At 36.5% G+C, this 72,089-nt stretch overlaps 2 protein-coding genes across 2 annotated transcripts in view; both read left to right on the top strand.

Moving 5' to 3' along the window:
- The window catches only part of CAND3 (tobamovirus multiplication protein), a 25,429-nt gene extending 18,623 nt beyond the window's left edge, over window positions 1-6,806 (top strand). Inside the window, exons 9-13 of the mRNA XM_059594063.2 lie at window positions 1,644-1,708; window positions 1,987-2,061; window positions 2,144-2,219; window positions 4,741-4,907; window positions 6,325-6,806. Of these exons, the coding sequence (XP_059450046.2) occupies window positions 1,644-1,708; window positions 1,987-2,061; window positions 2,144-2,219; window positions 4,741-4,907; window positions 6,325-6,348 (407 nt within the window). The 3' untranslated portion in view covers window positions 6,349-6,806. The remainder of the gene's footprint in view (window positions 1-1,643; window positions 1,709-1,986; window positions 2,062-2,143; window positions 2,220-4,740; window positions 4,908-6,324) is intronic.
- A 20,230-nt stretch (window positions 6,807-27,036) lies between these two features.
- On the top strand, window positions 27,037-53,899 carry CALS7 (glucan synthase-like 7). The gene is made up of 42 exons (XM_059596740.2): window positions 27,037-27,567; window positions 29,238-29,338; window positions 30,089-30,201; window positions 30,300-30,387; window positions 30,493-30,603; window positions 30,713-30,877; window positions 33,160-33,249; window positions 33,381-33,472; window positions 33,593-33,716; window positions 35,406-35,540; window positions 35,627-35,703; window positions 35,785-35,869; window positions 36,220-36,342; window positions 36,430-36,547; window positions 36,789-37,120; window positions 37,266-37,318; window positions 37,550-37,610; window positions 42,451-42,532; window positions 42,618-42,667; window positions 42,779-42,865; window positions 43,272-43,376; window positions 43,607-43,707; window positions 43,799-43,880; window positions 43,964-44,127; window positions 44,290-44,413; window positions 44,526-44,623; window positions 44,730-44,829; window positions 44,915-45,066; window positions 45,454-45,563; window positions 45,650-45,757; window positions 45,855-45,923; window positions 46,057-46,234; window positions 46,328-46,439; window positions 48,068-48,190; window positions 48,277-48,395; window positions 48,541-48,624; window positions 50,317-50,429; window positions 50,505-50,734; window positions 51,469-52,266; window positions 52,381-52,431; window positions 52,690-52,875; window positions 53,550-53,899. Exons 1-42 carry the CDS (start codon window positions 27,366-27,368, stop codon window positions 53,781-53,783), a joined length of 5,730 nt encoding a protein of 1,909 aa, XP_059452723.1. The 5' UTR covers window positions 27,037-27,365; the 3' UTR covers window positions 53,784-53,899.
- The last annotated feature ends 18,190 nt before the right edge of the window (window positions 53,900-72,089 follow it).

Below are 72,089 nucleotides of genomic sequence, written 5' to 3'. Positions count from 1 at the left end.
CGTGAAATGTGAGCGTTGTTAGTTGTCGAGATCCGACTAGCCTTGGTGTTTTGCGGTGGTTTCCGACCGGTTGTTGTTGTCCAACGAGATTCTACCAACCTTGGTGTTTTGGCGGTGAGATCCGACCAGCGTTGGTGTTTTGCGGTGAGATCCGACCGGTCTTGGTGTTTTGTAGTGAGATCCGATAAACCGTTGGTGTTTTGCGGCAAGATCCGACTAGCCTTGGTGTTTTGCGATGGGTTCCGACCGGTCCTTGTGTTTTCCGGCGAGATCCTATCGGCCTTTGGGTTTTTGGGCGAGATCCGACTGCCTGTTGTAGTTTCCAACGAGTTTTCGACCAGCATTGAAGTTTTAGCAAATTTTCTTGTTATTTTTATGGGTCTTTGTATTGTGTGCTCCAAGTTGTTCCAGCTTGAAGGGAAGTGTTATGTTTTTATATGTGTTTTTCGTTTGCTTGTTTCTTTCAAGCTGGATTTATATGATTTATATGATCCAGCTTGAGGGGGAGTGTTAGAAGAGTTATTAGGGTTAGTAAGTCATTAGGGTTTGGGGGTAGTTTGGTCATTATGATATTTCTCTAATCTTATATATTAGGATGCTTGTATTAGGTTAAAGATAAGCTGAATAATATAGCAACCTCCTTTTCTCCCTCTAATCTTCTTACTACAAATCTATTAACGGAGACGATACAGGAAACGAATGTATACCACTTCTCTCAAAAGTAAAGGGGAGGTTGAAGGAAAGATTATAGAGGCTATGGTAAAATGACATGTTTACCATGGATTTGAGAGTGTATCTCTAGATAGGGTTGAATGGTTTAAGGATTCACACAGTCAACCTTATGTTGTTAGGATTTTGGCTTTGTTGCACCAATATGTCCAACTAACATGCTTTTTGTTCGCATTTTCTCTGTTTATAGGATTTTTGGTTGTGCATCTTAGACAAATTGAGAAACTTTGTATATGCATGTATAGTTACATTTACACGTGCCAAAAAGTAGAACTTTGCATATTGGAATGAACTTTTCCAATATGCCGAGTGGATTTGGAATTAAATTATGAAATGTCTAGACGATAAAGAACTTTAAAACCATAACTATTCCTTGCTCTTAATTATCAAAAGTATTCTCTGCTACTCAGAGGTAACACGAAAAGTAATATCATGTCCTTGAGGATTTTTTGTTCTTTTTTAATTTTAATTTTATGTGTTTGTGTTTGTGTTTGTTTTTCCTCTTCAAGCAGCTTCTTTCCATGTTTTTCATATTTTCCCCCTCATCCTAGAATCATCGAAGTAATTCAAAATTTTTAAATCATAAGTTGTCCAAAAAACTTAAGCCGGCAAGAAAATGTGAATTTAATCATTTAGTTAATTTTCTAATACTCTTCCTTACGAGCGAGCTTAAACTTTTTATCATGTAAGGCCGAACATGTGAACTATTTAACTTAAATGCGTGGTAAATTATGGCATCAATATTCAAACTCAAGAATACTGTGTTGGTACAAAAGCTTAAACTGATTAAAAAATTTAAAAAAAAAATAAATAATAATAATAATAATAATAATAATTTGATTAATATTCTAACAAAAAAATTCTATATGTTCTAACTTTGTTCTTCTATCAATCTTCTTTTATTTATATATCAGGTCTTATGCTCTTCTTTAAATTGAAGAAAGTACGGTCTGAGAAAGCTTCATCAGAGATGTGGAAGGTATTCTACTAATAACTCTTTATAATTATTATTATTTCATTGTTAATGCTTATTATTAGGTGTATTATATATAACATATTTATTATTATCATTACCTTATTTTAGTTATAGAATATTTTCTCAAAAACTTCATATTGCGCTTACTTATTGGACTTCTGAATACTCAACTACCTCTTTTAAAGTTTAAAGTATGTTTGTAGATCCTTTCGTATAAAATGGCAGTTCTGTTTTGTATTGAATAAGTTTTAAAGTCTGAGAAAATTTGCTACCGCATGCAGGTTGCTGGTTTAGCAGTTGTCTCTGTTTTATGTTTTGCGGCAAGTACTTCAGTTGCTCTTCTGACAGATATTCCTGTAAGACAGATTGGCTACAGATCTTGCTACTGAGTTTATCACTTGCACTATCATTCTTACCTCACTTCAAATTTTATTGCAGCTTTTTTACCACTGGCATCTGAAGAAAATAAATGGAGTAAAAGCACTTGTTCTTCTGATTTTGTACTACTTTATAGGTATTTTCATCCTCTTTTTGTGGATCAAGCTGACTGTTGAATATTTGATCATTATACACAAGTGGCTATTATCATTTGTGATATTTTGGCAGCATAATTTTATCCCTTGTGCACCTAAAATTTTACATTAGCCTTTGCTTTGTAAGTTTAATGACCTCAATTCAGTGCCGAACAGAATTGGATCTTCTGACCTCTATTAAAATTATCAGCTTAAGTTTTCCTTTTTCTTTTCCTTGTGTGCGTGTGGTTTCTGTTATACATACGTATTGTTTCCCTTGAACATTTTGGAATCCACACAATTCATAATAGTTGAACTTATAGATAGTGCCAGTGAGCTCATTAATTTATTTGTCGCTGAATACAGGGAAAAAAATAAAAATAAATAAATTCCTGGACTTGATCCTTATCATTTGGCTATGTTTTTTCTTAGAATTTTGCCAACCAAAATTCTTCTTGTGTGGGAGATCTGTTGTCCATTATGTGATAAGCTACTATTATTGTTTATTTAATAAGTAATCGAATTTCATTAAAAAGTGCACGGGCGAAACCCAAGTACACATGATATATACATGAGAAACACCTAACCAGAAAAAGAAAAAAGAGCAAGAAAATCATGATAACCTGAAGTATGAAAGTAAATCACAGGTAGTTACTTATAAAAATAAAAAATAAATAAATAAATAAAAAATGAAAGTAATCACAGGCTACCGCCAAGTGGTACATGGTATTAAAGAAAAAAGCCTTTAAATCGACCACCGTCCTCTCACGATCTTCAAAGCTACAGTTATTTATTTCTCTTCAAGTACACCACATTATGCAAGAGCGAATTATCTCCCACAATGTTGTACTATAAGAACAACCAAACTGACATCTTCAATAGGCAAAGAGATCTACCACTCGTCTAGGCATGACCCAAGCTAACCCAAAAAGACTGAACATGGACCATAAGGCACTAGCAACCTCACAATGGAGTAAAATGTGATCACAGGTTCGCCATTATTCTTACACATACAACACCAATCTGCCACTATGATATGTTGCTTCCCTAGATTATCTGTAGTGAGAATCTTCCTTAACACGGCCGACCAAGCAAAGAATGCACTCTCAAGGGAACCTTATTTTGCCAAATACTCTTACAAGTGAAAAGAGTGTTATCATGAGGAGATAGGATTTTATAGAATGATCTAACATTGAACAACCTTCTCTTGGAAGGGGCTTAGCAGAGGTTATCTTCACCTGCTCGCCTCAATCTGAAGGAGTACAACAAATTGAATAACAAAGTAAAGAGGTGTACCTCCCAGTCATGAACCGCTCTGATAATAATGTTCTACTGATGAGAGTCTCTACAAAAGCATCTTTACTGTGAGGAAATATTGAATAACTCAGGGAAAGTTACCTTAAGGAATCGATTTCCACACTACACGTCATGCCAAAATCTAATCTTGGTAGGCTAGCCTTGTTTTGACGGAGCATTTGATAGTGGCGTTCCATATTGGGGTCCCTAAAGTTGGGAAATTGTTAACTAGTGACATGTGAAATGGATAATAGCAAAACTTGAAGTCAACTACTTGTAGGTTTTCAAGTTTTAAGTGAAAGGAGAGCAGAAAAGATTTAGATTTCATAGTGGAAAGACCAAGTAACATTGCCTTCGAACAAAGTCTAGCTTGTGGGTATTCTCCTCTCAAATTCCCCTGAAGTTGGAGGACTGATAGTTATGATGCCTATCTTGTTTATAATGTCATTTGACTAAGCCTTTAAAACTCTGGTGATAAGAATTTTATCAAGTTGAAGCTTGGATTTTTTAAATGCAAGGGTGATAAAAATTTGGTCGATTTTGAGCATCATATCCATAGTTAGCACATCAATTATACCCAGAAGTTGCAGGTTTTCAAGGTCATGGCCGTTATTGCCAGTATCATCAATTTCGTCATTATATTGCCAGTATCATCAATTTCATCATTATCATATATATATATATATATATATGAGAAAACCCTGAGGATTGGCATTAGGGAATTTGTTCAGAAGTATTGCAACACAAGGAGCACAATAGTTCTCTAGGTACTTAACCAAATAGGATAGTGCAGTTCCTATAGAAGACATGGCTAAGCTGAGCAAAAAGGGTTCTTATTCAGATAAAAAATGAAAACGTTTAGCCTCGCACAATATTTGTCTGATATTGAGCAAATTGAACTCATTATTCATTCATGCACTTGCAACGTACTCATATGAAGTGAGGATATGCTTTTATGAGCCTGTAAACCAATTGGATGAACACTGGTTTGTAGCATTCTGGTGAACAAAGCAATTGTTTTACTTTTGAATGTGATTTAACTTCAAATTGGTGTTTCTGCTAGTAGGAAGTTTTTTCTTAATGTGAATATGTAGTTATGTGTTTGTGTATCTTTTGTGGATGGTACGGTAGTTTCTATTTGTTGCTCTAGATTCACTGCTCTTTGTGTTTTTTGGATCGGAATTTCTTTCAAGAATGGTAATTAGATCATGAGGTGTTTCTTGTTAGGTTCTTGTGTGCCCTCGGCTTTTGTGTTATGGATCATGAGAGAATTGCCACCACCAATTAAAGTTCACGAACAAGAACAATCAAGAGCAGTAACTTTTATCAGCGTTGAAGCTGCGGGCCCACAGCATCCTCAGCGTTGGGCTACTGCAACAAGTTCAAAGAACCAGGTTTCTCTACTGCCCAATTGTTCTTTTGGACTATAATTATTTATTTGAGTTGTTCCCAAACTTGACCTTCAGGATGTGTTTCATTTGCTGAAAATGTATTGGAATTTCTGAACCTTTTTCTTTTCCAACTAGTAAAGATTCCCCAGAAAGTTCTGTTTACATTCGTTACTCAAAATATGGTCTGGTCAAACAATATATTTCAATGAATATCCTCTATATATTGTTTTGCTGCTCAATTATGAGATACTTGATGAGAGAACATTTACAATTTTCATGTTTTTATATTGAAAATTAGCTTAATAGTTCTATTTGTACTGCCAATGAGCTTTAGCTCCAATGGTACTTCCTCCCTTTGTAGCAAGGTGGAGGGTGAGGTTGTGGGTTCAAGTCCTACTGGGTAAATGTATAACTTAACATTAAAAAAAAAAAAAAAAAAAAGGTTCTATTTGTACGTATTCTTTCCATCTAGGTTGATGATCAAAGCTCAGAATCTTATTCGCAGTAGATTTTGAGCCAATGGGAATGTACAGTCCCCTTGTCCAGTACATAGCAGACAACTATAGGGACTTTGCTTCCATTCATATTTGCCTTATGGTCATACTGATAAATCCCTAGGCCAGCCAACCAAGGGTTCATTAGTGGGATTCAAATTAGGTTGATGCTTTCTTATTCGTAGGGACTTTGCTTCCATTCATATTTGCTTTGTGGTCATTTCTACACATGTTAGCTTTACGGATTGTAAAAACTGAAGGTTCTATAAAAATTGAATTAAAAAAAAATTCCAAAATCACTCTTTCTATCCAGATTAATTTAATTTTTGTTTTGTTTTTTAGATTTATGGTAAAAATGAACCTTCACCTCTTACCCCACTTTTAGATGCTATTCCGATGCCACTATGCAAGATGTTTCTGTTATACATAAACTGACTTGTTAGGAGGGCAGCAGTATGGTTACCTGGTGCATATTCTTGTGGGACAGTATTATACAACATACTCCACTACACTGGAGAAATTCTTTAGGCATTTCAGGCCAACTGAATGCAACACATTCCTATCTTTACACTGTCTGAACTCCTTTTGTCCCATTACTCACATATTGTAGATTTGGAAGGACTGCACGCCGTTCCAATCGCTTTATACTTGGAAAATACCATGGGATAGTTTACCTGTTTCTAACTTTTCTGAATTTTGTTCTTTTTTTACACTTTAGGGGTTATCTTTATATATTTCACATGTACTAAGGTTGCGCCCCACTGTTCTTTGAATGAATTTGTTGACCCAGTATTAGATACAGACTAGTGATATTTTGGTCCGCGTATTTGTTGATTAGATATATGGCAGAAATGGCAACAGAGCTATATTCTTCACTTGTCAGTATTTTTTTGGTTATAGTCACTATAATGTGTATTACCATGCAGGCATCGAGAGCAAGTCCCATATGAGTAAATCTTATGGTAGTGGAATTCAGAAAGCATGGTGCATTGCTTCTGCCAGGTCTATAAAAGAAATGTTGGAAACTCAAACGGTGCATTCCAAATTTATGAAGTAGGTGGCTCAGCCTTCCTTACAAGCACTCAAATGGTATAGATGATACCTGTGGCTTGCCACTGTTTTACCAGATTCGGTGCAATGTACATAGTTGCTGGTGGAGGTTGGTGTAGGGGGGAAAAAGTTCACTTTTCCAAATGGAAGCTTAAATTATTACCCATCATATTGTAGATCATCCTATGATGATTGGTAGATACACCCACGTTATCTTGGATACAACTCAAGTAAATGATTTGTATTAGGTTAATGGTATAGAAGACAATACAGATAGGACATGTAAAGTTGTTGCAATGTTTCCTTATCTTGTGTTTGGATGAGGGATTTTGAGGTAAAATTTTACTTTCAGTTCTAACTTAGAAATTCTAATGTTGATTTCCCTTCTTGAGCTTAACAAATTTTAACTTGGGATTTTCAAATATCCGAATTCCAAGTTCAAATTGCGTTATCGAGACTGTATTGTAGAATTTGGGATATATACATTTTTGGATCCTATGGCTTGAGGTTATAACAAATTGCTGTGAGTTTTTTGAAAGTGATTAGTTACTTCCTGAGGGTAATAAGTCATTACTGATAAAATCTTTTCTTTTCTTTTTTTTTTTTTTTTAAAAAAAAAAAAAATTTAATTCTGTTGGTAAAATCTGTTATTATGTCATATTGGCACCCAATAGAGTGACACGTCACTTACAATAAATCATATGCAATTCGGCCTACAATATTTAAAAATTGGCAATGTATCTCAATAAAGTATCAAAAATTTTCAATGTGACACATCCATCAATAATTTTCATTTTTTCTAACGGAATTATTGAAAAGAAATAACTACCCTTGTATTTAAAAATAAAAAAAAAACAGCAGAAAAAAAAATAATAAAAAACTAGGGGTGGCAGGTAGGCCATTTAGGGGGTGGGTGGCCACCCCCTTGGCCATTAGGGGGTAGCTGAGTCACCTCCAATTTTATTATTATTATTATTATTTTAAGGGTTAAATACCTTATTACCCCCCTGGAGTTTAAACTCTTTTTTTTTTTTTTTTTTAGAGTTTCATTTTTATTACAGTAGGCACATGTGCTTTTCATAAAGACGGAGATGGTACCTCCGTTAAAATTTCATCTAAAATTTAATTGAACGCCATGTCAGCATCAATCAAAAATCGACACCCCTAAACCAGCCAAATGGGGTGGCCACTTCAAACACAAATAGTTTGAAGTGACGTACTTGATAAGCGGGATCACACCATTTCACCAACAATATTTTCACGTCTGCGAGGTTGTACTTTAAAATGGTTTGGCCCATCCTTGCCGCCACTGTCGCAAGAGTGTCGTCGCTCTGAATCATGAGTTTTTTCCTTAACTTGTGCCTCAAAAGCTTCTGCTTCTCGCCCATGTCTTTGAAAGCGTTTTTTTTTTATTTCAGGCATATCCGATCTACGCATGATGTAGAAGTAATTCTGCATCAATTTAAAAATAGGGTATTAAAACGCTGATTGTTTTACAAAATTTAATATACAAATGCTACATATCATAAATTAAGAACATCTAATCTACACTTACCATCAATGACTCAAATATATCTTCCTTATATTGTTCTGGTACATCCTTCTAGTTGTCGGATAGCCTGATAAAAGACCCGGCCTTGCAAATCTTGCCCATCATCCGTCTAAATTTTTTGCCGCTTTGTCCTACGGGCTGCCACGCGTCATTATACTCCATGACGACCATTTTTCCATCGGGAATATCCCACAATTTGTGCGAGTCATTTACGGTCAAAACTTCAAAGTTACCCTCGCTATCTGTAATGATGAAGTATATATTAATACACAAATAATTAAACATATATTATTTGAATTTATGTACTATTTAACTACATGTATCATCATGCGTAAATATGTACATATTTATGGTTCGGAATAGCATATATACATACCTATCGTGCGAACCTGGTCGATAGCCAGTACTAGCCAAGCAAGGTCATCGTGCTGCTCATTGTGCGCGTCACCTGTCCCATCATTCATGTCTTCGGTGGCCTGTGTCTCACTACCATCCACAGGTGCGCCGCTGTATGGCTGTTGATCGAAAAAGTTGTGCGGCAATATACCCTTCTGGGTCAATGTGGGTGGCGGGGATGGCAAACGCATGGAGGCCTCAAGGTCACGAGGACTAGGCTCATATCGATACCCAAACTGGGTAAGGCCTGTCTGACGGGATTGCTCCGTGAGTATTTGGGCTATTTCAGCCGAAGTGCCGGGAATGTCGAAGACATAATCGTCTCTAGTAGGTATCTGCCCTTCCACATGCTCCAGAAGTATCAGTTGATACCCTAATTACTGCTAGAGAAGCATAGCAGCTTCTTGCGACTCACTGTCCGTAAGGCCATGACGCAATCTCGACCCAGAAGATTGTGCCCTCTAATACCCCGATTGCTGCTGGAGTAGCATAGCAGCTTCTTGCGACTCACTGTAGGTGAGGCCATGGTGTGATCTCGACCTAGAAGAAGCTCCCTTCCGTCCTCTTGACTTCCCCTGAGTACTCATATTAATCTACGAAATACAGCACGCACCCAGTTAGTTATGTGTCTAGTGTAAGAAATATTCACTGCTTAATTATATGAAGAAAAGTTGACAATCAATGCACAAATAAATAACAATAAACCAATAAATGTATAATATTTAATTCATATGGAATGACATATGCATCGATTGGTGCGAAGCCGAGTCGAACATATTGGATGTCATCGTGCGGATCGTACATCTGATTATTGTTTAAAGTTAGTGGCTTACTCTCGTGATAGTTGGCATGATCATCATCAGGCGCTTAACCCCGACCAACGTCGTATACGTTTCTAGGTTTAGTCCTCACAGCGCAAGCCCAATCTGGGTTCCTTTCATCTTTGACGTAAAAAACTTGTTCCACTTGGGAAACTAGTACATGCGGCTCATCACTAATCAACTCCCTCTTATGGACAAGGTTTTTGAAGTTGACAAGCGTTATGCCATACTCGTCCACCTTGTATCCCTTGTCCCTTGTGGTGTCCGCCCAATCACACTTGAACATAACATACTTTGTCCTGTCGTAATACTTCACCTCAAGTATTTGAGTTACCTTCCCGTAGTATGTTTCGCCAGCAATAGTCGGCACGCACACGCCACTATTCTGAGACCTCTTTCCCACATCATGTGCAACAGTGCGAAAGAACTTGTCGTTGACCACATAGCTGTTATATTGGAGTGCTGAGACCATTGGCCCTCTACAATGCATTAATAGTTTGTCACCCATATCCTTCCTGCGTTGATCGTCTGAATAATCGACCTACGTGTCATATACAATGACGAAGTGTAGTTAGTGCAATGAGGAAACATTATTGTTTATAAGGTGTGCATGACATTAGCCTTACGTAGTCACGGTACTAATCGTAGAATTGCTCAAAATGTTGGGTTTCCAACTGAGCGTCCGTCGTTCGCCCCCTATTTGTAGTTTGTCTTATCGAATCCTTGTGCATCCTACATTTTGAAATAAAATCAATTAAATTTAATTCACAACTAACGCTGTTGCAGGATATGAGCATGCATATTTTCATTACACAATACTCACGTCCGCAAGTGGAGGAAGTCATCTGAGTTAAACAAAATGTAACGGTGAATCTGTGTCAACGTGAGTCGGTCAAGGACGACTCGGGTTCCAGCCCCTTTAGGCCCATCTGGGTTTCGTTGCGGCCTAATGTGAAATGTCGGTGCATTCTCTAAATACATCGAACAGAATGTTACCAACTCGGTTGCTATGTAGCCCTCCGCAATGCAGCCCTCAAGAGCCGCTTTATTGCGCATACTAGATTTGAACCCCCCAAGACTCCTACATATTAAAACTAGTCAATTATCACATCTAATAATTGTTTTTAAATAAATAAATGGCAAAAAAAATTTAGTTTTAATTTTTTACGGGAAATGTTACCTCTTTGCCGAATACATCCACTTATACTGTACCGGTCCACCGAGTCAGTATTCACAGACAAGATGCACCACAACATTAACCATCCTAGTGAAAAAACATATAGATGCCAGCCTCAAGTCGGACCATATCCTCTTAGGTCAACGCCGTTGAACATATGCCCCTGAAGAATACAAACATCTCAACTAGCGGTCTAACCACGTTACCTGGCAATGATCTACTCAATGCAATCAGAAGAAGCTGTTGCATCAATACGTGACTGTCATGACTCTTCAAACCCGATATCGTCCGGTCCTTAAGTTTTACACATCGGAAAATGTTCGAGGTATATCCATCTGACACCCTTATATTTCGAAGCACTTTTAAGAAACTAGTTTTATCCTCCTTCGATATCGTGTGGCAAGCATGAGGCATATAGGTTTTCCCATCATTACTTGTGAAAGGATGAAGTGCTTGTCTCAAACCTATTTCTTGCAAGTCTTTACAAGCACGAAGGTTGTCCTTCGTTTTCCCTTTAATGTCGAGTATTGTGCCAATTATATTGTCCATCACATTTTTCTCTATGTGCATGACATCAAGGTTGTGCCGCAATAAATTATCTTTTCAGTACGGCAACCGAAAGAAAATACTTTTTTTCTTCCACAATACATTATCAGTCATTTTCCTCTTTACATGTGAATTATCAATGTTAACTGACTTACCGGCGCTCTCATCCCCAAATACCATCCCTTCTAACTGTTTTAGGATTTCATCTCTATCTGGCACATCAGGGGCACATTCTATTTCTTGGTTACCGTCAAATGGACTTTTATTCCGCCTTAACCAATGATCCATTGGCAAGTATCGCCTATGCCCCATAAAGCAAAACTTACTTCCGTGTTTTAACCGTCTAGACTTTGTTGCATGCATATAGCAAGGACATGCCTTTCCACCTCTTGTAGGCCACCCAGACAAGTCCGCGTATGCCAGAAAGTCATTGATTGTCCGCATTAGTTGCGCTCGGAGCATGAAATTCTTTTTCAGGGAGACATCAAATATTTGTACCCCCACACTCCATAGTTGCTGTAATTCCTCAATTAATGGTTGCATGTAGACATCTATATCCATTCCAGGTGAACTTGGGCCTGGAATAATCAGGGATAATATGAAAGACTTTTGTTTCATGCACATCCAAGGAGGCAGGTTGTACGGTACAAGCATTACAGGCCAAGTACTGTGGGATGAGCTCATGTTCCCAAAAGGATTAAATTCATCCGAAGTTAGGCCAAGTCTTAAGTTCCTACTGTCCGCTGAAAACTCCGAATATAAATTGTTGAATGACTTCCATGCTTCGCCGTTAGCTGGATGCCTCAATACGCCGTCCTTACTGCGACTTTCTGCATGCCACCTCATATAGGGTGCAGTATGCTCTGACATAAAAAGCCTTTGTAGTCGTGGTATGATTGGAAGCCACCGCAAAACTTTGACCGGGCATCTCTTACTCGACGATATGGGGTGGTCATCCTCGTCCAAATGAATTTCGTCCTTCCACCTAGATTTCTCACATTTAACACATGAATCTATGTCCCTATTGCCCTTTTAGAACAACATACAATCATTGCGACAAGCCGGAATCTTCTTATACCCGAGTCCCATGTCCCGTAGAAACCGTTTGGCCTCATATGTATTAACTAGCAGAGCTCCATCATCTGCAGGCAGCAACTGATTGATTAGCTTGAGGAAACACGAGAATATCGTGTTACTAACTCCACCCACACACTTCAAATTGTACACGTGTACAGTAGCACTCAGCTTGCTATGTTTGGTCTTATTATGAAGCGGTTTGTCTGCCTTTTTAAGCAATTTCTCGTACTTTCGTACGTCACCTCCATCGGCTTCGTCATGCACAATGTCTTCTTCCTCTCCATGCACCTCAACCCGAGGCTCACTATTGTCATCTATAACTTCGTGCATGCCGAATGCATCACGCAACATGGCGTGCATATTTCCACCCTGTTCAATGCTTGCACCCGCAGCTGTGGCCGGACGTGATGAATTTGAGCCTTCAACGGGAGCTCTAACAGGCCTCTCACCATGATAAATCCAGTATGTGTATTTGGGCCACATTCCTTTCCCCCTTGTCAAGTGGTCGTATACCAAACCTGGGGTGTGTCTCCTATTACAGCGACACGTCTTACAGGGGCACACAATAAGTTTGTATGGAGTGTCACAATTCCTAACTGCGAAGTCCACAAACGCTCTACATCCATCTCAGTATTCCTTCGTACCCCTAGACTTCTTCATCCAACTCTTGTCCATAGTGTTACTACGTATATTAGAAACATAAATATATAAGAATTACGCTAAACTTAAACATAAATGCATTACTATGGCCCATGGGGACCCTAACGGTGAATAAGAAAAACTAGGTTCATTACTTTTTTGTTATTCTTTCTTTCCTTTTTATTTTTTTTTTCTGCTTAAAATTTACATGAAGTAAATTGGCAAGTAACCCAGACAGAAAAATATTGAAGCCCAAAACTTAAATGCATTTGTTATGTATATATTTGGACCATAAATAAAATAAATATAGGTTTATGTCCTATAGGTTTTTTATAACCCTAAACATAATCTACATTTTATATTTTCCTATTTTATATCGCCTTTGTTATGGGGATCCTAAATAAAATATTTATAGGTTAATTGTTTTTTTTTTGAAGACATTTTTTTTATTATCTTTATCTATTTTATGTAATTTACGAAATCTAAATTTCCAAACCTTAAACAACATTATAATACAAAATTAAAACCATTTGTCATGGGTACCATACTTAAAAAAAAAATCTACGTTCGTTGTTTATTTAATAACATGTACTTTAATATAAATTTGCAAAACCTAAACCAAATTATATTAAACAAATTGAAAAGCATAATTTGTTAGGGGACCCTAAATAAAATAAATTTAAGTTATGGTTTTGTCGCAATTTTTTTTAAAAAATAAGGTTACATAATTTGAACTTCATATGGGGACCCTAAATAAAATTCACCTAACTACCTAGGTAGGTTTTTTTTTTTTCTCTCTTTTTTTTTTTAGCATTCTGTATTTTTTTATGATTATTTTTGTAATCATTTATATAAATGATTTATATAAATCTATTTTCTAATTTTTATTTATTATATAAATGAGCATTTATATAATAGGTTTGTAAAACCTACACAAAATAAAAAGTTTAGCTAATTTCACACTACTTACCTAAAAATGTTGATATAAATATTTTGCATGCATGCTCATATTGAACAATCCTACAATATTCCTATGTACGTATAGTACCTATCATACAAACATGCAGGGACCCTAAAAATAATATATTTCAACCAAATTAATAAGTTAATTAGCTAACAAAAAAAATTTGATCATATTTATATACAATGCAGAGAAAAAAACTATAAATATATACTATAAAAAAATTATATGTATATATATACCTGATCGGTGATGAGACAGGAGATGGCCGAAAAATGTGTGAGATGTGTGTTGCCAAGGAATTGCCGGCAGGAGATGACGTCGCCGGCAGAGAGAGCAGATCAACAGTGGTGGCTAATTCAGGAGGAAGAGCTAGCTGATCGAGCTGGCCAGCTACAAAATCAGGAAAAAAAAGCTGAGAGAAGAGAATGTGAGAGAATGAAGAGAAGGGGCATTTGTGAGAGAAGAGCTGGAAAATTTTAGATTAATGCAGAGAAGAGAAACACTGCGCGTGGGGGAGAAGAAAAGAGGGGGAAAAAAAGAGAAAAGGAGAGGAAGAAGAAAGCTGGCGCTGCAGGTCCAGCAAGCGTGTTCCCGAGAGCTTGTATTAACGTGCCACATAGGCACGTACTCTTTTTGTAACGTTACTATATATATATAATACAAATATATATATACACTTAATATATATTTAATACAAATTAAAGCTTAATTGAGCTTTGCAATTGATATAAAGCTTTATATTAATATATACTTGCAAATTATTAAGCTTAATACTTGATATATTTTAAATATGTATACTTGCAATTATTAAGCTTTATATTAATTAAGCTTAATTAGTAATTGATAAGTTGATATATATATATATATTACTACTACACTTAATAGGTTTTTTTTTTTTTTTTGACATATCCGCATAAGAGGGGGGAGGAGGATTCGAACTAGTGACATTCACTTTATTATGAATGGTACCAGCCGATTGAGCTACCACTTAATAGGTATTTAATACAAAGCTTAAGCTTTATAATTGATATAAAGCTTTCTATTAATATATACTTGCAATTATTAAGCTTAATACTTGATATATTTTAAATATGTATAATTGCAATTATTAAGCTTTATATATTAAGGTTAGTAATTGAATAAGTTCATATATATATATATATATATATATATATATATATATATATAATTTATAATTATATATAATGCAAAACATAAACCATAATATAAAGAACATAATTACTATATGACAATATAGTAGGAAAAAAACCTATGATATATACTTTATAATGATAATTCTAAAGTATGATAGTATTAATGATTAATTTGTTTATTTATTTCATTAATTAGTTTATTTAAACTTTAATTATAATAATGTATTGCTCAAGTTTATAATGAACAGTTTACTTAAAATATGGTGTGCATATTTCCACCATATAATGTATTGCATGTTCAGTGCTTGCATCTAGTTCCTTTTGCTTAATTAATTGATAGGGTACCCTACCAATTAATTAATACTCTATCATATTGTTAGTACTCTTTTCACATTGCATGCAATCATGATCTGCCTGCCACAAAGTCCTAAGCTCCCATGCATTTTCTTTTTCTATGTATGTTTAACAACTCATCACTCTCACTAAACTTAAATTATAATATATATGGCTCAAGGTTTTACAACTTATTATAGTTCGAATTATTAACACACGTACTAAATTTGATAATATAATAATAATAGAATGAATGTCAATAGAATTGTATAAGTGTTTACAAGATTACACTTGTAATAAAAAAACAGTTCTCATCTAGCAAATAATGCAAGGAGTACTCACTAAAACATTTGTTTTATTTTATCATCCAATTTCAGAAAAATTATATTTTTTTAATTTTTTAACAAATTTGTAACTTGTCAATGTGACACGTTGCCAAATGGTAACGTGTCATATTGACACGCTACCATATGGTAACGTGCTAAATAGACACGTTACCATAAGATGGCGTGCTAAATAGAATGTCATCTTATGGTAACGTGACATTTTTTACACGTCACCAAATGATGACATGTGAAAAATGCCATGTTAGCAATAACTATGGTAACGTGTTGTTTTTTTTCACACGTTACCATATAGTGACGTGGCAACAAATAATGAATAGGGGTGTCAATTGAACCGCTAACTGTTATAACCGCTTAACCGTATTAACCGCTAACTGCCTAACCGCTATAACCGCCTAGTAGTTAGCGGTTAGCGGTTATTGGGTTTACTAACCGCAACCACTAACCGCTAACCACCTTTTTATATAATATATTTTTATAGTTACAATTATAAAAATACTTATACATATCACATAAGGGTTAAATACCAAATACCCCACTGGGGTTTGGTAACTTTATTTTTTTCTCCTCTGGGGTTTCATTTTTATCGCAGGAGGTCCTTGTGGTTTTGATAAATGACCAAATTAGTCCATCCGTTAGTTGACCGTTAGTTTACTGTACAGACTGACACTGGACCACTTACAAATTGACACCTAGAATAAGGCCACGTCATCACTATTCACACTGCCACATAATATGCCACCTAATTAAACAAAATATCAAATAAACAAAACACCTAATTAAACAAACAAAACACCTTCAGCCTCTTCAATCGACGACATTCACCAACAATAGAATTAAAACCCTTAATTAAACAACAAAACATGGAAGGAAACAAAACAGGTTCCTTCAGCTTCTACGATATTGACGAACAGGGGAAGAAAAAAATCCAACCCAGACCCTAGGCTTTATCTGGCCAAATTTTTGGCCAAAACTCCACAAACCGGCGACGGAGCTTCCTCCCCAACCCACCCACAAGCTTCCACGGCCAAACCATCGCACCACTCTCCGGCGACCAAGCTTCCACGACAGACCCTAACCACTTTCTTCCACAATCCGAGAAACCCCAAATCCTGTCAATCTCCAAACCAAAGTTTGCTTCCGCTATCCGATCTGTGTACGTGATGGCATCAAGTCGGACGTACGGCTCGAAACGAAAGGAAGTTTCCCGCAGCATTGAGAAGGTATGTTCTACAAAAAATCTGCACCTTGTTTTTCTTTTATGAATTTTACGAAAAATCTACAAGTATTTTACGAAATTTAATTTTTTTTCTCATTGTTTTTTCCGTTCTTTTTTTTTTTTTTTTTTTTTAATTTATCAAAAACATACTATCATGCAACTTTAAAGGAAACAAGGGTGTGTTGAAAGCTTTTCGAAATCATCCTCGGTTTTGAAAGAAAATGGGTGCAAGAACTTGTCAAGGCATTTAAAACTTGTAATACTAGGAAAGCAATAACAACAATAAAAAGGCATAAGAGAAAGGGTCAAGAATTCACCTTAGAAGATAGCAAGGACACCAAACTCTATTCTTTCTTTCTCGAAGCCTCTCCTCACATTAGGGTTAGGTTTTTTAAAGTTGAAGGTGACAAAGGGTCGAATAGTAGGGTTTATATAGAGCGTGGAGTCATGCTTTGGGTCTAAAAAGTGGAGAATGGGTTAAATTGCTTTTCAGAGATGGTAGCGAGCGCTCGGGTACTATTGAGCGAGCGTTTGGGAACTATTTACACAATGGGTAAAAAGGTTGAGGCCAAGAGCGAGTGCTCGTGTGGTCCCTAGGCGAATGCTCGCACCAAGGCCAAGAACAAGTGTTCGTGTGGTCCCCTAGCAAGTGCTCGGCCAATGAGGGTGGTTTTGGGGTTTTTGCTTTAAAAGTCTCAAGGGGTTTGGGTTATTTGGAAAATGTTTAGGTATTTTGGTTTAAGGCCTTGTTTTAAGGAAACATTAACCATTTAAGTAAGAAATCTTTAACCTTTCAAAACTAGTGTTTTGTCGAGGTATTATAGAATGTGATTAAGATAAATTGGGATGCTGCAAGACAAGAATCGAGGTAGGATAGGGCTATGGATGATAGCTCGGGACTCCACGGGATGGTTAATTGTTGCTTGTTGCATTCCCCACGAGAGTGTGTTTGAACCAATTATGGCTAAGGCCCTAGCAGTTTTGTATGACACACTTTTTGCCAGGTAGCACAGGTTAGTAGATATACACTTTGAAGGGAATGCTAAGTAGGTTATTATAGTGGTGTATATGGCGCAGCCATGCATGAGCTCATATGGGCATTTTGTGGAAGGGATTTTGGCGGGCTACATTGTCTAGGGTCTCCACATTTTACTCATGTACTACGGGACACCAACTCTACTGCTCACGGGTTAGCAAAGTTGGCTGTCAATCTTGTCACAGTATCTACATGGTTGGAAGAACTTCCACCTAGCGTCTATGCCATTGTAAGGAGGGAAGAATTTCATCCCAACTCATGATCCTTTGGATCATTTCAGTTACTGAATAAGAATAAGATTTGTTCAAAAAAAAAAATGTTGAAATGCTGTAAATCTTGAGTAAATGTAGTAGTTGAGGTTGCATGTGCGAAATTAATACTGAAAATCTTAGTAGATGAAAGTTTTGAATAAATTCAAAGTTGTTAAGCTCATTGGTTCACAATATCTACTCAGAATTTCAGCTGAATTTTAAACACCATGGATGTCAATCCTATAAGAAGAATGCTCATTGAAGACTCTGACTCTGATGATGAGTTAACTCTAATTACAACAATTGTTTGGGCACGTACGCATTTCAAAAGAAAGGAAGGATCCAGTTCATGTCGTGGTTCTATTTTAGGACGTAGATTCATTGATCGTGGTCCTTTGCTAGACCACCAAAGGCCTTTTCTTGATTATTTTGCTGATGTACTAGTGATCCTCCAAAACTATTTCGAAGGAGGTTTCAGATGCATCGTCCTCTTTTCTGTCGTATTCTCTCTGCTGTAGAAGTTTATAATCCGTACTTTGTCCAGTCAAGAAATTGTGCTGGAACACTCGGTTTGTCTTCCCTTCAAAAGATAACTCCCGCATTTAGAATGCTCTCTTATGGAGTACCAGCTGATTATGTGGATGAATATGTGCAGATTGGAGAAACCATCGCAATAGAATCTCTACAAAATTTTGTTGAAGTGGTGGTTTCAATTGACTCAAACACTTACTTAAGATCTCCAAACAGCGATGATGTTGCTAGATTGCTAGAAGTTGGCGAAAGCCGTGGTTTTCCAAGAATGCTAAGAAGTATTGATTGCATGCACTGGCAATGGAAGAATTGCCCAGTTGCATGGAAAGGTATGTTCTTAGGTCATCGACATGAACCAACAATGATTTTGGAAGCAGTGGCTTCACAAGATCTATGGATATGGCATGCAGTTTTTGGGTTATCGGGTTCTCACAATGACATCAATGTTTTAGAACAGTCATCTGTATTTTTTGAGTTTGTTGAAGAGCATGCTCCTCCAGCCAATTACTTAATCAATGATCATAACTACAAAATGGGATACTATCTTGCTGATGGTATATATTCGCAGTGGTCAACCTTTGTAAAAACAATTTCATGTCCACAAGGAAAAAAGGCCAAACAATTTGCTGCAGCCCAAGAGTCAACAAAAAGGACGTGGAACGTGCATTTGGAGTGCTTCAAGCATAATTCGCAATAATTCGTGGACTTGCATGTGGTTTGAATCGTGAAACGCTCATCAACATCATGAAAGCTTGCATAATAATGCATAATATGATCCTTGAAAATGAGCAAAATACTGACAATGCTAATGAGTTTGAATATGAGCAAATCAATGAAACTCCTCAAGTACAAATTTCTCGTGATCATACTCTTGAATTTATGGAGTTCATTCAAATGTATGTGAGCATTAGATATAGTCAAACTCATTCTTAGTTGCAATCCGACCGCATCGAGCATTTTTGGCAATTGCATGGTCAATCTTAATAATTAATTAGTCTAAATTTTTTTTTTTTTTTTAGAAATTTTCATTTCTTTTGAACTTTTTTATTGCTTCGGTGAATTGCATTTCTACATACTGCAATTGTATGGAATCTATGATGATTTTTATGTTATATGTTTCTTTTTGTACTGTAATGTTCTTTGTATGTATTTGTTTTTTGTTTTTATGAATGACATATTTTCTATTTTACACTTTACTTCCTTTTAAATATTATTTCTCATTCTTTTTTTATTATATATATATATAATAAAAAAAGAATGAGAAATAATATTTAAAAGGAAGTAAAGTGTAAAATGTTGGAGTGTGTAGTGAAAAGGCAATAGCTAGAGTAGTGAGTTGTACTTTTTCACTAGCTAAACTAACAACCATTGTTGGAGATGCTCTAACCAATCTCCTCTATCCCTTTAGGAAAGCTATCTTGTAATCCATGAAGTAAAAGACACCCTTCGTAGGGAGCACATAACCAATCTCCTCTATCCCTTTAGGAAATCTATCATGTAATCCATGAAGTAAAAGATACCTTCCGTAGGGAGCAAGGTCCATGGCTAAGGCAAGGTGCCCTCACTTCATCATTTATGATAAATCTATGATGAACACTTCTAGATTCAAAAAACGTATGGGTTTTGTTAATAGTTACAATTCTTTCACAACATGAGACATTGCCTCTTTTGCTTCAAAGAAACAACCTTTCCTAATTAAATTAGGAACCTTAACCCATATCCATATTTTCTGATGTTTAATAGAAAAAATTTCAATCTTCTCAAAAGTTTTCGATAACTTGTCCATTAAGAGCTTGGTAGTTTTTCATACCAACTCCATCAACAAAACTCACCATGGATCATAGTCACAAAGGCAACATTCAATCAATGAATTAAATTCATGATTGGTATGTCATAATTAACCTTTTTGTGGTATTTTGGTTTTTCAACCATGGTACCACCTTTGTATGATTTTTCAATCATTACAATAACCCACAAGCAATCAAAAGATTTTAACTTAATAAAAATCATTTATTGCTAACCAAAGAATTCCTAAGAAAACTTTGTATAATTTCGTACTCTTTAGCCATAAACTTGAAACTCAATTTCAAGAATAGCTAAACTTTTATGAAATTAATCTTGTAAAAAATTTCTTGTGTCTCAAATACATTGTATTAGGTATACAACATATTTAATAATCAAAATTTCACAAATCTTTGATTATAACACAAAACAAATTTTTACAAACCAAAACTGGGTACATGATTTTCTGAATTTCAGATTTGTTGACGAATGTTCAATGGATCATAACTTTTTCGATATAACTCGAAACATAAATCCTTTCAAACCATAGCGTCAAACACAATTTTTTCAATTAAAAACAAGTGTCCAAATATTCTTAGGACTTGTCTATAGCATCAGATCAAAATATTAATTCTCACAGGCCTAGCTGTAGAAATCTAGAATTTCAAACATGCTGACAAATAGTAAAATGGTCATATCTCTTTCGATAAAAAGCGAAATACGATTCTGGTTCGACCAAAATGTCAACTGCAATTTTTTCATGCAGGAACAAGTCTCAAACAATTATTAGGACTTGCCCATAAACATATATTAAAAATCGTAATCCCTACATCCTTGCAAAAAAACTGTAACTTTGTCCTAAATGCTAAATTCAAAATAAAAATAGCAAACGAACTCCAAACGACTTGAAATTTTTCAGTTTAGATCCTAACATGTTAGAGAACATGTTACAAATCTTAAACAAACTTTTCAGTATTTGGAAGTCCCCGAAAAAAATTCTAAATTTAGCAATAAAAAACTGAAAAAACTGTTTTCTATAAACTACATTCTTCACCATGTTTTCAATAAAGTAGTCTATGATACCAATTGTTGGGAATAGGATTGCAAATCAAAATATTTGCGCAGCAGAACAATCAAATTTCTATGCCCAATAACTCTTTATGAAAAACATGTAAAGAACAGTTGCTATTTAAAATAAAATTGCAAGAACGAAGAATACTTACTTTGATATCAACGGCCACTCCTGGTTTTGGGCAATAATCTTCTTGCTTCTCCAAGAACATGTTCTTTCTTGTTCAAGAATACAAAGGACAAGTTCTTCTTTCTTCAAAAACACGACAAATCTCAGGGATGATGAAACCTCTAGATCTTCTCACCAATGACTCTTGGCTCTTCAAATCTTAAACTTTTGTTCTTCGTAAGTTAACACAAGAACTATTAATTCTTAGAGAGTTTTTGAAAATTAATTATCAAGAGAACTTAATAGGATGAGTGATTCGAGAACTTACGCTCTTTTCTATTTATAAGCTTAACATGCTAGCAGAGGTTGTGAAATAAACAATGTAGGACAAAGTAGGAGTAGTAGTAGAAAACCCAGTTCCATTGGGATTGCTAGGAGTGGACAGCTGGGGCTTGTAAAAACCCTAGACTCCACCTCCTTAGAAAGTGGCGCATAGGGCCAGGGAAATTTTCCCTTGCCCATTCGTCTACCACATACTGATGGGCCCTAGGCTTAGGTTTTAACCCAAGCTCCCCCACCGTACTCAACGCATAGGGCCAAGGAATTTTCCCTGGCCTTATGCGTGTACCTTGTCTACTGGGCTTCTAGGTTTTATCTCAAACCCAATTCTCCAATATATCTCTAACCCACATTTTAAATAAATTGAAACATTTAGCCCAATAAATAAAAAGCATTATTATGGTCAAATTACATCCATTTGGTGAGGGACCTAAAGGGAGAAATATTATTGGCTTAAATATGTTCATAACCATGTTTATTACGCAATAATATTTTAATCACAATTAATTCTACTAAATAATTGTGACTGCACTCCAATAAATATTTTTGATAAAATAGTTAATCCCTTTGACTTACTTAATGTTAACTTATAATTCTTCCATGAAATATTCCGTAACAGAATTAAGACTAAAGGTACTACCACTTAATTCTCTACCTATTTATCTTTGAGTCTCTGATTTTACATTATTCTCATAGTTGTGCAAAGCACATGTATATATTTTGGTATGCCAACCAAAATGCTTCGGCCAAAGACTCTGAAAATAATATCCATAAAATCTAAAACAATGGGAAATTTCTTATCTCTTTGTTCTCCGACAAAGGATTTGGATTCCCTCTTGGAAAAAGCTTTCCCATAATATTTTCATGTGATCACCCAATGTATTGAGGTTATTTCAACCGATGATAGGTCTGACTCTTTGATACATCAAAGCAACCTACATGAAATATATGAGTCCACAATTTCCTCAGGATTTAGAATCAAAGTCTTAAGTAGTATTTGATGAGTTACTGTCTTTCCTTATAGACAGTATCTTTGTGGAAATACAACTTCTTGGTCCATTCAGTACCTTAAGTTCTCAGCACCGACGAATCAATCCGAAGTCACCGCTTGGCTTGTTCAAGGTAGATCACCAAGATTCGATGTGTAACAGTCATACCCAAAATGGAATGCCCTAGTTCCATTTATCGATGGCAAACTTTATATATTTAAGATACAAGGATTATTGACTAAGACATTGTATGATAACCACGTTACTAACACCTAAAACCATATTCAATGTAATCCTAAGACTTTTCACATGCATCATATTTATGATGAACTTTGGTAATAAGCATGTAAAAGATATTTTATATGGCATATGCTCAAATCATTTAATTAGTGAATATAACATATATTCATTGCAAACATTTCAATGTTGAAACAAATATAAAATAATTAGGATTTAGGGCACAATTCCCAACACTATTTGCCTCCCATTATAGTGGCTCCAGAACCTCTAGCCTTCTTATATATGAATCACCTTGGCGAACAAATATTGTCCGCTACAACTCAGGTGGCTTATTTGTTTTTTGTTTAGTTTTAGTTGGTTTTTTTTTTTTTTTTTTGGTGGTTTGGTTGATGATAAACAAGGAGAGTAATCAAATATGTTTAAGCTCAAAAGGTGTTTAGGAATCTCTCCAACAATTATGAAAAATAGCCTATGGGACTTCTAAACGTTGTGGCTTATGAAACTTATAAATATTCGGAGGAAATTGAAGTTTTTAGGTTAAATTGGCTAGGTTAGAACAATTTTATCGGGTCATCGACTGAACTTATTGAGTTTCTGTGACGTCCCACGTCGCCTGGGTATGGAGATGGGGATGTGCTTATATGTATACTTTCACCCTTTATGACAAACAACGCGTTTTAAAGCCGTGATGGTCATAATCACATTAGAACTCCGCAGTTAAGCAAGCTTATGTGAGTAGTACAAGTATGGGTGGCCTCCTAGGAAGTCTGGTTAGGGGGAGCCAAAAGCGGACAATATTGTGTGTCAATAGGGTGGGGTGTTACAAATGGTATCAAAGCCATTGCCCAGCCTAAGATGAGGAGAGCATGCACAAGCCCATGAGGGTCGCTAGTTGGCACTCGTTGGGACGCTAAGAATGGGCTAATCCTATGAGGGTCGCCAGCGGGAATGCTAGATCTTAAGAGGGGGTGATTGTAACGTCCTACATCGCCTGGGTATGAAGATAGGGATGTGCTTATATGTATACTTACACATTTCATGACAATAATGTGTTTTAAAGCCATGATGGTTATGAATTTATCAGAACTCTGGAATTAATAGTGCTTCTCCGAGAGTAGTACCAAGATATGACCGTTTTACTTTGACTAGGTTTGTGTTAGACTACATTCAAAAACTTGAACTTTTCATGTCTTGTACCGACTTAATTCTTGACTCAAGACTAAACATGACAACCCAAAAACATGTTTTCACACATGAATATGCGAACACAAAAATAAAAATATAATGATTTGGTATGATAAATTTAATTATTATTATTATCAAAATATCAATATTTTTCTTTCTCAAAATATATGTGGTACATGGTTCTATTCATACATTTAACACATAAAGACCGGTGCAATGTAATGAATAAATTTCATTTCATTTGTATGATCTAGATTTTGTTAAGTTTACTAATTAGGATGAGTCTTTCACGTCAAATTCAAAATGATTGCACTTGGATTTGAGGATTAAAGGTTAAGAAAAGAAAAATGTTTGAATTAAAAGAGAAATGCTACACATCTCAAATTTTCTTTCCAAAAGTTGGTTCCTAAATGACGTATCATTATCTCATGAGATTTATTATTTTAAGAAATGTGTCACTAATTCCTGGAATGATGACACATCATTTGGGAGCCAACTTTTGAATTTTTTTTTTTTGAGAAGTTTATCATTCCTCGAATTAAAAACAACATCTCATACTTAATTATTTATCTATAAATTTCATCATACTTCATAAAATGCAAACCCTTTTCTTTAACTATTTTCCTAAAAAAAAGGAGAAAAATTCACAAAGTTCGAAAACTCTCAATTTAGTGTATCGAACTTTTAATTTTTTCAATGACACCCAACCATTAGGCTTTTCTATTAAATCTATCAAAATTCTAAAAAATGTACATTTTTTAAAATAAAAAATTGCTAAGATCAGGCATTGATATTTTTGTAAATTTCATTAGGCTCCGTTTACATCTACGTAAAATGGTTTCCAGAAAATGATTTTCGTATTTTACGGTGCTTACTTTGACGTAAAATAGTGGTCAACGGAAAATATTTTCCTTTTGACCGAAAATTCTTCTTTAATTTTCGGAAAATGGTTTATGGTTTTAAAAACCGTAAACCATTTTCCGACTATGAGCATCTCATTCTTAAATCGATGGACCTTGCCAAGACCTGCCCAGAACTTCGTCGAGACTTGACTGGGACCCTCCCAAGACCTAACCGGGACTTGCTTAGGACCCGCTCAGGACCTGACCGGGACCCTCCCGGGACTTGATCGGGACCCACCCGGGACCCGCCCGGGACTTGACCGAGGCCCGCCAGGGATTTGCCCGGGACCGGCTCGGGACCCGCCCGAGACTTGACCGGGACCCTCCTAGGACTTGACTAGGACCCGCCCGGGACCTGCCCGAGACTTGACCGGGACCTGACCGGAATCCGCTCGAGACTTGCCTAGGACCCCGGTGGGACCTGCTCGGGACTTGACCAGGACCCGCCCGGGACCTGCCCGGGAACCGCTCGAGACTTGCCCAGGACCCCAGTGGGACCCACCCTGGACTTGACCGGGACCCGCTTGGGACCTGCCCTGGACTTGACCGAAACTCGCTCGGGACTTGACTGAACTTGCCTGGGACCTAACCGGGACCCACCAAAACTTGACCGAGACCCACCCAAGACTTACCTGGGACTCGCTCGAGACTTGACTGGACCTGCCCAAGACCCGCCCGAGACTTGCCCGGTCGGGTCTCAGGTGGGTTCAGGTTAAGTCCCGACGGGGTCCCGGTCAAGTCTCGGGCAAGTCCCGACGAGGTCCCGAGCAAGTATTGGGCAGGTCCCGGTCAAGTCCCAGCGGGTCGCAGGCGGGTTCTGGTCAAGTTCCGACGGGGTCTTGGGTATGTCCCGAGAGGGTCTCGAGCGGGTCCCGGTCAAGTCCCAGTGGGGTCCTGGTCAAGTCCCGGGCAGGTCTTGAGCAAGTCCCGGTCAGGTCCTGGTCAAGTCTTGGGTAGGTCCCGGCGGGGTCTCGGGCAAGTCCCTGGCTGGTCCCGGTCAAGTCTTGGTCAAGTCTTGGGTGGGTCTCGGGCAAATCCCGGGTGGGTCCTGGTCAAATCCCGGGTAGGTCCCGGCGAGGTCTCGGACAAGTGCCGGTTAAGTTCCGGCTAGGTCTTGAGCAGGTCCTTGCAGGGTCTCGAACAAGTCCCATGCAGGTCCCGGCGGGGATCTTATTGGAAAAAATATATATAAAAAAAGATATTAAAAAAAAATTATTTTTCATGTGCAAGGTAAACAATGTAAAATGTTTTCGATGGAAAATATTTTCAGGGAAAATGGCTTTCCTGAAAATATTTTACGAAGGAAACCATTTTATGTCGAAGTAAACGGTGCAAAATGTTAAAAGTGAGATAATGACGTTTATACCCCTAATTTTTTTTTAAAATTTCAAATTTACCCTTCCAAATTTAAAAAAAAAAAATCTGGACGTGAGCCGAGACCCACGCGGGTTTGGCCTGAGACCCGTGTGGCATGTCATTGGTCACTGCCAGAGCGGGTCTCGACCAAACTCGCAGTTTTTTTTTTTCTTCTTTTTAAAAAAAAAACGAAAATATGGGGTATTTTAGTCTTTTTAGGTGTTGCTGTCAGAAGTTAATGGCTAAATGTGATGGAAGGGTCCAAATTAAGAGCAATTGAAAGTTTAAGGGTCAAAATTGAAAAATTTTAAAGTTCAAGAACTTGTCAAAATCGCATAAAAAGGTTCAGAATATAAAGTGAAATTTTCTCAAAATAAAAAAATGAATCCAAAAGTTGTTTAGTTGAGGTTCTCACTCCATCCAAGTTCCCGCGCCCTTTTAGCCTCCGATGTAAACCAAAGAAAACTGTTGGAATTCCAAAAAGCAAAAGGCGTGGCGATTATCATCCATTTGTTTATCAAACTTTGTGCACTGAAGTACACCATATATCATCCCATTACCAATTTATCAAACAAAAGCAAGGAAGAAACAAAAGCTCTAAAGCAGAAAGCACCGGCAGCAACATCGCCACCAACGCTTTTCTTTTCCTCTCCCATTAAGGCATTCTTCCCTTTGGCCCTTGCTTCTTTTCTTCCTCCATCGGCAATCCCTTGCCCCACTCGACTTCCAAAGTATCTCTTTCTTGTCTCTCTCTCTCTCTCTCTCTCTCTCTCTCTCTTTTATAACAGAAAGGAAAGCATGAGGCTCCTCAGTCCCACTTTCCTCCACTCTCATCCAAACCAAACAATTTCCTCCTCCTCCTACTCAGTGAATTCATTGCTGAAGATTTGGAGAGCTTGTAGCGATGGCGAGCACCAGCGGCACGAGGCCGCCGCGGAATCTGTCAAGGCGGATGACGCGAGCGCCGACGCGCAACGTGGACCTGCAAAACGAGGAAAACCCCATCAACGACAGCGAGCTCGTTCCCTACTCCCTCGCACCCGTCGTCCCCATCCTCCGCGTCGCCAATGAGGTCGAGAAAGAGAACCGCAGAGTCGCGTATCTCTGTAAGCACTCTCGCTCACGCGCGCACTCACAATCTTTAGTTATTTAAGTTGATTGTGATACTATTTTCTGTTATATATTATTGTAGGGGTTAAATAATATGATTTTTTTTTTTTTTTATATATATATATGTGTGTGTGTGTGTGCCTTTATTCTTATTGTTTTGAGCGGGCTCATTCTGAATTTAATTGAATGGTGAAGAATGTAGAAAACTATTTGAACTCTTTTAGTTTTTTAATTTTTAATAATTTATCATGAGATAATGAAATTGTAACTGAAATTAGATATTTGTTTCTGAGATATGGAAATTATCAGAAATATTATAAACATGCCTGCCTTGCTTTTAACTGTAATGCTACTGAAATGATGAGGTCAAGAGGGTGGCGTTTAATAGAATATTTGCATAAATGATAGACGACTCTTAGCAGTTTGATTAGAATTAAGATAACACCAGCAGACTGAAATGTGAGCCGCTGCTGAACGTCATTGATAGAAGCAACTGTATTGTGTTGGTGGTTCTTAGATATGTGTAAATGCTGCTAATCTCAGGATATGTTGAAAACAATGAATCAGAAATTGGGAACTACTCTGCGTTCTACTCAATACACACGTTCACAAACTTACTGAGGATAAATATAAGACTAGTTCTAAAGCATAAAGGTTCACGACTAAGAATGGAATTTATAGAATGTAATTTTGAATTTTGAATAAATATAACACGTACAACAATATGAGAAACAAAGGAGATGCAGTGTAATTTTGAATTTACAGAATGGAATTCTTTCCCAAACATCAGAAAGAAGCATTTCAAAATGCCAGGATGAGCAAAAGCCAAAGATGAGTGACGCAGCTCAAACCTTGCTGTGACTACAATGGGAACTCTTCAACAAAAAAGACTGACATGGAATAATAACTGTTACTGGGAGGATGGAGCAGATGCAAGATCTTATGGAGAACTCCATAAATAAAGAATTTCAAGAAAGGAAAAGAAAATGAAATAAAAAAACGCAGTATGAGAAGTGATCTTCTCACCACCAGAGCATTTCTTTATTGGACATGCGAATTTTGCGCCTCACAATACTGGTCTCAATCCCTACTAAAGGACTCTGGTGCTTGGTAAACAGCCAATGTAGAACTCAGTCACAAGAAACATGCATCCTAAGGGAAAGAGTTGGACATTGCTCCACACAGAATGGAAGGGTGCCCCTTGGACTATGGGAATAAGGCTTAGTTGAATTGGATATTTATTCCATTGACATGCTACTCTGTCAAGCCGTTTGGTTGTCTTCTTTGACCAATTTTACCTTAGGCTTGTCTTATATATTGCTTTTCTTTTGTCTTAACCTTGTTGTAATGATGATCTTGCATGCATAGATTTTATGACCCTATTCTGGACTTGAGCTTCTCTGGTTGTACATATTTTTTTTTTCTTGTATATTTGGTATTATTCCAATGAGAAATATAATCTGAATCTGCACCATATTATGTGAATCACATACTTTTTTACTGTGAATAGAATAGTTGAGCGAGAAATCATGTCATAGAAATTAATGGACACTGACAAGGAATCTTGTCATTTAAGATATTCCAACAAGCACATTATTGCTTTCTGGATGCTTTTGTAGCCAATGATATTCTTGTTTTTGACCCTTCTATAATTTTTTTCAATTAGGCCGCTTCCATGCGTTTGAGAAGGCACATACGATGGATCCATCATCAAATGGACGACGTGTTCGCCAATTCAAGACGTATCTGTTGCACAGACTTGAAAGGGTAGTTGATTTTTATGGGTTATTGTAATATCTTTCCTTCATTGGAGGATGGTTTGGTTTATTTGTTCACAACGTTTGTATACTACGCTTCTGATGAAAATCTGCCTATTTCATGTTTGTGTATGAAGTAGATGGGTGTTAATAATTGTTAATGTGAGACTGTAGCTATAGTAAAAGACATTGGGCTGTTTGATTGATTGCAAGGATTCTGTGCTTTGGTTTCCAATTTGCTCTCTTCTTATTTTTAGGTGTTCACAAAAACCCAGTGTCTAGCACCATCTTAGCTCCATTCTATGATGCCACTAATTTAATAGTTAGAAGATGTCGTGGTGAAGAGACTTCCCACAAACTCCTGATCATTATATTATGCAACAAAACCATGCTAATAATTATGAGCTGCTTTGTTGTTGTTATGCTTAATCTCAACATCTTATTGCTTACTTGGCTGTATCTCTCTTGCATAGTTTATAACGTAGGAAGTAGGATCTCTTTCAGTTTTCTGTTTTCTTGCTTTCTGCTTAATACCATCTCTGATCTGGTTTACACCATTAACTTTTATGAAAAGGTGAGATGTGCAATTTTTAGTAGGAAATTGCAAATAATGTATAACTTGAATTGAAAGATAATAATTGCAGTCTCATCACAACTTTTAAGATAAAGTTATTTTGAAGACTAAAATCCGTTTCATATTTGACTGGTTCTAATGGCAAATCGAAGTGATTTTTAATATTTTAAAATCTCTTTGTCGCAGGAAGAAGATGAAACAGTGCGTACCCTTGCAAAAACTGATCCAGGAGAGATTCAGTTGTATTATAAGGAATTCTATGAGAAAAATATCAGAGATGCTGAACATACAAAAAGACCGTGAGGCTTGATTTTGAACTTTTACATAACTATATTTTGCCAAGCACATTATTCCATGTATCATACTTTTTTTGATTTACTTTTTTCAACTGATGAAGGGAGGAGATGGCAAAGATTTGTCAGATTGCAACCGTGTTGTATGAGGTGCTGAAGACAGTTGTACCTTCTGGGAAAATTGATGCTGAGGTTTGATTTGTATAATTTTGTTATCATGTCCGGAATTCTCTTAATTACCTACTTTTGGGTGGAAACAACTGAGCATATAATGTTCAATTGATTTTGTCATTACAGACACAAAGATATGCTAAAGATGTTGAGATGAAAAGGGAACAGTATGAACACTATAACATTCTTCCACTGTATGCACTTGGGGTTAAACCACCAATTATGGAACTTCCTGAGGTTGTTAAAATGCAGCTTATGTATTATTGAGTAGTTTTGCTTATCGAATTTGTTCTAATTAATCCTTCACTTTGGTTCTCTTTCTTCCTTCTTTTCAAACAATAATTAGATCAAAGCAGCGGTTCATGCTCTACGTAATGTGAATAATCTTCCAATGCCAAGAATCCAATCAAGTCCTGGTGTCCCTATGGACGACAGTTCAGGAATGTCTACGGAGAGGGTTAAATCCATCATTGATATACTCGATTGGCTTTCATCTATTTTTGGATTTCAGGTAAATTGTATCTTGAATGTCTCCCTTCTAATTTTAGCTCATAGCTCATATATACTTTTTACATGGCATAGGCTGGTAAGCTTACCTGCAGCGTTGTGCCTTAAGTAGGCTTCCACTGCACCAAATTTAAGTTACTAAATAGACTTTGTAATCTGGGTTTTTGGATCTCCCTCAATGGCGACACAGCTTGTCTCACTGGGCCACAACTTCTTTATTAATGATATTTATTTAGAGAAAAATAGGGAAATTGTTTGCTGGAGGAAAAGAACGGTCTGCTTGTCTTATTGATCCTCTTATAGAAGTATTTGATGTAGACCAAAGTAGTGAAGCAAAATGAATCTTGATTTAGGGCCAGCTGTCACAGATCACAGCACACTCAAAGATACCCTTAAGAAGGGTTCAGAACTCAGCCTTTTATGGCCTGCTTCTCGATTGTCCATTCTAACCTTAATATGGAACACAATACATTCTTTAATACTCTAGACTTCAGTTTACTAGATACCCAGAATCTACCACACTCCCGTTGCTCCATCCTTCCCAAGAAAAGGCTTTAAGGACTCCTAGACTATGGATTCTTTGACTCATTAACTTAAAAGCTTGCAGTCTGATACAGTACTACTAAGTATCATATTAATTTAGACCGTCTTCCTTTTTGATGACTTCTACATTACTGAAATCTGGTTTTCACATTTCTGGGTGCTAGCTACCATCAGGTACTGTTGTTTAATATGAGAATGTGGTAACAATAAAGGGATTGTTTCCACTACTAAACACTACAGCAGATCATGTGCTTCTTTTCACATTTCCCAGGGATTATGACTATCACTCCCACCAGCGTATTCTAAATCAGTTTCTCCTGAAGGAACTATGAAGCACAGCCAATAAAAAAAATTATATATAGAAATCCATGTGATGTGAAAGAAGTTTCTCATGTGATATGAAAGAAGTTTCCATCTAGTCAACTAACTCTCAATCTTTTCACAATGCCATCCCAAATAGACTTGGCCATGTAACAAACCCCCAATAGAAGACCAAGATACTTCAAGGGCAAAGAGGAAGTCGAACAACCCAAAATGCCAGCCAGCACATCTACATTATCCACATTACCCACAGGAACCAAAATTGACTTGGCCAGATTAACCTTTAAACCAAAAACAACTTCAAAGCTTAAGAATAAAACACACAGATAGCGAAAATGATAAGGGTTAGCCCCACAAAAGTGTGGAATATTTACCACATCAGAGGGCCTAGATCTGACAGAGAAGCCTAAGTGAAGATACCTGCCAACAGTAGCAATAAACATTTTACTTAAAGCCTCCATGACAACTACAAATAGAAGAGGAGAAAGAGGATCACCTTGCCTCAACCCACGAGAGCTACTGAAGAAGCAGGACGGAGTACCATTAACCAGGACGCAAAAGTGCACCAAAGAGATGCAATGCACTATCCAAGAACATCATTTCTCCTCAAAACCGCATCTTCTCAATATATACAATAAGAACTTTCAGTTGATGTGATCATATGCCTTCTCAATATCCAGCTAGCAAAGCATCCCTAGTTCACCACATTTGGTTCGACTATCCAAAAATTCATTTGTTATAAGAACTGAATCCAGAATTTGCCTACCTTTAACAAAAACATTATGAGGCTTTGAAATAACCTTCGCCACAAACCTTCTTAGTCTATTAGCAATAACTTTTGCAATGATCTTGTAGGCACCACTCACAAGAATAATGGGCCAGAAGTCCTTAAGATCAATCACCCCAGACTTCTTTGGGATATACTCATGTAGACATGTTTACATTAACGCAAATGAAAAGTTTTATGTTTTCTTTGGCTGAGAACCTATTGTGTAAGTGTAAATGTCTGGGTGGATATACTCACGAAAACATGTTTACATTGACGCAAATGAAAAGTTATATGTTTTCTTTTGCTAAGAACGTATGCTTGAGAATTCTATACTGTTTTGTGTAATGCATTCTTTCATGTAAATTCTGAGATCTCACACTTGTGATGGTGATTTTGGCAATGATCCTTTAATTCCATTGTGCTGCTACTAGTTATAATATTCCATCAATCTGTGTTGAGGTAGTGCTTTGTACGGGTCTGAGGTTTATCCGATAGGGGTGGGTACACAAAGTAGCCATGCCTTGGAGGGGTTTCTCATCGTCCCAAAAAAAAAAAAAATGAAGTTATAAGATTCCATCATATGAATTGCTTTTAAGGGGAACATCAGTTTATCTGACTATGTTTTGTTGTTCTTTTCTTTTTTGGTTATGAAGAAAGGGAATATAGCAAATCAGAGGGAGCACCTAATATTGCTACTTGCCAATTTTCACATAAGGAATAAGAAAACTGAAGATCCTACTGAGGTACATCATAATGTTGTGGTCTACTTTTTCTTTCTGTTATTTGGGTTTCATTTCTCTGCTTGGTCATTTACTTTCATAAGTTGCATATTTATATGATTATATATTGAGGATTGATAGGAAGCTTACTGCAGTTGGATAGTGTCACTATACAACAGTTGAAGGACAAAATTTTTAAGAATTATTCTTCATGGTGTAACTATTTGCGCTGCAAATCAAAAATTAGGTAAGTGATTTTGTTGCTTTTTTTTAGCGTACCATATTTTTCAACAAGCACTAGGACATTATCATGAGTCCTTTACAAGTTTTTTTAGCATACCATGTTTTTTATGTGTGCACTTTACAGGATTCCTCAAGGTTGTGACAGACAACAGTTAGAGCTTATTTACATTGGACTTTATCTTCTTATATGGGGTGAAGCTTCAAATGTCCGATTCATGCCTGAATGCCTTTGCTATATTTTCCATAATGTATGTTTCTTATAAATTTATTCCAGTACGCCCAATATGAAGTATTTCTTATTTTGAGATGGTGCTAGTTTCTTGAGTTACTCTTATGCTAACATATGGTTTCTTTAATACCATTAGCAAACTTCCTTTCAACTATATATCAAGATTTGTTTCCCACATCATTATCATTGTTAATATTATCATGAGTCCTTAGATTATTCTCTATTTATTAAGAGACCTATCGTTGTTGTTTCCATTGCTTATCCCTATGCCAATGATTTTTTTTAATACTTCATTTATCCTTCCTTTTCTCAAAAAGGAATATATAAAGTAGAAAATCATTAGTGCATAGATTTATCCATTAAATTAATAAGAGATTGACATCAAACATATTCTCTGATGCTAAATCTGTTGCAAGAGTGTTTTAGGTTCAGCACCAAAACACCAAGAACATAGTTTTTGTGGTTGATTGAAGGTAGATAGTTTAGATACTATGAAAGTTAAGTAAAGATTAGGCTTTCAGTTGTAATTTGGGACTGGAATCCTTGTTGGAGGCTAAAACACAGCATATAAAAAGTAATGAGAGAGATAAAAGAAGAAAGAATAAGAATTTCTTTCTTATTCACTGGGTGTGTACAGCCAATAGGAAATGCATCACAGATCAAGCAATAGAAAAATGTTGGTAAGAAAAGGTTTCAAATCTAAATAAGAATTTCTAAGAAAAGGTTTCCAATCTGAACAAGGGCAAACAACGGTTATTTTGGAAGATTCAGAGTATGGCTTTGGTTTCAAAACAACAAATGCTAATTAATAGCAGGACTTTTGTGGGAGTTTATGGTCCTAATTCCGATAGGGATAGAAAGATCCTTTGGGATGAGTTAGTCGGCCTACTCGGTGGAATTTGCCTTGGTGCGTTGGGGGTGATTTCAACTTTACTAGATTCCCTAGTGAGAGATCTAGTGAAGCTCGATTGTGCTAAATGTATCAAAGTCAACCTGATAGTGCTACGTAGTTTAAGGATATTGCAGAGTATGAATGTTTCCTGACAAGGATGCCAAAGATTTTAAGTGGGGAGGTTGTGGTATCGCGGTAGGATTGGTATTGCGTCTTTGTTTTATGGAGCATGTACTTTGTTGATCTAGGCTACATAATCGAGTAATGTGGAACCCCAATTGTGATTAGTCTTTTTCTTTCTTTTTTTAGTGGGGGGGGGGGGGGGGGGGGGATGGGGCGGAGGTGCCGATTTGATTAGCATCTCTAGGTTGTGTGAAAGAGAGGAGAGAGTGCAAAAGATAAATTGTGAATAGCATAACCTATTTATTCAAATTCGAAGTCAAATGAAATTTAGCATAATATCATAAATCATGGGAGTTATGGACCCTACAATTAGATGAAATTATGCCAGAAATAAAGCCCCAAATTATTTTCCATTCGACTTGGTTGGGTATTGTAAATAGCATCATAATTTTACTTACAGTCTTCCAACCAATTTATCTTAATCAACTGTATGCTTAGTAGTGCAAAATAACTTTACTCCTTTTCTTTTATAAATACTGATTCCTTATTATTTTCTGGGTTAATCAATAGTTACTTGACCACTTCTTATCTTCAAAATATAGTATACTTTATGGAGTATAAAGTAATTATTTTTTGAACTGTGACCTAATTGTGCTTGTGCTTGATGTAACCTTTATTTCCAAATTGTGTAAGATGGCCAATGAGGTATATGGGATTTTATTCAGCAATATCCATCCTGTTAGTGGAGCTACATATCAATTAGCAGCACGTGATGAAGAATCTTTTTTGACTGAAGTTATAAGCCCCATCTACCAGGTCTTGCTCAAGGTAACTACCATAGCTCTCCCTGCATTAGTTTTTGCAATATATATACAAGTTTTAGTCTGAATTTTGACTTCTATTTGATGCAAAAGGAAGTTAAGAGAAACAAAGGTGGCAAGGCAAGCCATTCAGGATGGAGAAATTATGATGACCTAAATGAGTACTTCTGGTATGTTTCTTGAATTGTAAATTCTGCTTTATACTCCATTCAAATATTTAATGGCTGAAAAAATATCTTCCTTGTCTCTAGGTCTAACAGATGTTTTAGACTAGGCTGGCCAATGGACACCAAAGCAGAATTTTTTAGGCATTCTGATGTAAAGCCTGTAAATGAGGTACTTATCTTTTTATTTAAACTACTGTAATTTTTTTTTTTTTTTTTTTTTTTTTAACAACTTGTGATTAAGTAATATTATTTTATTTGTCAATGTTCTAAAATTATTATTCTATTTTATGGGATCATTATTCAATGGTTTTTGAAAACCATGGAACTCATTATTGTTTTATGAATTGGACGCCATCGTGTGACGAATAACTTTAAACTTGCGCACCCTCCCATACATATTTATGTGTGTGTATATGGGTTAAGTTTAAGCTACACCATGTGTAACTTTTGGTTAATGTTAAACCACCACTTAAACCTATATATGTATTGTTGAACTTTTTTATTTTTTATTTTTGGCAGAGAGCTAATCAACCTGCTCCTGGAAAGAGGAAGCCTAAAACAAATTTTGTAGAAGTCCGTACATTTTGGCACCTTTACAGAAGTTTTGATCGAATGTGGATATTTTTTATATTGGCGTTCCAGGTAGCCTTAATATTAGAAAATGAATTCTTACTTTTTGATCTTTCTTTGAGGGGAATTTACTTCATCTACATAAATTCTGGTTTTCAGGCAATGGTAATTGTTGCATGGAGTCCTTCTGGATCTATTGCTGCTTTGTTTGATGAAGACGTCTTCAGAAGTGTTTTGAGCATCTTCATTACTTCTGCTTTTCTTAATCTTCTGCAAGGTACTGGCATTATCTTATGGTATTTGAAGTTTTTTCCCCACGTCACCATTGTTTGGGTGGGAATTTGTGTGCTTATTCACGAAATAAAAGATAGTTTTTATATTTCTGTGCCTTTTAGAAACTGCTGTATTGCTTTTTAGTGCAGTAGTAGGAAGCAATCATTTATATTCTGTTTTAATGGCATTATGTGTGGTTGAATGGCTTTTGCGACGCTCCCTTATTTTATATATCATCTCTGCAGCTACCCTGGATATAATTCTTAGTTGGAAGGCCTGGAAGAGTTTGAAATTCAGCCAAATACTACGGTACCTTTTGAAGTTTGCAGCGGCAGCTGTGTGGGCTGTAGTTCTGCCCATTGGTTATTCTAGTTCTGTGCAGAACCCTACAGGATTGGTGAAATTCTTCAGTAGCTGGGCTAGGGATTGGAGGAACCAGTCATTTTATAATTATGCTGTTGCACTTTATTTGATGCCCAATATGCTTGCTGCTGTAATGTTTTTACTTCCACCTTTACGGAGGCACATGGAGCGGTCAAACTGGCGGATTATCACTCTTCTTATGTGGTGGGCTCAGGCAAGCATGTCTGACATTTGTTACTGTTAACTTATTTGTCTGGTTCTTGTTGTTCTCTCTCTCTCTCTCTCTCTCCTTTTTGTCTTTTTAATCTTTCTTTTCTATTAAATTTAACTGTTTTTCACCTGTTGTTACCATCTTGCAGCCCAAACTTTATGTAGGAAGAGGCATGCATGAGGACATGATCTCACTGCTAAAGTAAGGAAAAGGAAGCTTTTAATTGGGCTTTGCTTGCTTTTCTGTTTTTTTTCCCCTCATAATTTTGGAGAAAAGGCCCCAGAAAATGGGCTGGGGGCTGTGGGGGTTAGTTTAAAGGAATTTTTCTATCCCATTTTCGTGTTATTCTTCCTTTAAGATCTGGTGTATTATTTCTGTTATGATTTGGAGGTGGCTTTTTTCAATTAACAAAGTTATATGTTCCTTGCTTAGGTATACACTGTTTTGGAGTATGCTGATTGTCAGCAAGGTAGCATTTAGCTACTACGTGGAGGTGAATATTTCTTAAATACATATTGCTTGATTCCAGTGTCCTTAGGAATTCTATCTTGTTTTTAATCTAAGTTCATAGGCATTACATGCACACATATGCACATGTATGGATTCATCTCAGCACGTGTAGTACACACACTCGAACACAAACAAATGCATATCCATGTATATGTGTATATATGTGTTAACATAGACTATATGCATAACCTTAGTGGTATTCATGGATTCTAGACAAATTGGCTGAATGTTTTGATAAATAGTAATTTTATTGAAAAGAAAATGGGCACAACCCTTGTACGCAAAATGTATACAAGATATACAACGACGCTAAAGTAGTCTAAAATCTAAAAAGTTAACAAGGTCTAGAGACTCAAGGAGAAATACGAAACAAATACTACAAGAGCGCAGAGGTCTCACAATCCTCAAAGTGGTGACGGTATCTTTCTTTCCAAATGTTTCACATTAAGAATGAAGGAATAACTTTCTAGATAGCTGCTTTGGAATATTCATGCCCTTGATTTTTCCAACATTGTAGCATCTCTAGGATGTTTCTAGGCATAGTTCACGAAGTTCTTAACAAGTTGAGAACCATGTAACGAAGACCACTGGTGTACTCAAAATGGATGAAAAGGTGATTCATGGTCTTTTCATTCTTTTCCATAGACAACTCCAATTGACTAGAGTGGCACCATGGTTTCTAAGATTGTCAACTATGAGAAGCCTACTCAAAGCCGTCGTCCAAATAAAGAAAGCTATACGGGGCGAATCCTTGACCATCCAAATACTTTCCAAGGAAAAGGGAAAGGCTTTCCTGCCTCTAGAATTTTATAATAGTTCTTTACTTCAGAGCCATGACTACTAGCTGGAGACCACAACATTTTATCCTCCTCCCCGGGATGAGTTCTCGAGTAGTATAACAAATTGAGGAAAGAGTCTAAAGGTTCCAGCTCCCAATCCTGAACTTCCCTCATGAAACTCGGATTACAATGGAAAGAATTACCCGAGGAAACCAAGTAATCTGACAACATGACATCTTTGTCACAAGCTATTGGATAAAGAGAATGATAACAAGGGGATGCTGATGGAGGTGGCAATTGGTAAGAGAATGACATATGTATTCCGACAGTAAGTTGCTGATGTTCTCAGCAGCATCATTATAATAATAATTAGTAACATTTGCGTGAAGAAATGCATTGGTATGATATTTGGTCATTGTTCTTTGCTGGTTGATGATCAGTTGCCTTGTTGTTCTGTGGATTTCAAATTGGATTTGTTGCTTTTATTAAAATGCAGACTGCAAAGCCTCAACAAGAGAAATTAAATACTAACTTAAAGGTGTGGATTTATATTCAATGTGGTGCCAATTTGGGCATTCTCTAGTTTTTATCTAGTTGCCATGGATGTTTGTTTATATTGTTTGTTAAATTATAACGGTTTGTGATAATTTGGTAATTTCAAAAATTTATCGATATCAGATTTAGTGGTCCATGGGTCTCAATTTGGTTTTAGTTATAGCCATTGAGCTTTTGCTTAAATGGCTTCTAGTTTCCCCATAAGTACAAGGTTGGGGCTAAGGTTGGCAGATTTAAGACTTATATATATGTTTAATGTGCCAATCTAAAGGAAAAAGTTGGTTTTAATATTGTTATCTCGCCCTTTTATTTGAGCATTAGTGACTATTAGTTAAATTTCTCGAGGAAAATTTGATTCTTAGGTTGCGTTTGTTTCGATGTAAAATGTTTTTTGAGAGAAAATATTTACAACTTAATTCAATGAAAACTAATGATTTTTTGGTGTTCTATTGTCATTTTGAAAATGATCCTGAAAGCATTTTATGACCACTGAAAATCATTAATATTTTTATATAACCTTAGGTAATTTATAATTTTATTCACGATAAAATATAATAAAATCTAAAAAATTAATTTAATAACGTGATAAGTTGATTTGTAAATGAAGAAAATAGTAAAATTTGAAAAATTTGATATGTAATACATACATATACAATATATATCTCATATATATCTATACGTATTTATGTATGTATTTACTTACTTATATGTACATATATAAACACATGTATGTATGTGTATATATATGGAAGGTAAAGGATTTCTGGAATGGATGTCTTGTAAGAAAAAATGAGCTCTAGGGAATGAGGGGCGTAAAATGGCTCTCGAGAGGCATAAGTTAACATACACCTTAAATGCCTTATTTTTGTTGACTTTGGGATTTATTTCCTTTGACTAATGTTTTTCGTTTGCACCAAACATTGAAAAATTCAGAAAACATTCTTGGAAAAAACTTGTATGTCGAAACAAATGGAGCCTAGCCTTGTTAAAATTACAGGTATCTAATAGACTACTAAATTTATTAACTTTTCCAATCCAGTCTAGCAACTTTTGGAGAAATTCTTCCTACAACTTTCCTCATTAAGGATTATATAATTCATTATATAGGTATCTTGGGATCTAGGTATGCGGCATAGAATTTTCTTCTTCATTTCTTCTCCTTTCCTTTTTGTTTAAGCTTTTGCAGCACCGTAGTTGCTTTTAACCCATGAAGTAACCTTGTAGTCTGATCTTCCAACCTTAAACCCCACTTTTCATGACCTTTAACCCTTATTCTATCCTGGAGAATATCAAGGACATACTTTTGTTGTAAGATCAAAATTTTATGTCTCAATCTCGCTACTTCCCAGGATACCTAGGTCATACAAGAAAATAGAAAAATGTAGTTGCTTTTATGTTTCAAACTTCCCAGGTCTTTTGTTAATTCAATAGTTAGCATTTTTTCACTTGTCGCATTTCTTCATCATCATTTCCTGTCGGCGCTATATTATCAACATACACAATAAGTGTAGTCAACTTCCTTTATGGAGAATGTTTGATAAATAAAGTATGATCTGCTCGACTCTCCTTATACCCATTTTTATGCATAGCTCGGGAGAAGCTCTCAAACTAAACTCTAGGAAATTGCTTCAGCCATATAAATCCCTTTTCAATCTACACACTATACCAATGGCCAATGGCAAATTAAAACGAAGTGGTACCTCTATGTCTGCCTCTTCCTTAGTCTCCGTCGAAAACTACTCTACAAGAGGAGATTAGTTGGAAACAAAAGTCAAGGGTTCATTGGCTAAAAGATGGTGACAAATACACTAAGTTTTTTCATCGGGTAGCCAACTTGAACAGGAGGTTCAATTCCTTAAAGTCATTGCCTGTAAACGGCTCAGTTTCTTCTAGCCAACCTATTATTAGGGATCATATTGTTCAGTTTTATGAGACCTTCTTTTCAGAACAGTACAGCTCACGGCCTAGGCTGAATGACCTTGCTTTCGACTCTTTATATGCAGAGGAGTCCTCTCGGTTAGAGCATCCGTTCAAAGAGGGATGTTTAAGGTGGTTAAAGGTATGCATAAAGATAAGGCTCTAGGTCGTGATGGCTTTTTCACGGCTTTCTTTCAAGACTACTGGGATGTGATCAAGACAGATATCATGGGGGTATTAATTGACTTTCATGGTCGTAGTAAATTTGAAAAAAGCCTTAATGCCACGTTTATTGCTCTAACCCTGAAGAAGTCTGGGGTGATTGATCTTAAGGTCTTTCGGCCTACTCTCCTAAGGACTATTGAGAGAGCAAGTGTTATGTCCATTGAGAAAGACCAGACTCGGCATTTGATGTCCTCATATGCAAATAGGAATATAGTTTCCCTTTTAAAACTTTTCCAGCCTTTCTTTTCTTTTAGGGGCAACTTCACTTGACCGTCATGAATTGTCGGTACTTTTGTAATTACCCCCTTAAACTTCTAAAATTCTCAATTTAGTGTATTTATTTTTGAATTTTTTTCAATTTCACCCCTCCGTTAGGTTTTTCCGTTAAATCATGTCAAAATTCCCAAAATACTTCTGTTTATATATATATATATATATATATATATATATATATATATATACACACAATTTTTTCAAAGATTCAGGCGTGTGTATTTTTGCAAACTCCGTTAAATTCTGATTGATGCCTAAATCCTTGCAAAAAAAAATTTCATTAAAAAAATGGGTATTTTGGAAATTTTGACACCCCTTAAATCGTAGTGGATAGGTGAAATTGAAAAAAACTGAAAGATAGATAAACTAAATTGAGAGTTTTGGAAGTTTAGGGCTAATTGCAAATGTGATGGAAGTTCAAGGGGGTTAAGTAAAGTTTCCCCTTTCTTTTATTTGCCACTCAAAAAGCTAATGCTATCATGGGAAAATCAGGTATAATTTCTCAACTCTACTAGCCTCAATTCAGTCTCTAGGCCTATGTGATTTATATAATTTTTTTCATTTCGAATTTTTTCAGCCATTTTTCTTCTAACAGGAATCTACTGCTCTACCCACATAAAGAATAAAATTAAATTGTAATGTTTTTGTAATTGGTTTTAATTCTTTACCATTTAAAAGTTTACATAGACTGGAAATGTGTGGTTTCTGCAAATTCATATAGAACCTATACCAATGAGTAAGTCCTTTGTTTTTCCTTTATTTATTTATATTAGTTCACGAGAAGATTCTAAAGCCTGATTCCTCTTAGATTTGTTTTAATTAAGAAATAAGAGAAGTTATATTTGTACGTGTAAGAAAGCAGATGGTTTGAGACTTCCTATTGACAACTGGATGCTGAAATGCAATTTATGCAGCTACTACTATAAGAATCAATGATTAATTATCAGATTCTCTGTTGTGTATTGCTAGATTATTTTTTTCTCTACTGCTGTTTTATTTTGTGGAAACTGTTTCTTTCCTTGAGAATATGTGAAACTCAGGTTTTTAACCTCTATTTATATGCTGTGTTAATAGATACTGCCACTAGTTGAGCCAACAAAGTTGATTATGGAGATTCCTATCGATAACTATCAGTGGCATGAGTTCTTTCCAAATGGTACTATAACAACCTTCTAATTGCACTTATTTCTTTTTATTTGCGGTTGTAGCCTGTACTAAGTTGTGATTGGAAACTGCTGTAGTAACACACAATATCGGCGTTGTTATTGCAATATGGGCTCCAATTGTCCTAGTAAGATCTCAGACAAATCTTGTTAAGACAAATTTATCATTATGCTGTATTTTGCATTATTTATACTATAATGCTGTATATGCCCTTAAACTATGTTTTGTTGGTATATAGGTCTATTTTATGGACGCGCAAATATGGTATGCCATATTTTCTACTCTGTTTGGTGGAATTCATGGAGCCTTCAGCCATTTGGGTGAGGTTAGTGGCAGAATTTTGCACAAACTGTTGGGAAAGTGGTAGTTAGCAGCATTTGACAGTAATGGTCCTGTAAAAAGGGTCAATATCTGACTCTTTCTTTTGGGGGTGGGGTGGGAGATGAAATTTTTCTTTATAATATGTTTGTGATACCTCGGATTAGATTAGATTAGATTGGAATGTAAAGATGTTGTACGAGCATATGTAAAGTCCTACACTGGTTGTGTACTAGGTCAAACTGGAGTTATATGTGACTTTAGGGAGTTCTAATTGAGATTGATCTTTTTGGGATATAGCACAAATGTTTCTAGCAATTCCCTAATTCGTGATATTGTTGGTTTAAGATTTTACTTATGGTAATAATGGTTTTCTTCTTGATGATTTATTTATCCATTGGGACACTTGTTAGATACGAACACTCGGGATGTTACGGTCCAGATTTGAAGCTGTACCTGCGGCATTCAGTCGCCGGCTTATGCCATCAGCAAGCAAGGACACCAAAAGGAAAGACTTGGTAATTTCACATTTAATCAATCCTGTAATGTTTGAACAGTGCTCTTTAGCATTTGAAATTTCTACTGAATTTGGTTAGAAAATAAACATTTGTTTTTCGTTCCAAATGAAGGCAACTTTCATACCACATACTTGATCAGGAAATTTGTATTGGTGTCCTTATCAAGTTTTGCGTGCTTGACCTGGATCTTTACATCTTTATTGTGTTTGGCTATATCATACACTTAACAGGGGCAGGATGAGGCGCGTGAACGGAAGAACATTGCCAATTTTTCTCAGGTGTGGAATGAGTTCATACATTCTATGCGAATGGAAGACCTGATCAGCAATAGGTTCTTACTGTTTCTTTCCCATGAATTCATTTTATATCTGATGCAACATTTTTATATCTCTAACTATTTCATTTGCATTGTGATCATCCAGGGACAGAGACCTGTTGCTTGTTCCATATTCTTCAGATCAAACCACCGTTGTCCAGTGGCCTCCTTTTCTGCTCGCTAGTAAGGTATATTCTTTGCATTGTTTGTGTTATGTTTTACATTGAACACAAGTTTTGTTTTTTACGCACTTCTTTTTTTCACTTAATAGATTCCTATAGCCCTAGACATGGCAAAGGATTTCAAGGGGAAGGATGATGAGGAGTTGTTTAAGAAGATAAGGAGTGATGATTATATGCACTCAGCGGTTATTGAATGTTACGAGACTGTCAGAGATATTATATTTGGTCTTCTGGAAGATGAAGCAGATAAGAAGTAAGTTAGAAATATTCATATTATCAGCATGAATTGTATAGATAAACTTAAAAGGTGACTTGGCAATATATAATTATTCATTGACAATTCCCTCCCTGTGCTCCATCTTCCAACCTCCTTTTGTAAGTGACTCATGACAGTTAAATTGTTCTTGTGAATCAGGATTCTAAGGCACATATGTTATGAAGTAGGTTCTAGTATACAACAAAATAGTTTTTTGAATAACTTTAAGATGAGCGAGCTGCCTATGCTCAGTGAGAAGTTGGAGAAATTTCTAAAGCTCTTGGTAACATGCTTCCTTTATATTTCCCTGTTGTTTTAATTGTTGAACACTTCAGAAGCGAATATTCTACTTGTCAATTCTGAGTTCCATATTACTTATGTTGGTATATTGACAGCAAGCTGATCCTGAAAATATTTCCGAGTCTCAAATAATCAATGTCCTCCAGGATATTTTTGAGATTCTCACAAAGGATATTATGGTCGGTGGCCATGAGTAAGTAGTGAGAAGCATTTACTTAGTGGAGACATAAAAATGTTTTTAACTTCAGAATTAACCTTCATGACTCCTGTGTACTGTTGGTTTTGCCATGCCCTATCAGAAGCTTGGAAAGTGCTCACCCGGTTCAAACACTTAAGAAAGAGCAAAGGTTTGAAAGGCTAAACATCGACCTGATTGAGAACAAATCTTGGAGGGAGAAGGTTTGCATTCACACTTTTCATAAAAAAGAAAATGTTAGATATTTTATCTAGAATTTGTCTTACTATCTCTTATGTTTCTCCACAGGTTGTTAGGCTTTATTTGCTATTAACTGTCAAGGAATCTGCAATAAATGTGCCTCAGAACTTGGAGGCTCGCCGCCGAATTACTTTCTTTGCGAACTCCTTGTTTATGAATATGCCAAGTGCTCCCAAAGTCCGTGACATGATGTCATTTAGGTTAGTCACTGATAACATACAATTTGTCAGAGAAAACAATATGGACTTCTTAGTGGGAAGATTAACTGTTACCAAAATGGAAAAGGATATGGGTTGCTGCCAGAATCTAGTTTTAAAACCATGTGTGACAAGTTACTGCAGTTAGCTCTGAAGTGAAGGATTGAATATGGTTCTTGTGCTAACATGCTAGATGACGTTCAAGAATTGTTTCTTCTTTTCACTTCTTTTCATTACTTCTTGATTTGCTCATTTGCTTCAGTGTATGGTAGCATATAAATGCTTGCATCCCTTTATCTACAAATTACTACGTAGTCTGCTGGTGGATTAGTATTTACTCTCAACTTTTACTAAAATGCCATTTAATCTATTTTCTGATTTATGGACTAGTGTTTTAACTCCATATTACAAAGAAGATGTCCTGTATTCTGAGGAGGAACTACAGAAGGAAAATGAGGATGGGATATCGACTTTGTTCTACCTACAAAAGATATATCCTGGTGAGTTTAAATTTCATTGCTGCATATGCTTTTCATTGTATGAAATGGCAATGAACTTACAACTGCTTACTATGGTCATGAACTAGATGAATGGACCAATTTCCTAGAACGAATAGACGTTTACCCCAAGGATGAAAAGATGGATTTAATTCGTCACTGGGTATCTTACAGAGGGCAGACACTCTCTAGAACAGGTTTGTCTGATAATGATGGTTTTGTGGTCTGTCCGTACTAGCATTGTCTATGGATTTCAACTTAATCTATGTCTCTCTCTCAATATGTTTCTGCCAGTGAGAGGGATGATGTACTACAGGAAAGCTCTAGAACTTCAGTGCTTCCTTGAATATGCAGGAGATGATGGTCAGTGTTTTCTGTCTCAGATTCTAGTTTTGATTTTAACCAATATATTCAACTTTTGATTCCAACATATTTTAATAGTTGATATTGTGGAAAATGAAATTTTCTAATCATCTATTCACTGTTTTCTTTGCAGAGATTTTTCGAGACTATCGGAACTTTGAAGAGGAGACGACTTTCTTTGGTAATGCACAAGCCCTGGCTGATTTGAAGTTTACCTATGTTGTCTCTTGTCAGGTTTATGGGAATCAGAAAAAATCTGATGATCCTAAAGACCAAAATTGTTACCTCAATATTCGGAATCTCTTGTTAAAGTGAGTTACTGCTTCAATTTATTGAGCATTAATAGTTCTTGTACGAGATCCAAAATGTTGATGGCATCTCTAAAATATTAAAAAATGGTGTAGGTACCCATCTCTACGTGTTGCTTACATAGATGAAACAGAGGAGACAAAAAATGGAAAATCTAGGAAGTCTTATTTCTCTGTTCTCGTCAAGGGAGGGGACAAGTTAGATGAGGTATGCAAGAATAACTTGTACTCTTTTGGTATATTTGTATTCATAATTAATGACACTTTAGCCACATCTGTGTGATACTCCAAACAGACTAACCATAATTAAGGCCCCCTATTATATAGTGCAGTTCCATATAGTACACCACCAATATGGGACTTGGCACTTGCACATATAATGCCCTCACAATCCAATCCAATTCAGTGTATGATGTTCTTCTCCAATTGAATTCTTTATATCTTCGGTAGGGCCTCCACATTACATGACATTATTAGATTGACTCTGATATTGTTTGCCCCAAGTATGCACAATGTGTTAGCCACATCTGCGCGGTACTCTAAAAGAACTAATCATAATGGGAGCTTGTCATAATCACTTAAGTAGCCCAGTTCCATCTAGTAAATAATCACTTTGGGACTTAACACATGCCCATACAACTCTTTCACAACCTAATCCAATCCAGAATATCATATGCATTTTGTTTGTTGGCTAAATATATAAAGTTTAATTGGTTAATGCTATTCGGCACATTAATTGTTCAAACTTTATGTGGTATTGGGATATGTTTACAATAAACACCTCTAAAGAAATCCTAAATACTATTTGTTAAACTAACGCTTCTATTGAAAAAAGAAAATTAAAGATCATGTTACTTGAATCAATTTAAATGATGCTAGCACAAGGTGAAGTTTGTAATTTCCCAGTTTAAATGATTTATTGGCTCATGTGTCTTTCATTCCTTATACATGGCCTGCATTATTCTTCTTTCTCTTATCTTTGGATACAAGTGGATTTCAAGAAGCTCAAATTGTTTGAAAGGCTCAATTTATGGCTTTGTAATAGATTTGAATGAAACACATGAAATTCTACTTAACTTCATTATGTTGGAGGAAACTCCATTATTTGGTGTGTTTAAGGCCAAAGGGGCCATCTCCTCAAAACATTTGTCCATTAAAAAAATTAAATGGAAAAGAAACCGTCTATGGTTGAGTTGATATCAAATGGAGGTAGAGGGCCTCGCTTCAATTCAATGTACCTCAAGAAAAGTTTTCATACCAGAAAGACATTTTTTTTTACCAGGGGCAGCCTATATAATATAACTCTGTAGGTTCTGGGCTTAGTTTTGTATGTATATCTTTTCTCTTGATTTTATGTTAGAGCCATTTGGTTTTTTCTTTTGGGCTAGGCTCATATACACCAAGACTCACACACAAGAAGGCATCTAATTCGTTAACCAATTGCACATCATCTAAATAAGATGACAGGCTGAAGTAGAAAGACACAGTGCACTAGGAATCAACATAGTTGGTGAATTTCAACATATTATCTGGATTGTCCAGGAGCTCCTGTAGACATAAAGACTTGACTTCTACTGAACTGGCACTACTTATATATCCTTGCTCTGTAATACCTTTTAAGCTTCATTGAGTTTAAAAAGGGAACTCATTTTTATCATACCTGGTCTAATTGAAGTCCTAGCTAGCAAGCCAGAGAGAGGGATTTACTTGTCGACATAATTATTGTTTTTAATGCTAAAAGTCAAGCTTTCATTTTGCATTCCATCTATGTATCCTGAATATTTAAATAATGTGCCTATGTAATACCAATTCGTATCTTTTTTCTTTCCTTTATAGGAAGTATACCGCATCAGGCTTCCAGGTCGTCCAGTAGATATTGGTGAAGGAAAACCTGAAAATCAAAATCATGCCATTATCTTTACTCGAGGAGAAGCCCTGCAAACAATAGACATGAATCAGGTAGCTTCCCTTCTTCATTATTTGATGATATGTTATGAAGTGACTTACTGTGTTTTCTTACCATCTTTTTTCTTCCTTTGGTCAAGGATAATTACTTTGAAGAAGCTTTTAAAATGAGAAATGTACTGAAGGAATTCTTAGAACATCAACATGGTCATCGGAAACCCACAATATTGGGTCTGAGGGAGCATATATTCACTGGAAGGTTAGTTATGTCATTGATTATAAATTGGATCTTCATGAGTGTTAATGGCATTCCGCAGAGAAACATTGCAGTTTTTTTTTTGTTTTTTGTTTTTTTTTTTTTTTTTTTAGTATGTATGCTTATCTTTTACCCTTGTATTTTACAGTGTTTCATCACTTGCATGGTTCATGTCCAATCAAGAGACCAGTTTTGTTACTATTGGGCAACGAATTTTGGCAAATCCTCTCAGGTAAGCGTGAAATTTTCATCAAAATCGACGGGTGCTTATGTGATCTGATATGTATAGATTTTAAATTGCTCTTTAACTATGTTTTGTGTACGTCCTTTTTCTCTCTCTTTTTCCCTCCAACTGCATATGGGAGTTTTTCTCTTTCTTTTTTTATTTTGAATATTCTTTCTGATATAAAAAGCAGCGTTCTTAGTTACTTTTTTGCTCTTAAATGAAGATTGCTCCAAACTCTAAAGAGAACAAAACATCTTTTATAGTTCTTGACTTCAAGATAAAAATGAAACATTGCTCCAAACTCTAAAGAGAACAAAACATCTTTTATAGTTCTTGACTTTAAGGTAAAAATGAAACAATTTATTTATTTATTTATTTATTTTTTTTTTTCGATAAGTAAAAGAAGGGTTAACAAATTAAATCTACTCTAAAAGAAAAATTCAGTTACAAATAGGTATATGGCAAGTTTAAATGAAGCAACAGCTATAGAAATTTCATGTATATTCACCACTTTACTCAACCCAAGATAAATATGAAAATAGATTTATTCCCCTAGATGATCATGATAACATTATTGGTGCATTTGATTTAAGTTGTAGTTCAAATAGCACTCCTTTCCTCATAAGAAGAGGACAAAAGGTGAGATTATGGGTTCAAAACCATATGCGTGTAACCTACCAACAAAGAAAACATCATTTGTGGATTTGATGTGTGTATCTATGCAAGCAATACCAATAGGGAAGGACATTGAAAAGTTTTTCAATAATAAAGACGATTGGGTTTTATATTCCTAAAGCTATAAAAAAAGACAATTACTTCGACGAGAATGAAGAAGGGAAAAGAGAATGTTTCAAAAGTGAATGCTTGACAATTCTTTTTGGTTTGATAGAATGCTTAACATTCTAACCTTAAATCTTATACCATAAAAAGTAAACATTTAATTGTAAGAATAAGCTTAAACGGTGAAAATAAAACTCTTTTTTCTTCTTTTTTTTTTTTTTTTGTGTGTTTTTTCCTGAAAGTTTTAAACATAGGGCATCCTTGACAGTTCTAGATGCCTTCATTTTATCCATTCGTCCCAAGTTTTAAACTTATTGATGTATGATGGCCTTCACATTAGGGTTTGGGGCAGTCTATGATCATTATAGATGCTATAAGCTTTAAGAGAATATGAATGGTATGTTTGTTAATGTATTTGGCGAAGTGTTTTTTTTTCTTTTGGGTTTGAAAGTGTTGTGATGTGGCATAAATGTGGGAAGTATTTTTTGAAGTTTCTTCTATTTAACAACTCCAAAAAACCCAACAAATTCAAAAAATAAGACTTCATACTGTGTACAGAGTTCTCTAATTAGGCCATATGTCAATATTAAACCTAATTTCGAGATTTCTTTGGTTTTTAAGCACACTTTGACAAGAGCTAGTATGATGGACTTATTCAATTTCAGTGAGACACCTTTTACGCTCAATAATGATTAAATATATTGGTATCTTTTAAAACACTTTGCTCTTGATAAAATATATGTTCTTCTATACTTTGTAACACTTTTCTCTTAGTATCTCTTATCAATTATAATTTGTATTCAATATGTCGGTGTATGTTCAAAGTTCACAAATCATGAGTTGTGGTTTAGTGCCAACAAATTTGTTCTCTGCTATTGTATTTTGAGTGTCAATTGAATGTTCCATCCTATTTTTTAGGGTACGGTTCCACTATGGACATCCTGATATATTTGACAGAATCTTCCACATAACAAGAGGTGGCATAAGCAAAGCTTCAAAAGTAATCAACTTAAGCGAGGATATATTTGCAGGTAGTTGTTGTTTCATCAAAAGATGGCTAATAAATTAGTATTATCTTTTCACTTATACTGGAATGATCTCTTCAGGATTTAATTCAATTCTGCGTGGGGGATTTATAACACATCATGAGTACATTCAAGTAGGCAAGGGGCGTGATGTTGGGATGAATCAAATATCCCTTTTTGAGGCTAAGGTTGCAAATGGAAATGGAGAGCAAACTCTCAGTCGTGATGTCTATCGTCTTGGACGTCGATTTGACTTCTTTAGGATGTTGTCATTTTACTTTACAACAGTGGGTTTCTACTTTAGTAGTATGGTAAGTTAGCCAAACTAATTTCCTCTTTATCTTTTTAGTATGTCAATGTAGTTCAAAACTCTAGCAACTGACACATGGCTGGAGACAGCTTGCAAATTTTATCTCATGTGTTTGCATGTGATCAAGGGTTTGATATTTACATTCTTTTAAAAAACTAGATGGGGTGATGTTGATTGATGTGTAGGTAATGAGCCCTTAATTTTGAATTGACTACTATCTAAGATGTTAATAAGTCATTAATGTTACAAAAGAAAATGGAGCTCATAATAACTTGATGCAAATTCCAACTGCTTCTTGAGTCCTCCAACCAATATTTCTGTGTTATTTTGTTTTTTTGTATCTAAGTTTCATTTCTTCTGTGTTTAGTGGGTCAGTTTAGTGAAGAAAAATTTGAGCCAAAATTAATAAGATTCAAACCCACCTACTGTCGAATTGATTTATTATGGATATTATTAGGTACATAGAGAGCATGACTTAATTTTAATGTATCTATTATAGCTGACTTGGGACTTGTGGGTAGGCATTGATGTAAGGAGTTTACTCTGAACATAATTTAAAAATATATATATCTAGATGGGTGGACAGCTAGGTACGACCTGTTGCTTCAACCTACAGAGTAGTCCTGTAACGTTTGTTGTCTTCCAATTTCGTACACATTGCTTTTCCACAAACTCCTTTTTGTGTAACATAGAAATTTACATTCATGGCCTGATTTGGGAATTTTGTTGTTTCAGATGACTGTACTTACTGTATACATATTTTTATATGGACGTGTGTACATGGTAATGAGTGGAATGGAGAGAGAGATCCTTGAGAATCCAAGCATACAACATAGCAAGGCCCTTGAAGAGGCTTTGGCTACCCAATCTGTTTTCCAATTGGGCTTATTGCTAGTTCTACCCATGGTTATGGAAATTGGCCTGGAAAAAGGATTTCGTACTGCCCTGGGCGATTTTATCATCATGCAACTACAACTTGCTTCTGTATTCTTTACGTTCCAACTTGGAACAAAAGCACATTATTATGGAAGAACAATTTTGCATGGAGGTTCTAAATATCGAGCTACTGGCCGTGGATTTGTTGTTTTTCATGCAAAGTTTGCTGATAACTACAGGATGTACTCACGAAGTCACTTTGTGAAGGGGTTGGAGTTGTTTATTCTATTGATCGTATATGAAGTTTATGGGGAATCATATCGAAGTTCAAATCTTTATTTGTTCATCACTGTCTCTATGTGGTTTCTTGTTGCTTCTTGGTTGTTTGCTCCTTTCGTGTTCAATCCATCTGGTTTTGACTGGCAGAAGACAGTAGATGATTGGACAGACTGGAAAAGGTGGATGGGAAATCGTGGTGGTATTGGGATTTCACCTGACAAAAGTTGGGAATCATGGTGGGATGAAGAAATGGAACACATCAAATACACAAATTTCAGGGGAAGAGTGCTGGAGATAATACTTGCATTTCGCTTCTTTATTTACCAATATGGAATTGTCTACCACCTTGATATTGCTCATCACAGCAAGAGCTTGCTGGTAAAAATTCTTATTTTCAAAGAATTGTGATTCTCTTGTTGGACTATCAATGTCTGTTTAGGTATATGGTACCAATTTATAACCTTCTGATTTTTACTTCAATTTTCTTTATAGGTGTACGGCCTTTCTTGGTTAGTGATGCTGATTACTCTTGTTGTCTTAAAGGTATGCAAATGGAATCCATTGATATGCACTAAATTTAAGTCAAAGCAAATTTAAATGAAATTGTTCTAGTTTAATCATTGTTGAAACTAGTGTGCTTGAGGACTTTTGTTATACAGATACAAGGTATCCAACTTTTGTTTCTTTTTTTGCTTGTTTCTTCCCCTTTTTCCTTGACATTTATATTTGTATTGTTTAGTCCGGAAGCATACATATTCATTTGGTGTTTTGCTGATTGTATTCATCCCATGTTGTTATCAGATGGTATCAATGGGTAGGCGAAGATTTGGTACCGACTTTCAGCTCATGTTCAGGATTCTCAAAGCACTTCTGTTCCTTGGCTTCATGTCTGTCATGACTGTCTTATTTGTTGTATGTGGACTCACTATATCAGATTTATTTGCTGCTATTCTTGCCTTCACACCCACAGGATGGGCCCTTCTTCTTGTAAGTTTAAAACATTGCATCCTCTTAAAGTAGAAAGAATACATTGTTCTTGTGAGTTTTCAATTTAACTATCCCATTTGTCTTAGAAGCTTCCAGCCTTTTTGAAATCACCATTGATTTAGTCGAAGATGGAATCCAAATTAGAGTTATAAAGGTTGTTGCACTTGCACTACTGTTCAAGAAAAATCTCCAAATAAATGTTGCATAATTTGGAATTCTTCTTTGAGAATTATTTTGAATAATCTTTGGTGACAACATATGTTGCTTTTTTCTTTCATTTACTTGCTTTGGCTTAGAAAATTATTCACATCTTGTTTTTGGCCTAGAATCTTTTAACTACTAGTTTACTACCATCGACGTCATATGAAGCCATTGATTCCTGCGTTGCAAAATCCACCCTACGTTTCTCTATTCCACTTTCCTAACTTTCAAGCTAGACTCTTAGATTTTGAATTTGTTGAAGTTGTGATTTTCCTGTTTGAACTGTTAGAAAGTGCTAAGAATTGTCCAAGTTTTTAAAACTTTGCGTTTCTTGAAACTACATGACATTTCTTAAATTAGCTCATGAGCTTTAGTGTCTTTGTTTCAAGAGAGTTATTTAGTTTGGACATGGGCGTGTTTTACTGTTAAATTGTGAGTTCACTAAATCAATGTTTCCTTTATCTCGTCCTTAGATTGGGCAAGCATGCAGGTCATTGTTGAAGGGGATAGGATTCTGGGAGTCGATAAAGGAGCTAGCAAGAGCATATGAATGCATAATGGGGTTGATAATCTTCACGCCCATAGCCGTTTTGTCTTGGTTTCCATTTCTATCAGAGTTCCAAACGCGCTTGCTCTTTAATCAAGCATTTAGTAGAGGCCTCCAGATTTCAATGATTCTTGCAGGAAAGAAGGAAAAATCAACTTGAACTTTTTTGGCATCTCACACCTATACTCATCCAAATTTTATCATATTCTTTGAAATATTAGTATTAGCGTTATCATTTTTATAGAATTTGGTGATTTTTGTAATATTTATCTTCATAAAATTTATAATGACATGTTTCAAGAAAACACAAATGTCTTCCTTCTCTCTTTTTTTTTTTTTTTTTTTTTTTTTTTTTGTGTGATTTTGAGGTTTTATGTTGTATAATTGGCAAATTCGATGTTCAAAACAGGTGTAACTGAAATTTGGTGGGCTAGTTTGTACTTTGGTATAATTGCCAAAATCCATCAAAATAGTGTAGAACCAATGACTTTGTTTGGTATCTTAGTCGTTGCCGAGTCTAGGAAAATGAAGAAGCCTTTGAGTGTCTCGTTTGCTCTCTCAGTTGATAGTAGTCCAAACGAATATATTTATTTGAAGCTCCCATAGCCTCTTTCGCAAGGTCATTCGCTACAAGTCTGGACGAGGTGAAGATTGAACGACTCTCGAGACAGCTGTACGCTATTTCGTTTGGGGTCTTAGCAATTGGAGTGAGGTTCGCTCCATTTTGAATTGACCTCCTAAGTGTGATTCTCGAACCTAGTTGGCATGGCACAGCCGCAATCTGTCGGTCTTTCCATACTTTGATGGAAATATTTATGCTTATTGGAAGGTTCACATGAGAGCTTTCTTCTTAAAGTCCTTGGATGAACCGTGAACACATTTGGAACTCTATAGAAAAGGGCAGTTACTTCTGTTGACGCATGGTCCAAGGATGAGCCCAATAAGTGTAATGGGAACAATAAGGGATTGAATGTCATATTCATGGCTAGTATTGCCTGAAGACTTCAAGTGAATATATTTGTATGAAATTAGAAAGAAGGCACGAGAGATTTTAGAGGCGACTCATGAAGGAACAAAGACCATAAAAACCTCCACACTGATCATCTGAATGATATAGTTGTTGGGAATATGCACATCATATGCATGGTGGGATCACCCCAAGGAAACATTAAGAGAACATGGATAGATCATGCAATAAAAAAAAATTAAAAAGAAGGGAAAAAAATAGATAAATAAATAAATTACAAGGAGAAGCACGTACAGGGGTATTTGACCTTCACTTCAAACAAGGGGCTGAATTGATTTTCTTCTTCACACTTCAAGAACTTGGCTAAGTTAAGGATTGTTTGTAATATTCCTTGCATTAAATGGCACTAATTATATAAATTAGGATGCTAAAGTTGGTTCTCAATTGGTAAAGTGTGAGATTTTGGACTTTTAAGATGGAAGTTTGATTCGAACATGGATACAAGTTGGAAACACTATCTTAAGAGGGAAAACATCTGGTTTTCAAATCCCAATAAGACATCCAAAAATCTTGGAATGGATACTGTTGGGAATAATTTTGCACTACAAGCTCATCAAATTTGGGGCCTTATGGCCAATGACAAGCCCACAGAACTATTAATTAATAGCATGAGATATAATCTAGGTGGGGTTTTATTGAGAAAATCTGGGTAAAGAAGTCCTATTCAAGATCTAAATTTGACTAAGAGCCCATGTTCCATTCTCGCTCTCAGGACTTCCCAAATCAATTCAAATAAGAAGACCCAGTTCGAGTCTACCTCAGCTTTTTAGCCTATAAATAGGCGCCTACACAAGGTATAAATCTTAGACTCTGATACTCAAGAATACATAATAGGGCCCAATTATTGTACATTGGGCAGATTGAAACCTTATGCGCTGAAGCTTACTATTTCCCTTGGAAACTGACTTGGGCATCGGAGTTTTCCCGGCATAGATGTCGGCAGATCTTTTGACGCTCTTGTCATTTTGCAGCAATTGTGGGCACGAAGGACGTATTGAAGATCAAGAACGCCTTGAAGAACACGCATTTCACACCATATCGAAAAATGTTAAACATAAAATTGTTCTAATAGTTTGGCGCTGTCTGTGCGAAACATTATTTCTTTTTCATAAAAAAAAATTATCTGTCATGGAGATAAACACACGTTCAAGCGATCAAAATTCTGTAATCACATACCTACACTCATACATCTAAGATATGCATTCAAACTCATCAGTTACGCGAGATAAGTTGACTCTTCTTTTATCTCTATTTGTTAATTTGCAGCAGTTAACAACTTAAATGGTATTTTAATCCGTTTATGGAGTTGAGCAATTGTAGGAGTTGTGAAATGTTAGTCCAATCTGTTGCTTTTATAATCTCAAGAATAGAAATATTCTAAGAAAGCTTGTTTGCCTCTTTGATTGATTTATGTGCATTTGGTACAAAGTTGTAAAAATATGGAACATTTGGTCTTGAAAATTTGTAAATTGGGATTTGAGATATATAAGATTTTGTACAAAATCTCACACAACCCAACGACAGACAAAAGGGGATAAGCAATTTCTTCGGGTGCTCTGCATTCCATGGTCTTGATAGTAACTGTTGGGAATAATTTTGTACTACAAGCCCATCAGATTTTGGGCCTCAAAGCCAATGACAAGCCCATAGAGCTATTAATTAATAGCATGAAATATAAACCAAGTGGGGTTCAATTGAGAGAATTTGGGTAAAGAAGTCTTATTCAAGATCTAAATTGGAGTGAGAGCCCAGGTCCCATTCTACCTTTCAGGACTTCCAAATCAATTCAAATAAGAAGATCCAGTCTTCAAGTCTACCTCAACTATTCAGCTTATAAATAGGCCCCTACACAAGGTATAAATCGCAGACTCTCATACTCAAGAATACAAAATAGGGCTTAATTATTGTATATTGGGCAGACTGAAATCTTATGCGCTAAAACATACTATTTCCCTCGAAAATTAACTTAAGCATCGGAGTTTCACTGGCACAGATGCCGGCTAATCTTTTGACGCTCTTGTTATTTTGTAGCGATTGTGGGAACGAAAAGGATGTATTGAAGATCAAGAATGCCTCGAAGAATGCGCAGTTCACACCATACTGAAAACTGCTAAATAAAAAATTGTTCTAACAGATACCATGGCATGCGCCTCACAAAAAGCTTTCCGGAATGGGGTCGCATGCAAAATTTTGTGACCTGTAGTGAACACTACACCATTGGTCAAAGCTACAGAAAAAGTCAACAAATGTTTGAAGAAGACTAGGGAACGTTCAACCGTACCATGGAACATTCAACGGGTCATGTTGGACACGAAATTGACACTTGTTGAGTGATAAGTGCCAAATATTGCATATTTGGACCCCTTAATTTGCATTTGCTATTTAGCTTTATCATTTTCTAATGTTTTTGTTAGTTTTGGTGTTTTGCAGGTTGCTAAGGGAAAACTGCGGTATTCTTGTGAAAGATGCAAAGAAATTGGAAAAGTGCATTTCTAGGAAGTTGGGATCGAGTGCACAGCAACACGGGCACTGAACGCTGGAGCGCACGTCCACAAAAGCCTAAATGCGCAGCGCCCTTGTGCTGTGCCGCAGGAGCCCTGAAGCATGCCCAAGTACGCTCGAGCGCACCTAGTGTGCGATTGAGCACACTAGGGCTGACCTGGCAATGCCGAAACTCTAGGATTTTTAGTATTTATATTATTCTTTCCTCTTGTAAAATACATTGGGAGGCGCCGTTAAGAGCATATTTTTGACTTTTTGTCGTTCTTAAGCTCTTGGGAACATTTCTCTCTGTAAGTTTACGCTTTTAGATGTTTTTTTATTGAATTTAGAATGTTGTTTTTAGTCATGAGAGGCTTAAACCTTCAACTAATGTTGAAGAAGAAGCCTCGCCATTGATAAACCATTACATGCTCGTCGTTTTGCTCGTACAATTCTAATTTTAATATATTCAATATTTCATTTCAATTTAGTTATAAGATTAAATGCTTTTAATTGATTGTTTGATCATTAACTTTACAAAAAATTGGATATTCAATGTGTTTCATCTGACGGATACATTGAATCATTCAATTGAAATCGGATATCCCTGTGATTCGTTTATCAAACGGATACATTGGATGATTTGATTTCAATTGGGTATTCGTTGTGATTTGTCAATTGTTTGGATTCATTGAATGTTTTAATATACATTTTTGGGCTTTATTGAAAGGAGATCAGTTTTTTCACTCAAGAGGAGGATGAGAAATTTTTCGAAAGTTGGGAGAGGTTCTAGGAGTTTTTGATAAGATGCCCTCCACATGGATATGAGAAATGGAGACTTGTTCAGTTCTTCTACCATGGATTGACTCAATCCAACCGTAGTATGATAGAGTCTATCAATAGGGTAGCATTTTTTAGTTTGACGGGGGATGAAGCCTAGAAGACTTTGGATAAGTTGTCCGGCAACTCGCAGCAGTGAGATTTTTCGAGTTGTCGAGACAAATCAACCTGTATCCCCAAGAAATGACGCATCTATGAAGTGAAGATAGATGCGGATTTAAGGATGAAGATAGATACTCTCACAAGGAAGGTCGACGCTCTTACAGTGTGTCAAGCCATCAATGCTGCCAACACATTTAATGTTGATAGTTGTTCCATCTGTGCTAGTCCTATGCACTTAGCACAAAATTGTCCATCTCTACCAGATTTTGCCAAGTACCCTATGGAACAAGTGAAGCTTTCAATGATTATCAGAAGCAGTCAAATGGACCATACTCAGAGATCTACAATCCAGGGTGGCGGAACCACTCTAATTTCTCATGGAAGCAAAACCAGCCAATGAATCAGGGAGGAGCCCCTCATCATGCTCAAAATCATGGTCACTCGGTTCATCCAGCACCATCTCCTGCATACCAAGCACCCACTCAAGTGCAAGCACCTTCTTCACAGTCTACTTTGGAGGATACTCTTAAGGCCTTCATGCAGCTCTCTGGCCAATCTATAAGTGAAGTAAAGAATGCTACTATGGTGAACACCCAGGCGATTGCCAAGATGGAGAGTCAGATTGGACAGATAGCCAATCACTTGGGTGAAAGAGAGAAGGGAAAGTTCCCTAATCAGCCCGTGCCCAACCCTAAAGGACAATTTGCGGTTGGAAGTTCTTTAGATCCTGTGCACGGGTAGGAACATGTGCAAGTGATTGTCACACTTTGGTCAGGGAGACAAGTGGACAATCAAGTGGTTATGCAAGAAGAGAACCTTATTGTGCCTCAAGGGCAAGAAAGTGGCAACAAGGAGGAAAGAGATGCAGAGCCATCTAAAGCCACACCCACTATTGAGGATCCCCTGGTCGTTTGTTCTTAAAGCGCTTTACCCTGAAAGATTAGAAGCGCCTAAGAAAGGAAGGAAGTTTGAGGATATTCTGGAGGTATTCAAACAAGTTCAGACCAATATCTCATTTTTGGATGCCATCCAACAAGTGTCATCATATGCCAAGTTCTTGAAGGACTTGCTTATTGTTAAGAGGAGGACGAATGTCCCGAAGAAAGAGTGTTTGACTGAGCAGGTCAACTCAATCTTACAATGCAAGCTGCCCATCAAATACAAGGACCCTGGGTGTCCTACTATCTCTTGCATGATAGGAATCAGTCAGATTGAGAAGGCTCTTTTGGATCTTTGAGCAAGTGTGGATCTTCTACCCTATTCAGTCTACTTGTAATTGGGGTTAGGAGAATTGAAGCCTACATCCATGACGCTTCAATTGGCTAACAGGTCGGTTAAGATCCCTAGGGTAATCATAGAGGATGTATTGATCAAGGTGGATAAATTCTATTTCCCTGTAGATTTCATTATGCTGGATACCGAGCCGGTTCAGAATGTTGGGATTCAAATACCGGTGATTCTAGGGTAACCACTCTTAGCTACAGCTAATGCCCTGATCAATTGTAGGATGAGGGTGATGAAGATCTCGTTCGGAAACATAACAATGGAGCTAAATATCTTTGATTCATAGCTTCAGATTTGGTAAGTGCTAAAGAAGAAAAGTTGTTGGATGTTTTGAGAGAGCACAAGGAAGCTATTGGCTGGACCATAGAAGACATTAAAGGAATTAGCCCCTCAATGGTAATGAACAAGATACATTTGGAGGAGAATGCCAAGCTATTGAGGGAGGGACAAAGGAGGCTGAACCCAACTATGTAGGAAGTTGTGAGAGCAGAAGTGCTCAAGTTGTTGGATGCAGGGATCATTTATCCAATTTTTGATAGCAAGTGGGTGAGCCCCATACATGTAGTGCCGAAGCGGGCTGGATAAACGGTAGTGAAGATCAAGGATAAGGAGTTGATCCCAACTCGTGTTCAATCTGGATGGAGAGTTTGTGTAGACTACCGCAAGTTGAATGCCACCATCAGAAAAGACCATTTCCCACTCCCATTCATTGATCAAATGGTGGAGCACTTAGCTGGGCACAAGTATTATTGCTTCTTGTTTGGTTATTCTGGATATAACCAGGTCCCTTTGGACCCCGAAGATCAGGAGAAGACAACATTCACTTGTTCTCTTAGGACGTTCACCTACCGTCATATGCCCTTTGGGTTATGCAATGCACCCGCCACTTTTCAGCGGTGCATGATCAATATATTCTTTGATATGGTAGAACGTTTCCTGGAGATTTTCATGGATGACTTCTCCGTCTTCGGTTCATCTTTTGAGGAGTGTCTGCACCGCCTCACTTTGGTTTTAGTGCGGTGCAAGAAGAACCTAGTGCTAAATTTGGAGAAATGCCATTTTATGGTAAAGCAACACGTCGTCTCTCATCGTGGGATTGAGGTTGACAAAGCGAAGGTGGATTTGATCTCCAACCTTCCACCCCCATGTACAGTGAAGGAGGTTCCTTCTTTTTTGGCCCATGCAGGATTCTACAAGCGATTCATCTAGGATTTCAGCAAGATCACCAAGCCTTTGTGCAAGTTGTTGGTGAAAGAGACCCCATTTGTGTTTGATGAGGACTACAAGAAAGCGTTTGGGGATCTAAATAGAATTTTGACGTCCACACCCATTATTCAGCCACCCAACTGGGGTGTGCCATTTAAGATCATGTGTGACGCTTCAGATTATGCTGTTGGAGCTATTTTGGGGAAACATGTTGATAAACTCCCCCATGTCATCTACTATGCAAGCAGGACATTAAATGATGCACAACTCAACTACTCTACTATAGAGAAGGAGTTGCTGGTAGTCATTTTGCGTTGGATAAGTTCAGATCCTACTTGCTAGGATCTAAAGTCATTATCTACTCGGGTCACGCAGTATTGAAGTATCTTTTCTTTGAAAAATATGCTAAATCTCATCTCATTCGGTGGATTTTGCTACTTCAGGAGTTTGACATAGAGATTCGGGATAAGAAGGCTTCCGAAAATGTGGTGGTGGATCAATTGTCTAGGTTGACTATGGATTTCACTGAGGATGCCATCCCCATTTCTGAGACCTTTCCGAATGAGCCATTGATGCACATTACTCACAATCTTGCACCATGGTTTGCTGATATAGTAAACTATCTTGCCACTGGCCAAATGCCTTTGCATTGGGGGCAACAAAGTAAGTCCAAGTTTATGGCCATGGTTAAGTACTTTTTTTGGGATGATCCTTATCTTTTCAAGTATTGTCCCGATCAGATCATTAAGAGTTGTATACCTGATCATGACCAATCTAATATCAACTCCTTTTGTCATGATCATGTCTGTGGAGGCCACTTTAGTGCTCGGAAGACCGCTACAAAGATTTTGCAGTGTGGATTTTATTGGCCTACCCTATTCCAAGGCTCTCATACTTACTGTACATCCTCTGAGCATCGCCAGAAGCTAGGGAATATTTCAAGACAGAATATGATGCCCCTCAACCCCATTTTGATTGTTGAGATTTTTGATGTGTGGGGCATTGATTTCATGGGACCTTTCCCAAACTCCTTTGACTAACTCTATATCCTCGTTGCTGTGGACTACGTGTCCAAATGGGTGGAGGCTGTTGCATGCAAGACCAATGATCATAGAGTTGTGGTCCAGTTTTTGAAGGGCAATATTTTTGCTCGTTTTGGTACTCCTCGAGTAATCATAAGTGATGGAGGTAAGCAATTTTGCAACAGGGTTTTTGAGCAGCTGATGAAGAAGTATTTCATCACGCATAAGGTTGCCACCCCATATCACCCATAAACGAGTGGACAAATGGAGATTTCAAATCAAGAGCTCAAAAGAATTTTGGAAAAGACTGTGAATCCTACAAAAACGATTGGTCTCTGCGGTTGAATGATGCACTGTGGGCTTACCGTATAGCATTCAAGACCCCGATTGGCATGTCTCCATATTGTCTTGTGTACGGCAAAGCATGTCACCTTCTGGTGGAGTTGGAGCATAGAGCACAGTGGGCCATCAAGCAACTGAGCTTCAATCTTACGAAGGTTGGCTCACAAAGGAAGCTCCAACTCAATGAATTAGAGGAGCTGAGGAATGATGCATATGATTGTGCAAGGTTGTACCAGGCACAGATGAAGAAGGCTCATGCCCATAGCATTTTGAGACGATCTTTTCAGCCTAGTCAAAAAGTCCTCCTTTACAATTCATGGTTGCATCTCTTCCTAGGCAAGTTGAAATCTCGATGTATAGGCCCATTCATTATTCGATCAGTTTTTACTCATGGGGCCATTGAGACTAAGGATCCAAAGAATGGTAACACTTTCAAGGTAAATGGACAAAGGCTGAAACCATTCTTGGAATTGAAGAGTCCGAAAATTGAGACAACACTATTGGAGGATCCTAGTTATCTGGAGTGATTGCCGTCTACTATAGAGAGTTTGGCTGAAGATTGTAAACTTAGTGCTTATAGGAGGCAACCCTCATTCTTTTATTCCTTGTCATTTGATTTTGTTGTTTGTTGTGTTTTTCAGGACAAGTGTCTGTTATTCAAGTTTGGGAGAACGTTCTCTTACATGACACTCGACATGTGCCACCCATTTCGGTATTGTATTTCTGGCCACATTGGGGGACAATGTGTCATTTTAGTTTAGGGGTGGGGAAGACATTTCTGTCCATTTCTTGTTATTTTTGTATTGTTTGTTTGTTTTATTTCAAAAAAAAAAAAAAAAAAATTGCTATATGTTGTTGATTAACCATAGGTTACACCTTAACTGTGGTTTGCATGTCATTGGTTTGTTTAACATGTTGAATAGAACATGTTATTAGAAATCTGAGTCTTTTGACTCATTTGTTGGATTAGAGAGATTTCACATGTCTGAGTAATCATCACAAGCACATTATCATAGAGTCTGTGAGGTATGAAATTTGAATTGATTAGGGTGTATCTTGAGATTTGTAGGACGAATTGTTGATGAAACCTTGGCTTGAAAATAGATTAAAAAAAATATTAAAAAAAAAAAAACAAATATTCAAAATCAGTTTGAGCTTTTCATTGAGTAACTGGACCTCATGCCTCACTAAGCATTGAGTGTTCGTATAAATAGGTGGGATAGAAAATTTCAAGATGGCCTGTGGGGTGCACGTGGATTGACCGTCTGAGTGAAGGGGGATTTTGGGCACAAAATGGTAGTTTGATAGGGTCGGGCAATAGGGTCGTCAGTTCATGGGGACAAAGTGACAATGCATTGTAGTTGATGGGGGAAAAAGGTAACTACCCAAAATTTATTAGAAGATACATCAATCCCTTGGGTGTTTCTCCTTTTATTGCAATGCAAAGACACTAGGTTTTTCTATAAGGATCAAAAAGCAGATCATCATTTGATGAAATTCACAAACTTGAGGGCACACATGATCTTTGATCACTTAGCCTGTCATTGTAGGAGGTGATACCATGAGCCTTTGAGAAAATAGACATATGGAGTCAATTTTGAAAAAAAGAATCAAAACAGAGTTTCAAACTGAGCTAACATGAGACACTTGATAAAAAGATAATCCTTGTTTTTTGAAACAAGTGTTTTGAGTGAAATGCCTTTGACAAATTGACAACCAAAATACTTTCTTAGAAAACATCTCAAATGTAAGAAATCAAACCAGCAGTGTTCACAAAGAGATAATAGACAGAAGAAGCATCTCCCTCCATAGGAAAAAAAGAAGATAAAATGAGGGGAAATGCTATCTTGACTCAAGGATCTCATCTTGAGAATTTCACTAGTGGAACCAACAAGCAATTATAGGAAAAACACACGAAAGAAGTCACTCCCGCACATGATACATGAGCTAGAACACACAATATTACAATAAGCAAAGAGAACTAGCCATGTAACCCCCAACCCAGCCTAGATAGGACCTTGATCACTGATAAGCGCCAAATGTTGCACATTCATGCCCCTTAATTTACGTATGTTAATTCCTTACATTGTTATTTTTTGATTTTGTTTTGTTTTTGTGTTTCAGGTCTTATTTGACAAACCATTGAAAATTGGGCTTAAAAAGGCAAAAAGCTGAGCACTCTAGATTTAGGATCGAGCGCACCTGTGCTCGGGCGTCTGCGGCCAGGGATCGAGCGCATGCATGCGCTCGTGCACACAATAGTTAAGCTCGAGTGCACAAAACCTCGGATCGAGCGCACTCAGGCGTGTATTGCATGGCAGGAATCCTTTTCCAGCGTGGATTTGGTTTTCAGTCTCCCAATCCAATTGGGAGACTGACCTCCGGTTTTATGAGGATTTCTAGGGTTTTTAGGGTTTTCCTAATCCCTATAAATAGGGCTCTAAACATTGTAAACAGACACACCGCTTTCTAGAGTTTAAATTTCAGTAAATTGTCTGTGAAGCTTAGAAGATCATGAGCGGCTAAACCCAGTTGTGGGGTATTGATGTAACCCTTTCCAAGCACAATGGTTTGATTGTATTTAATTTATAGTTTTCAATTTATGCATGTTGAATTGTATAACTCTGATGATTGCTATAATTGATTTATGTTCTTCATATTAAATGCAATTGTTCTTTAATTCCAATTCAATATTAGTAAAATCTTTATCTTGTCTTAGAAATTATTTTACTATTATTGAACTCAAATAATTCTTATTTTTTATGATTATAAGAATGATGGTTATACAATGGTTCTTAATTGGCATGCAATCAATAGGGATAGATAGACCATACCTAGGAAAGACGGATCGTACTACACCCTAGTTTAGTGTAATTTAGGTAGACGATCCGTGCCAGCCAAAGATGGGTTATGCTATTCCATTGATTGTATGAGATTATTTTCATATGTTTTCTTGTTTAAATTAAAATATGCATAGAATGAATTGCTATAATTAAATATGGTTAACCATTGATGTGCGGATTATGGTGAAATCAATACCCTACTCTCTCTCTCATATATTTACTCTTTTTCTTTTTCATGCACTTTAGTTTTTAAGCAAATCAAATCAAATCTCCTTTTAACTAAGTTAAATTTAATCTTTTAAATTTTGATAATTAAACCCCTGCAGTCCTTGAGGTTCGATACCCTCAATATAGCCGTATCCTATAAAGATTCATCCTATTGCGAGTAGTTATTTTTATTATTGATATTTTTGGTCACAAAAATACCACATCAATTACCTTCAAGTTTGTTCAACCTAAATGTAATGTCCTTCATAAAGGAAAAGATTTGGTTATGGGGGTCATTGTGTGTCTCACTCTCATAAGCATTAGAGTTCATCCTAGATGGAGATCTATAAGAGAGACGATTGCAGTGTGGTCGGATATGACTTATTTTGCCAGATAAATGACAAGTGGGAACTTTCCTTTGAAAATGAATTTTCCTCATAGGAGCATGAGAGAGTTGATCATTGGACCCTCTTACTCCCAAAAACATCGAAGGCATGTGATTAATTCTATTCTTATCCTTGTCATTTTTCTTAGGTCTTCTAAAAACAACATGTGAATCATGCGAAGCAAGTAGAAAGCTTATCAATTTATTCGAAGATACCACATTTCTTGAAGTAGAGGCATTTTGATAATATCCAATTCCATGTTTATCACCGAAAGACTTTTGCATGCTCATAATGGTATTCAGTTTAGATGAAGGGGATTCATTGAAGGAGTTCTCTTTCTGCCCTTCTTCAAATCCCTTGATTCCATCCATTATGTTCATCAAGAACTAATTTTCATCCTGTAAACTCGCACAAATTTTGTTAGCATCAAAAAATTTGGTAGTCAAGGAATTATTTTCTACCTTTAGAGATTTTTCGGTCTTGTATGCTGAGTCCAACAGATTTTGAAGAGAAATGTTTTCCTCTTCAGCTGCAGTCAGTTGCTTCAAGATTTCCTTGCACTTCTTCCTAGCATCTGTGCAATTTCTAACAAGAGTGTCATGGGACACAAGATGATTGCTGGTTTTCATCGACCTTTCATCCGAGTCTTCCTCATATGACTCACCATCAGCATTTGTAGATACACAAACACTAGAACCTTGAGAAATGGTTGGAATTGCCATGTACACAACCTTCTTCCCTTTTGGGTCATCAGAGTGATTCGACTCTGATTCATCACTCAATGATGCATTCATGGCGTTTCCCGAGCATTCTTCAGGTTTCCACAGTCTGCCCTGATGTGACCAAATCCTTGACACTCATAGCATTGAGGATAATAGGTTCTCTTGTCTTTGAATGATTTATCTCTTGAATCCCTCTAAGATTCTCCCTTAGATAGCAGTTCCACAGATCTCCTTTCTGTTCTTTTAGCATTCTTCAGGTACTTTTGAAAGTTCCTGGTTAACATAGCTATTGGTTCAAAATCAGATGACTCATCGTCACTGGATTCCTAATGAACCACTTCCTTTTCCTTCTTGGAAGTTTTGATAGCAATGCTCTTTGCTTTTGGAGAGAATCTCCTGCTCTCATAGATTATTAGAGAACCTACTAATTCATCGACATCCAATAGTTCAATATCCTTGCTTTCTTTAACCACAACTATCTTAGGATCAAAATGAGAAGGAAGTGACCGAAGAATTTTTTTCACCACTTCAACTTCAGGAATTCTCTCACCAAGCCCTTGCATAGAGTCAACAATCTCACTTAATTTAATGTAAAATTCACCAAAGGTTTCATCTTCCTTCATGTTCACAGTCTCAAACTGAGATGTCAACATTTGAAGTTTAGCTTTCCTCACCCCTTTTAAACCTTCATGAGTTTTCTCAAGAATATCTCAAGCTTCCTTCAAGGACTCACACAGCATGATTTGTCGAAACTCATTGGAAGACACAAAGTTGAAGATGCAGCTTAACCCTCGATTATTCCAGTTTCTCTTTACCATATCTTCTTTACTGATAAGATATGTATTTTAGCCCCTTAGTTTATATTTGTTAATTCCTTATTTTTTTTTAGTTTGTGCAATTTTATTTCCTTTTTGTATTTTCTATGTTTTATAGGTCATGGAAGAAAAGAAAGCGTTTCTGGAAAAGCTCCAAGTTTAAAGGGAAAATTGGGAAGACGTAGAAGATAGCTAATCATAATAGATGACCTATATGATGTGGTTAAGTTTAATCAAATAAATGGAATGATTAAATCGGAATTTCTCAAATTGGAGTCAAAATCGGATTGAATTCAAATTTGGATTTTGTACACATCTCGGTATTTTGACCATACCTTTCAGCTCAAATATCCAATTGAGGTGATTTTAGTGGCATTGGAAAGCTAACTCAAAATTATACAAATCAATGTAAAATGATATTTTCCTAATTCGAATGTGCGCTATGCCAAAATCGTCCCGCAAGATAAGAACGCAAACCTGAACTAATCTTATTCCAATTTGGACTTAGGTTATCTTTATCCTAATTGGACTAGGAGATAAACCTCCGAATTTCCTAGGATTACTAGGGCTTCTAGGACTCTCCTAAGTCCTATAAATAGACCTCTAAGCCTCACAATACAAAAGACAATTGAAGAGACACATTTCCAAGGAGAAGAATTGGCGGCTACTTCTAGGAGCGGTTTTCGGTTCTTTCTTTTTCTTTTCTTTTAATTATGTGTAACTAATTACTTTAGTAGGGCTATATTGAAGCCCTAATTATGTTTATTTAATATTTCAATATTAGCGCCTTTGTGATAATCATATTGTGATGCTTAACTTGATTAATTCCTACTTTATTGAATTCCTCATATGAATGTGTGTGGCCAACATATGCATGTGGTATGGATTAGTTATTTAAGTCAATTTGGATAACCGAGTCCTGGGCTTAATAGAGTAACAAAAGAATCTCCTCAAGGGTTCTTGGGTTAATCAACTTGGAAAACTGGGAGTAGACATCCATGCCCTAGGCCTCATGTGTTTGTCGATTTCCACAGGTTTTATATTTCAATTGTTTTACTTGTTTTCAATTGTATGGAATAATTCTTGGATATCTCTTGCGATTCAAGGATACATGTCATGATTTGAGATAATTTCATATGATTGATTGCTTGGTTTTTAACTCATAAAAATTGGATATCCCTTGTAATTTGTTCTTCGGATACATTTGGTGTTTCAATTAAATTTGGATTCCTTTTGTGATTTGTGCAATGAATGGATACATGGGATGATTTTGATTAATCTTTTGAAGGATAGTAAAATATATCTAAGATTTTAATTGTGAGAACTTCAGATTAATATTGATAAACATGGAAGTATGTTATGATTCGGTGAGTGTGAATTCTCAAACCTTAGTATTTTATCTCTTAGTTAGTTTATGTTTCATCTTTTAATTTTCAAAACTCAATATTCAAAACCCTTTTGGAACTAGGTTAGGATTTAATTAGATTAGATATAAATTATTCTTTCAAAAATAGAATTCTCTGTGGGTTCGACCTCGCACTTGCAATCCATTAAACTATAAACGATTCGTACACTTGCGAGTTAAATAAATTTGCACAACAATATGCCTACTTAAGAGAGAACAAGACACTATCAGTCATAGTTGCTGCAAATTTGAGTTTTGGGGAAGAAGAGAAGCTATTGAGAGTTCTTCGAGAGCATAGAACTGCTTTGGGATGGACCATTGCTCACATCAAGGGAATAAGTCCAGCCAAGTGCATGCATCAAATCTTCCTCGAAGATGAAGCAAAGCCAACCAGGGATGCACAAAGATGACTCAACCCACACATGAAGGAGGTAGTCAAGGCAGAGGTGTTGAAATTGTTGGATGTTGGCATTATCTACCCCATCTCAGATAGTAAATGGGTAAGTCCAGTTCAAGTAGTTCCAAAGAAGAGTGGGATCACAATGGTAAAGAATGAAGATGATGAGCTGATACCTACAAGAATAACCACTGGTTGGAGGGTATGCATTGACTACAGAAAGCTGAACAAGGTGACAAGAAAAGGCCATTTCCCCATACCCTTTATTGATCAAATGCTAGACATATTAGCTAGCCATAGATGCTACTGCTTCTTGGATGGGTATAGTGACTACAACCAGATTGCAATAGCACCAGAGGACCAAGAGAAGACCACCTTCACATGTCCTTTTGGCACATTCGCCTACAGAAGGATGCCCTTTGGATTATGCAATGCACTAGCCACCTTTCAAATATGCATGATGAGCATTTTCTCAGATATGGTGGAGAAATTCATTGAGGTATTTATGGATAGTTTAGTGTTTTTGGTTCTAATTTTGATGCATGCCATAATCATCTGAAAAGTGTCCTCAAGAGATGTGAAGAATGCAACTTAGTGCTCAATTGGGAAAAATGCCACTTCATGGTTCAACAAGGCATTGTGTTGGGTCATTCTATTTCCAGCAAGGGCATTGAGGTAGATAAGGCCAAGATTGACATCATCTCCAAACTTCCTCCTCCTATGACAGTAAAAGGGGTGAGAAGTTTTCTTGGACATGCCGGGTTCAATAGAAGGTTCATCAAGGATTTTTCCAAGAACTCTAGACCCCTCTGTGCATTGCTAGCCAAGGATGTCAAGTTTGAATGGACTGGAGAATACATGACTGCTTTCAACACACTGAAAAAGCTGCTCACATATGCACCAATAATGATGGCACCTGATTGGAATCTACCATTTGAGCTCATGTGTGCTTCTAGTGACTTTGCCTTAATAGTTATCTTAGGTCAAAGAATCAATAAGGTACCGCATGCTATTTATTATACTTCTAGAACATTGAATGATGCTCAACTAAATTATTCTACTACTGAGAAAGAATTATTAGCTGTCATATTTGCTTTGGAGAAGTTTAGTTAATACCTGATTGGTTCTAAGGTTATTGTCTTCCCCAATCATGCTGCTTTGAGATATTTGTTTGTTAAGAAAGATGCAAAGCCTAGATTGATCAGATGGGCACTATTACTTCAAGAGTTTGACCTTGAGATTAGAGACAAGAAGCGTAGTGAGAATGTGGTGGCAGATCACCTATCCAGGCTACTTCATGAAGAAGAAGGAGATGAGCTTCCATTGAATGAAAAATTTCCAGATGAGCAGTTGTTTGCAGTTGAGGTCCAACTTCCATGGTTTGCAGATATTATTAATTATATAACTGCCAAGGTTTTTCCTCCAGGTATGTCTAGTCAAGAAAGGAAGAAGTTGATGTCTACATCTAGACATTACCATTGGGATGACCCCTATCAGTTCAAATTCTGCCCTAATCAAATCATTAGAAGGTGTGTCTTAGAGAATGAGCACTTGAGCATATTCTAGCATTGCCATCAGTTTGCGTGTGGACACTTTGGGGCCAAGAGAACAGCTCTTAAGGTATTACAATTTGGTTTCTATTGGCCTAATGTGTTTAAGGATGAATTTTTTGATTTGCAGCTCCTGTGATAGATGCTAGAGGACAGGTAACATCTCATCCAGAAATCAGATGCCATTGCAAAATATTCAAGTGGTAGAGCTCTTAGATGTATGGGGTATTGACTTCATGGGTCCATTCCCTAACTCATATAGTTATTTATATATTCTTGTGGGTGTGGATTATGTGTCTAAATGGGTCGAGGCTGTCCCCTCAAAGACTAATGATCACAAAGTGGTTGTGAAGTTTTTGCAGGATAACATCTTTGCTAGGTTTGGGACGCCAAGGGCAATAATTAGTGATGGAGGTAGCCACTTCAACAATTATGCCTTTGCTTCTTTGATAAAGAAGTATGGGTCACACATAAGGTTGGAACTCCATACCATCCTCAAACTAGTGGTCAAATTGAGATAAGCAACAGAGAGATCAAAAGCATCCTAGAAAGGACAGTGAATCCCAGCAGGAAGGATTGGTCTTTGCGCTTGAATGATGCACTGTGGGCATATAGGACTGCATACAAGATGCCTATCGGTATGTCCCCATATCGGTTGGTCTTTGGGAAAGCATGTCATCTACCAGTGGAGTTGGAGCACAGAGCATATTGAGCCATTAAGAAGTTCAACTTTGACATGAAATAAGCTGGTGACAAGAGGAAACTGCAACTAAATGAATTAGAGAAATTGAGGCATGATGCTTATGAGAACGCCAAGCTCTACAAGGAAAGAACCAAGGCATACCATGACAAACAACTGGTTAGGAAAGAGTTTTATGTGGGACAGAAAGTGTTGATTTATAATTCAAGATTGGACTTTTCCCTGGTAAGCTTAAGTCAAGATGTTTTGGTCCCTGTATTGTCACCCAAGTGTTCTCACATGGAGCTTTGGAGGTGCATAGCCCACCGAAAAACCAGTCATTCAAGGTGAATGGACACAAAGTGAAGCCAGACATTGAAATAAACTTTGCACCAAGAATTGAAGATTTGGCACCACAAGATTTGGCACTTCAATCTATTCAATATGTAGAACAATAATACTGAAGCAGAACCACAGTCTGGCTGAAGATATTAAACTTTGTGCTCATGGGAGGCATCACATAGTTTATCCTAGACAAGTGTGCTTCAATTAAAGTTTGGGGGTGTGCTATGAGCCATGCTATTCTAGATAGTTTCGTCCATATTCCGGGTAAATTCTTTCCATATTTTTGACACATTGGGGACAATGTGTAAATTAAGTTTGGGGATATGGGAACACTTTACACACACTTTGTCCCAGTTTCATTTTGTTTTTATTTTTGTTGTTTGTTAAAATATATATATATATATAATCATGTTTGTCTTAAAATTTTGGTTGATCTCAAAATTTGTGATTTGATCTCATTGGTAAGATTAAAATTTTGAACACATGATCTGATGATAGGATTTTTCAGTTTGGTTACTTGCTTTTGGTAGTTGAGAATTCACATGTTTGATATCATCTTACACAGGACATTAGCACATAATATGTGGGTTATGACATGAAAGTCTGATGTATGTGTTTCTATGCTTTGGGTGAAACTGGATGAATTATTTGATGGATACTTTGGTATATATATATGTGTGTGCGTGTGTGTGTGCGTGTGTGTGTGATTAAAAAAAAAAAAAATCATTGGTAAGCTTCTCACTAAGTAACTGGACCTGTTGCTTCAAAGCATTGAGTTTCACGTCAAAAGGTGAAGAATTTTGATTTGGTTAT

The sequence above is a fragment of the Corylus avellana genome, chromosome 5 (assembly GCF_965113065.1).
Source record: "Corylus avellana chromosome 5, dhCorAvel1.hap1.2, whole genome shotgun sequence".
In the NCBI taxonomy this organism is placed as follows: Eukaryota; Viridiplantae; Streptophyta; class Magnoliopsida; order Fagales; family Betulaceae; genus Corylus; species Corylus avellana.
Note: the sequence above shows the minus strand (reverse complement) of the source record. Positions and strands in the feature narration are given on the sequence as shown.

Bases quoted from the DNA above. Each gene is read 5' to 3' on its own strand.
- CALS7 (XM_059596740.2), top strand. From the start codon at position 27,366: ATGGCGAGCACCAGCGGCACGAGGCCGCCGCGGAATCTGTCAAGGCGG. The intron at 45,758-45,854 runs GTTTGTCTGATA...TGTTTCTGCCAG, and splicing joins GCAGACACTCTCTAGAACAG to TGAGAGGGATGATGTACTAC. The intron at 52,876-53,549 runs GTAAGTTTAAAA...TCTCGTCCTTAG, and splicing joins CAGGATGGGCCCTTCTTCTT to ATTGGGCAAGCATGCAGGTC.